Here is a 72,089-nt window from a genome sequence, read left to right on the forward strand (position 1 = left end):
GCTGAATTAGTAGGCATCCTCTTTCCTGCCGCGACCAATTGCGTACTTTGTTCCGACTGCATTGCCCAGACATATCCACCCTGTTGTGTAAGATGATCCCATGACCCATATTGGCTATTAGGAATCCTAGGGGACATTAGGGTCTGAAGTAGTAGATGAATGGTGCAGAGTTTGAGAAAATCTTGTGCCGTCTGAGTGCATTTTCGATAAGAGTAGAAATGACCGGAGTCGAGGGGGGTTGGTTGCGAACTATAGTATTATTTCGAGCACACCAAATACCCCATAAGGTTGCACAAAAGACAGGAAACCTGTTGCCATCCTGACCATCTTCCTTGCGGAATTTCAGAAACCACGCTATCAACCATTGTTGAACGACCTCGATTGGCTTAGAGGTGATACAGTGCGCCAGAGGACTTGTTGACCAAACTTCCAGTGCCTTGGAGGAATGCTTTGAAGCAGCGATGGAGACCTTAATATCATTGGCACACTGGGGGTAAATGTCATCTGGACCCATCTCGCGATGGAAAAGGCTGTCCTTCACCACTAGGATGTGAAGCCAGATTTTCCAGACAAATAGTTTTCATTTTGGCATGATGCTCGAACTCCATAAGTAGCGGAAGAAAAGAACTTCCTGAGGAGTTTTCATGCTACTGATTTCTTGTTACTGAAGTAAAACATGGGAAGTTGATTTGGTTAAAAAACCCCAATATCGAGTATGGGACTGGTACAGAGTATATGTGGGAGATCCTGATGCTAGCAGTTCCAGCATGTTCCAGGCACTCTCCTTTTTGAATAAAGCATGAATGGTGGAGCAATTCCATTGGTTATTGAGGGGATCTAGCAGATGGTGAGCCCGAAGGTTAGCCGATTGAGCTAACATTATATCATCCATAAGGAGGAGGGTAGCACCTTGTACCCATTTGTGTTTGGAAACTAGTATTGTGTGCCCAATACCCATCTTCCAAGCAATGTTGGACATGAGGAGTTTTTCTGCTGTTAGTAAATCCCAGGTGTCCCAAGTCATATGTCCTCTATTTTGATGTAAGGTGTAGTTTTGCAAAAAGGGGGCCAAAGACCTTTGCTAGAAGGAGGTGTGGGTTTTGGTAAATCCGGGACACTTTCTTCATTAAGAGAACATGGTTGAAGATTCCCACATTGCAAATACCCATACCTCTTGCCCCACGTGCTAACTACATGACTATTCTTGTGTGCTAGGCAATTCCTAGACCGTGGTTGTTAGACCAAAAGAATCTAGCAATCACGATATTAATTTTGCTTGATATGGTGGTGGGAATGCGAAAATTACTTAGGATATGAGAGAGTCCTGGCACTAAGATAACATTTATGAGAAGTTTCCCTGTGGGGGAAATACATTTGAGATTCCAACGGCTGATGGTGTTTGAAACCTTATCTAGAAGGAAGGTGAAATGTTGCACCTTCCACCCCTGGATATCGATTGGGGTTCCTAGGTATTGTCCAAGGGAGGGCCGACTCTCTACTCTGAGGATAGATTTGTAGGATGCTTGATATTCAGGAGAAATGTTGGGGTTGAATCTAATGTAGGATATTTGAAGGCTAACTGCTTGCCCAGAAATGGAGCAAAACCTGAACAATAAGGTGGAGAGCTGCTGGCAAGCTAGAGTGGAAGCCTTAACAAAGAACAACACATCATACGCCAAAAAAAAAGGGAAATTATAAGAGCTAATTCCTTCAAAGAGCTTGATGTCTGTAGCTAGTGTTGTTATGCGGGATATCACATCCATACAATATAAGAAAAGGTATGGAGAGAGGGGATCACCTTGACGCAAGCCACATTGTAGGTCGGTAGTTAACTTATTATGTTTGTATTTTGGTAGAATCAAGAATCTAGCTAGCTTAAAGCCTATTTGTAATAAGTATTAACAAATTTTAGTTGCTTCATTTAGTTAAGTTTTTAATTTACCTTTATGCCTCAATTTCAAAATATAAGGCATGTACGATATTTGAAGTTGAACTTTAACCATTAGCTATACTGAATTCATGCTGATAAAATTATAAGAAATTTTTCCAAAATAATATTATAGTATTCTTCATGACAAATCTTATACTTCATCCGTTTCGTTTTAAATGCAACAAAGGAATATTCTATTATCTTACAAAAAAAAACCCTTTGTTGCAATTAAAACGAAACGGAGAAAGTAGTAATAATGCTAAAGATTTTATTTGTTATATTATAATTCATAAGTAACATTGTGGTCAAACTAATTTTCGTAAAGTGTGCGTGCCTTATATATTAAAACCAAATTTTATTCAAATTTTTAATTTAATCTTTTACTTCATGTACGATATTCGAGGTTGAACTTTAATCGTTAATTACACTCAGTTTATGTTGATAAATTTACAAGAAAACAAGATTTTAGTATTCTTCATGACAAATCTTATAGTAATAATATCAAAGATTTTATTTGTCATATTATAAGTGAAATTTGTGGTCAAATTATATGTTTGTAAAGTGTATTTGCCTTTGATTTTGAAACCACATTTTAAATTTAATTTTGCTTGCTTTGTGAAAGTTGAAACGGAGAGGATACAGCGGGCCCACTTTCCATTTACCCCATAAGAACTTTTCAATTTTGATTTTTTTTGCCAATTTTCTTTTTTGATAGGAGAGGCCGAAAGGGGATAGGACCATGTTGATTGTTGATCCTCAAAGAATAGTTGCATCTTGCATGCATTGGTTCTTATCCTCTCACTTTGTTGAACTTTTTATTTCTTTTTTCAATAGAAAAGATTTAGACTTTATGGCAAGTATGATCCTAATTCATGAATCCAGTCGTAGTTGTAGGTATGAGAGAATAGATGTTAGCTATACTCGTAGTTATTAGTAGTTGGTATTTAGTTGTTAGCTTTCGAAAAAGCGGTATAAGATATTGATGTTCGGTGAAAGAAATTGTCAAAGTAACTCTTTAATGTAAAATTTACATATTACTAACTTGTACTCCTAAAATTACAAATTTTAGCTATTGACAACCAATACTAGAACACTACTTTTAACATTAAACTAGTATTTAGGCCCGGGCGATGCCCCGGATTTTCTCTTTGCTACAATTTATTAGTAGTTAAGTAAGTATTCTCATCCTCATTTTAAAAAGTTATCTCATTCATTATATGTATTTCAAATATTTTTCATTCATATGTTATCATTAATTTTGATTACAAAATCAATAATGGTATGGTGGAATAACGGTTGGATTTCTTACTTTCATACTTGAGGTTGTGGGTTCAAATCTTTACGTAAACAATTCTTCTTTTTTTTTACTATATGAGAAAGACGTGGATAGAATATTATTGGATGAGGGAGGGTGACACGTGGCACATATACGTTCTTGGTAACGCCTTTTAATATATTAGTATAGATATGCCATTACCTAACCAAATACTCCTATTTTCTTAAATAGTGTTTAGAATCAATCAAAACACTTAAAGTTACATTAAAAGTTTGCGCCAACACATGCCCTATGTCTTATGCAACTGAAATTATTTTAGGGTATCTTTCAAACCAGAAAAACAGGATTTGAACTTTAAAAAAAAACAATTGAGGAGAAAATGCAACATTTGAAGTTCCTTTTAGTTAAAATAACAAATAATCAATGCATTGACTATACACAATTGAAACTTCTTGCATAAAGGAGAGTAACACTAATAAGTAATAGAGAAATCTAACACCAACTGTGAAAAACAAATAAATAAATAACTGATTACAATAGCTAACTGTTTAATTATATAAATGAATAATAAAGTAGTTAAAGGCCTTAAGGGCCTGTTCTCTTCGATATAAAACAACTGAACTGAACTGAACTGAATTGAACTGAACCGAACTGAACCGAACTGAACTGAAATGAATAGTGATATGTGAGAGTAAAAGTATTGTCAAGAGCTGAATTGAACTGAACTGAACTGAATTGAACTAAACTGAACTGAAAATAAGCTGGGGAGAACATGCCATAAATATTCACTGCTCTGTTTATTTTTACATGGTTGTTAAATGCAACCTCACTTTACTAACGCAACCCAGTAGAATACCTGAATGCCCCTCATAATTCCATTCACCATCTACCAATTTCTGCCTACTTTCTCCCTTTACCATTTCTCTGGCTTTTTTCTAGGGTTGTACCAATATAATTTCTAAGAATTTCTCCATTTTCGAGTGATTTCTCCATAACAACACAACAAATTCAGTGATTTCTCTTCCTCCTTTCCCCATTTTCGTGGTTTCAAAACAGCAAATAGCAAATTGCGAGTTACAATTTGGAAGAAAACTGCGATTTTTTTAGAAATAATATAATTATAAGGGTTTTTTGGGCTGCGATAGTAAAGTGAGGTTGCGTTTAATAAAACCCTATTTTTATTATTATTTTTGATTAGGAAATTAAGTCAGCCCAAGAGCTAACCCCTACAAGGCTAGGGAAATACCCCAACATAATGGGGCTGGGGGTAAGGATCGAACCCCTGAGCTCAGGAGCCAAGGGGGAACGCTCTATCCACTTGAGCTAACTCCTATCCTTAATATTCAGTGCTCTGTTTGGTTCCTTATTATGATATCACATATGTCAAGTATACGGTATACCACCCATAAAAAATAGAAGTGACGAGCTACTTCATACTCCTCCCGTCCCAAAATATAGTTTCCATTTTTATTTTAGGTGTCTCAAAATATAGTTCTCGTTTCTATATTTAGTTTCATGTTTTTCCGTAATTTGTCTAGAAAAATCGTGTCCGCATTATTTCTTTGCTTCTTGAATTTTTTTGTATTTGTTTATTCGACCCAAGTGTTACATGCAATTAATTCTCTTTCACCAATTATTCTCCATTCTATTTCCTAAAATCATCTTTTCCCATACAACATTTATTTAAATAAGTAAAAAATCTAAACTATCCCTCTTAGATTCTACTTACCTTAATTTCCGTGAAAAATATAAAATTAAAACTATATTTTGAAACGAAGGGAGTATGATAAAAGGAAGAAGAACATTCTTATGATGTCCTAATTATAGAGGCCACTATTAGTTGCATTCCTTCCCTGAGACCGTGACACATATAATCTGTTTTAGCTAATCATACAACTTCTTTTTAACCCGATGGTTGTTGTGTGGCTCCTACCTATATTTACTCCAATAATTGATGCAATAATATGTGGATCTCGATTTTTCTTTAATCATGCACTTCCTCCTTACAATGTCCTGATTCTAGAGTCGATATTAATATCTCTATTACATAAGGGAAGGGGGATCTATAGTGTCCTCTTTTGAACTGACTATTTTGTCTCCCTTCCCTTACGAAATTACAAAAAGAATATCAATATCAAAATGGGGTTCAAACAAAACCACCGAAAATTAAATTTCAATATCACTCACAAATCACTTATATCAGGAAACTTTACATATCACTCAAAAAATTGAAGAAATCACGCAAATCACTCACATGATCAGAAACTTTACAAAAAACTTAAAATTAACTTACAAATTAAAATTAATATAGTAGAACGTCAATATATACAAAACATTCACAAAAATTACATACTCACAAAAATTACATACTCACACATTCGTCCCGGCGATTTTCGAACTTTCAAACAAGTACATAATTCTTTTAATCTTCAAAGTTATATCACATTAGTCGATTGTTATGTAGTTGAGAAGGGCTTTTATATAATTTGATTCATTTTCATATAAAATTAGAAAACAAGATGTGTATGAAATTTGATTCATTTTCATATAAAGTAAGAATTTTAGTTCTTTTTTTATTAAAATTCCAATATAAATTTTTGCCCAAATGTGTACAGTCTATAAATGTGTATGGTGCAATCTAACAAATGCTGCAACTATTCCAAGGTATAAACTTTACAACATTAATCTACATATATTACAAATATTCACAAATGTTTATTAATTGTGTTTTCCCGTTGACAGATTGATGCTTCGACTCATTATTTCTGACAAGAGTGGTAGAATGGGAGTAACATCGATGAATGACCTAACTCAACACATGTTGCGTGTACTCCGACTGAAATCAAATCACTACTTCAACAGGTTTGTCAAGTATTCCAAACTTTTTTTTCGTATCGTTTTACAACTAAAAACTAATATCTCTATTAATTGCAACCTAATGGAAGAGCAGCAGTTTTCAACAAAGTTACGAAAGTTTTCGGTTTCAAAGAATACTCATGGTTTTTACATCCACCAAGTAACACCATGGAGATTAATCAGTTCCACACCGTTGATTACATATTTGAAGTTGACTGGGCTGATAAGTGTCCGTGGATTTTCAAGAAAATTAGTTAATGTCAACAAAAAAGTAGTTACAAATTAAATGCAATTTCATTACTTATACTTATTTATTAAAGTGTTTTTAAATACTATTTGATTGTATTTCAAAGAATCTTATTCACAAAATGGAGGTGAACTTAAATACTAAATTGCATTTGCTTTTTGTTTACTATTTAGTAATAATTAGGCCTAAAAATGTTACCGCACACACTAGTCATGTACTATCGCGAGATTTGGGCTCTGTTTGGGGAAGCATTTCAGGTGACTTAAATGATAAGGTGCTACAATTTTAAGTCACCTCATATGATTAGTGATGTTTGGTGGAAGAACTTAAATAAAATTTAATTCCAAAATTTGACTGAAATTGAGTTGGAGTAAAATATAGCTTCTGAGATAAGGTGCTGAATTTTTTTTTTTTTATTATTATTATTTTCTTTTTATCTTTTTAAGCCTAAAAAAATATTTTCTTTTTATGTTTTTAAGTTTAAAAAGATATTTCAGCTACAGTCATAAATAATATTACCAAACAGGTTATGTAATCAGCTAGTTTAACAGTTTCAGCACCTTAACAGTTTCAGCTGCTACCTAGTCAGTTTCAGCCACCTTATCAGTTTCAGCTCCATTTCAGTCAGTTTTGCCAAACATAGCCTAAGAATCTGTCAATCACACCAACGTGGCTATCAGATAACTGAAAAATTTGCTAAATAGCCTGACGCACTTTTATTCTTTAAAGTTGCATCAAGTTAAAACAGTAAAGATTTTAAAATAAATTGTGTTTGGGCTTATTTCCTGGTTTAAGCTTACCAAGGATAATTCAGCCCAATAAATGCCTTAGAGCCTCCAGTGGGCCCCACCTGTGGTGGTGCATTCCAGCTATCAGTGCCCCCAGCTGGCCTACAGTTGGGATATCCCAAGCACTATAAATACTCAACCCCCTCATCAATGAGAAGGTATTGAATTCTTACCTAACAAACCAGAGCATCTCTCTCTAGACTTTATCTCTCTAAGCTTGATCACTGACTTGAGCGTCGGAGAGGCGATCCCGGAACAACCCCCGGGGCAGTCTAACCGTTACTTTTGCAGGATTCCGGCGTACGGACTTTGAACTCAGGACATTCGAATCTGACCCGGTACTCCCTAAGCAAAGGAATCAGAACCCTTAATTTCTAGACAGAAACAGTTTGGCGCCGTCTGTGGGGATAGTACAAAAAGTTACTTCGCCACCACTCACTCAGATTTATTCATTCAGCTACTCAGCTCAGAACGCCAATTGACCATGGCACCAACCAAAAACACTCGCGGCAAGCCAGCCTCCGAGCAGGTCTCTCGGCCAGAGAGAGGCCACTCGCCCGCACATAATCGGGATCCCCAGTCCCCGACCGGAGCGAGGCCATTCGCCTGCGCATAACCGAGAGGCCGAGCGGACTCCCTCACCGGCTCGGAGGTCACCTACCGTCCAAACTCTGGACCCTCGGTCAGTACCCAGCATATCCAGCATGTGGAGCCCCAGCCGCTCTTCGCGTCTGACCTGGCCCTTATCACGGCTCAGCTCCAGGAAACATTCCAAAAGGGTATGATGGACATGATGGCCATGCTTCAGCAGAGGCACCACAACAAGTCGTCCCGCTCAATCAGCATGAACCCAGGGAGCGCACGGTCGTCCGCTCTCAGAGGGACAACTCTCGTTCTAATCGAGACCGCAGCCTAGCCGGCCACGGTCCGATGCGAGAGACCCGAGCCACCGGGAAAAGAAAAGTCGCGCGACAGGGTCGGCCCGTCAGCATGCAGAGACCCATGTATCTAAATCCCGCAGGGGGGTGCGGGTCGGAAACCCCAAGATGCCCGGGAATTCCTTAACAACAAGAAGCGCCTCAGCCAAGGCTATGACGCTCGGGAGTTCCTCAGGAAGAAAGCAAATGACCGAGAGGGCCAAGGGGACTCGGCTCATTCTCAGCCCCTAGGCTAGCTGGAGGAGGGCTCAAGTTCCTGACCCCTTCAGTCAGGAAATCCTAGGGACCCAACCTCCGGGTAAAATTAAAACCCCCCTGATCGAGCCATTTGCGGGCCTAACCGACCCGAGATCATATGGCTAGTTACAAGGCTCAAATGAGCGTGCAGACAAGCTGCGAGGCCACTTGGTGCCGCTTCTTCCCTACCACCCTTAGAGGGTTGGCTCTGAATTGGTTCCAAGAACTGCCGGCGGGGTCATCACTGACTTCGCCATATTGGAGCACCTCTTCATCCATCAGTTCGTAGCGGGAAAGAGGCAAAGAAAAACCAGCCTTCACCTCATGGGGGTGAAGCAAGACAAGAATGAATCCTTGTCGGACTACATCAAGAGGTTCAACGAAGAGTCTCTCAAAATAACCGACCTACAGGACGCTGTAGCCTTCGCTGCCCTCATGTCCGGCCTCCAACCGGGTCGGCTCAGATGGTCATTGCCGAGAATGAAGTCAAAACTTACTCGGAAGCCATGGCTCGGGTCAAAGATTCATCCAAGCAACGGATATCTGCCGTTACTCGGACGAGGTTGGCAAGAAAAGGAAGGATGAAGGGAATCACACGGGTCAGCCTAAGCATCAAAGAACAGGGGGCCGAGGGGATCGGCTCACTGATAATGGCAACGACCCCCGATTCAATAAAAACCGGAAGGAAATCTACTTTGGCATCCGGGACAAAAATTGGCTTCCCAGGCCAACGCCCATCCGGACGTCATCGTCTCGGAGGGACAAAAGTTTGTGGTGTGACTACCACAAGGAATGTGGTCACACCACCAATGACTGTCGGGAGCTCAAGAAATCCTTGAACGGTCTGGCCGACCAGGGCAAGCTCAACCACTACCTCAAGCGCTCGAGCGAGGAAAAGGGAAAGCAAAAGGTGGGTCAGTCGAACAGTGGGACACCGAAGGCTTCATTGGTGTCATCGCTGGAGGATTTGCGTCGGGAGGCCTAACCGGCCGAGCGCGCAAGGCTCACCTCCAGAACCTTAAACATCAGGTGCTTGATGTTCAGCTCCCCGAGCTAGCTGCCCCGTCATGACATTTGGGGAACCTAGTCGGACGTTGCGTGTTCCGCACGACGACCCCCTTGTCATCGAGCTCAAGGTAGCGAATACAAAGGTGAAGAGGGTATTGGTGGATAGCGGCTCATCCGCTGATATATCACCCTTGACTGCCTCAAAAAGCTGAAGTACACCGAACGGGATGTTACCCCCATGGCTCAGCCGCTCATAGGCTTCGGGGGAACTCTGTCACCCGGTCGGATCAATAAAATTACCCACTCGGATGGGTGAAAAGGGTAAGGGGAGAAGCCTACCGATCGACTTCTTGGTGGTAGACATCCCTTTGCCTTACAACATAATAATGGGGAGGCCCATGCTAAACAAGGCCAAGGCCGCCATCTCCACCTACCAGCTCCTCTTGCAGTTTGAGACTGATGACGGGAAGGTAGGAAAAATTCAAGGCGACCAACAGGCCGCAAGAGAGTGCTATGTGAATAGCCTCAAAAATACCGACGTCCAAAAGGACTCGGACAACGACGTCCAAAAGGACTCGAAAAAAAGAAAATATGAAGGGGGTCAGCCCTCAACGAGCCTCGGGGTTACATAACTGAAAACCCCAAGCAATATGAACGTCCTCACCAGCCAGAGACGAAGAAGTCGCGATCGGCCAGGACCCCGGTCGGACTGTCAGGGTAGGCAAGGCCATGGACCCGCAAACAAGGCAAGATATCATCCAAGTGCTCACGGAGTACCAAGATGTCTTTGCCTATGAGGCCACAGAAATGCCGGGGCTCGACCCGAAAATCATGTGCCATGAGCTTAACATCAAAGAGGGGTTCAGACCTATCAAGCAGAAGCTCAGGCACCAAGGTCCCGAAAGAAATGCCGCGGCAGCAGCAGAAGTCAAGAAGCTGCTCGAGCGGGTTTCATAGAAGAGTGTCAATACTCGGAATGGCTGGCCAATGTGGTTTGGTCAAAAAGCCGAGTGGGGCATGGCGAATGTGTGTCGACTTCACCGACTTAAACAAAGCCTGCCCAAAAGACAATCACCCTTGCCAAAGATCGATAGGCTGGTCGATTCAACGGCAGGGCACGCCCTTCTCAGCTTCATGGATGCAAATGCCGGCTATCATCAAATTCCCATGGCCGAGAAGGATAGGGTTCATACGCGTTCATCATCCTCAGGGTGTCTACTGCTACAAAATGATGCCATTCGGCCTCAAAAATGCCGGGGCGACATATCAGCGTACCGTAACAAAATCTTCAGCGACCAATTGGGTCGGAACATTGAGGTATATGTTGACGATATGATAGTCAAAAGCAAGGCCCAGTCGGATCACCTGAGATCTGAAAGAAACGCTGAGCACCCTAAGGAAATACCGATGATGCTCAACCCTAAAAAATGCGTCTTCTGGGTTAAAGGGGGAAAGTGCCTCGGATTTCTAGTAGATGAGAGAGGTATAGAGGCCAACCCGGACAAAATCAAAGCGGTCTTAGAAATGAAATCGCCTCGGAATGTTCGGGAAGTACAGCGCCTAACCGGCTGCTTAGCGGCTCTCGGTCGGTTCCTCTCCCGGTCGGCCGATAAAAGCTTGTTGTTCTTCAAGGCCCTGAAGCGAAAAGAGTTCGCATGGGATGACGAAGCCGAGCAAGCCTTCGCTGACCTCAAGAATCACTTGGCATCTTTGCCCAAACTGATCTCCCCCTTGCCGGGGGAACCCCTGTTTATCTACTTGGCTGTCTCGGACTACGCTCTTAGCGCCGTCCTGATAGCCGAGCGAGAAGGAAAGCAACATCCGTGTACTTCATCAGCCACGCCTATAGGGGGCCGAGGCGAAATACAGCGATGTTGAGAAAATGGTCTTTGCCTTGGTGATGGCGAGCCGGAAGCTCAAGCCCTATTTTCAAGCACACCCCATCAAAGTCCTAACCGGACAACCGCTCCGGAAGCTTATTGAGAATAGAAATCACTCGAGTCGGATGAGTGATTGGGCAGACCAGTTAGCAGATTTTGGGCTCGAGTTCGAGCCCCGAAGAGCCATCAAGGCCCAAGCACTCGCTGACTTCATCACTGAATGCGCAACTCGACCCCCGGTCGGATTCGCAAGAGGAGTGGGAATTGCTTGTTGATGGTCATCCACAAAGAGTGGTTGTGAGCCGGTTGGTCATCAAACCTCCGGTCGGAGAAAAAATTGAATATGCTGTTAATTCGAATTTCTCGGATCTAACAATGAAGCCGATATGAGGCTCTCATCCTCGGAATCAGCTATGCATCCTAGCTGGGGCAACCTCAATCTAGCCAAGTCCGACTCACAACTCATAGTGGGTCAGATTTCCGGAGACTATGAGGCCAAGGAGAAACATGAGGATGTACTTGGCCAAAGCCCGAGCTGTCATTGCAAGGTTGTCCGGATTCCGGATCACCCACATTCCTCGCTCGGAAAATCAGCAGGCTGATGCACTGGCTCGGATGGCTAGTTCTGCTGAGGGGTCGGCCCCCAGAACCATTACTTGGGAAGTGTTGAAGGAACCTAGCATAAATGCTAAAGAGCAGCTCGTACTCAATCGATCCTCAAACTGGATGGGTGAAATTGTGGAGTACTTGCGAGACGGGACCTTACCCAGTGATCCTAAAGAAGCCGACCGGATTAAGCATAAGTCTGGTTGGTTCCTTTGGCATGAAAGGCAGCTCTATAAAAAGTCTTTCACTCATCCCCTCCTCAAATGTATAACTCCCGAGGAAGGAAACTATGTCCTCCGAGATACACCAAGGAGCCTGGAAGCCATCAAGGGGGTCGGACTATAGCCGGAAAGGCGCTAAGAGCGGTACTATTGGCCTACCTTAAAGGCTGATGCCTCGGACTTAGTCGGCGGTGTCCCTCCTGCCAGATTCACTCGGACATACCGAGGGCGCCGGCCACTCCCCTCACCACCATTCAAGCAGTCCTGCCTTTCGACAAGTGGGGCATGGACCTGCTCGGACCTTTTCCCCCGGCTTCTGGGCAAAGGAAGTTCCTAATTGTGGCAATTGATTATTTCACCAAGTGGACCGAAGCCGAGCCACTGGCGTCAATTACTGACAAGCAGGTTCAGTTGTTCATATGGAGGAACATCATTACCCGGTTCGGAATTCCAAGAGCCTTGGTATCAGACAATGGCCGCAGTTCAACAGTGGGCCGACTCGAGAATATTGTGCCCGGTTCGGCATTCAAACAAGGTTTTCAGCGGTCTCCCGCCCTCAGACCAATGGGCAAGCCGAGTCGGCTAATAAAATTGTCCTGAAGGGTATCAAGAAGTCCCTTGATGCCGCTAAAGGGGCATGGGTGACGACCTACCTGGAGTACTCTGGTCGGCTCGAACAACGGTAAAAGAGCCACGGGGCACTCCCCTTTCGGCTTGGTCTATGGAAGCGAGGCTGTCCTTCCGGTCGAGGTGGGAATTCCTTCCCCTCGGATGACATTCTATGAGTTCGACCAGATGAAGAAGAAAAGCCCATCAACTTAGACCTATTGCCAGAAACCCGAGGCAATGCCTTGCTACAAGCCATCCGGTACAAGCAAAGAATCACAAGGCATTTTAACCGGCGAGTAAAGCCTCGGCCAATCAGTCTAGGCGACTGGGTCGTCCGAAAGGTCGAAGCCACTGGACTTTCCCATCTCAAAGGGAAGTTGGGGCAAATTGGGACGGCCCTTACAAGGTTACAGAAATCATCAAGCCAGGGACATTCCGACTCGAATCTCCCGAAGGGGTCCCCCTGGCTCGGCCTTGGAACCTAGACAACCTTAAAAGATTCTATGTATAACTTCTTTTTCGTTACTTGCACTAGGGGCATGATGTAAGGCCAGCACTACCTGGTCGGCTTAACAAGCAAATCAAATTGTAACTCGGACTAAACCAGTCCATGTACCAAGTCGGTTTTATACCCCAGAAATGAAAGAGACTTAACCAGTCTAATTATTTTGAACGAAAAGGCAAGCAAAACTTAACCAGTTTATTGTCTATTGAGTGTTGTAATAACTGCAAATAACGAAAAATATGCGACAAACAACGAGTTGCAAAATAGTAGTTGTATTCCAATTGATCAAAAGTTGTAAAATACAACCAAAAGTTTACAAAAGCATAGGGTCGAAAGCAGAAAAGCTAAAGGGCCGACAAGGCCAAAGCTAAGAAAATGAAAATCCTAAGAAAGCTAAGCAGAAGGATCGGCGGCAGGTTGCTCTCACGGAGGTGGCTCGGTGCTACCAGCATCTTCTTCTCCATCATCAGAATCGCTGTCCGAGCTCATCTCTTCAGCCATCTTGGCCTTGATCTCAGCTGCATCGGCATCGGCTAACTCCTGGTAGCGAGACCAGACTGAGTTCCAGTCGGCCTCGGGACAGGAATCAGCAAAGGCCACCTTAAGCCTAGCAAGCGCCTCGTCCTCGCCCATCTTATGGGAAGACTGGCCCACGTCGGCACAGAAATCGGTACAGTCATCCGACTTCTGCCAAGCTTGGAACCACTCCTCCTGAGAGCGAGAAACGGCCGCTTGGGCTTCTTTCAGTTGAGCCTCGGCCGCCGAGAGTTTGAGCCGGACCTCCTCCAAATCCTTCTCGGCCTGAGCTTGCTTGGTCTCGGCCGTAGCTTTGGCGGACTCAGCGTTTTCCTTGGCAAGAGAGAGGTTGGTCCTTTCGATCTGCCAGTCCTCCTTCTCTTGCTTCCAGGTCGCCTCGCCCTTCTCGATCTTTTTGTTGGCCTCCTCCAAGCGGAGCTCGGCCAGACGCTTAGCCTCCTTCGCCTGGTACACTTCATCAAAGTGCGTCCGAGCCGCCTGCTTCAGGTCCGAGACCTCTTGTACCAGGGCGAGCCGGTCTTCGGCTACCTTGGTCATCCGGATGGAAAACTGCAGAACAATAAACAACAGTTAGAAGTTGGCCAATAAAAAGCAAGTAAAAGGGCGGAGAAAAATTCACTTACGTCCATCCAAGAGCGGAAGAGCTCACTCGACTCATTCCTCCCGTTGACCTCATTGATGTGGTCTCGGTCAGTTTGAGTACATAGGATCTCCAGTGCGTCGGAGATCCTCTTCTTCTTGTCCGTCTTGGACATTTGTGTAAACGGGACCGGCGCCTCGGACAAAGAGCGCTCGGTCGGAGAAGGGTGAGAGGCCCCCGGTTCGTACCCCGGACTCCGAACAGGCTCGAAATCTGAAGGATGGACCGAGACATGGGTCTCCCCACCTCCGGAATCGGGTCGAGGACTATTCACCTCGACAGAAGGATCCTTTCTAGCCTTCTTTGCGGAAGCCTCCTGCTCGGCTCGGGCCTTCGCCAAAGCCTTTTCCGTCATTTCCACCCTCTCTTCGGTGCGCTCCTTGCGCTTCCTCGGTTTAGGGTTGGAAGGATCCTGCAAAACACATTAAAAGTTGGTGAGAAATTGAAAAGCCTAAAGCTAAACCGGGTCGGAAGTAAAAGGGTTCTCACTTTTGGCTTCGAAGGCTTGTTAATCTTGTTGGCCTTCATCTCGGCCCTAATCCGAGCCGCCTTCAGTGCAGCAGAGGTCAATCGTTCAGCCATCTCTGAGTCGGTCTCTTTGAGAAAGGCTAGGGAGGCTTCTGCAAAAGGAAAAAGAGTTAGAGCAAAATATCAAAGCAAGCATAAATATAAGTCAACCGGACCCCTTTTGCCGAATTACCCTTGGGAAAGGCCGGACTCAGGCCGAATGCGGCGAGGAAGTGCTCGTTCTTGAACATTTTGCAGCTCGGGAGCCAGTTCCCCGCTACGAACACCTCGCCACCATCGACTATCTTAGCCTCCAGTTGAAAGTAGATGGCGGCCACAGCTTCCTCGTCGGATAGCTCTGGCACCTTGAAATTTAAACAATGGTTTGGCTCGGATGACGGGGGCACGGTGGGGATGCCCCATTCCCCACCATAGTACACAAAGGCGAATCCTCGGCGGAACCCCTTCTGAGAGTGGGGAGATCAAGAACGTACGATAGCCCCGCCGAGCCTGAAAACACCACCAGCCCGGACCATGGTCCCGGCTGGCATTTCGAACAATTTATACATATGCCGCCAAAGGGTCAGGGTCGGCTTGACACCGATGATGTTACAGATCACCTGAACCGCTAAGATCCGCCCCAAGAGTTTGGGGAGAGCTGACCCAAGCACATGTTGTAGGCGTTCAGAATGTCTTTCTCGAAGGGTCAGCGGGAATCTTAAGCCTAGTTCCATGGCCTTATAGTAAACGCCGTGCACCGGGCGGCGGAGACAAGATGGTATGGCTAGCATCGGGTCGGACCAGTATGTAGGGGTCCTTTATTTGGAACTTCGCTGCTTGGCCTCGGGCATCCTCCAATAAGGCCTTTATTAAAGATGGAAGTGGAAATTTTGCGCCCGGACCGCCTTTGGGTCGATCTCGGATACGCGAGCCGACCGATGTAGAAGCTTCGCCTTCCTCTCCTGGCATAGCTATCCTAACTACACCATCAGACAAATATTTGTCTAAGTAACTCCTCGAAGAAGGATAGGCCAGGGACACCTCCCAGGGTAGGGGGATGGTACCCTCGGCCTCCTCCTCCTCGGCTTGCGAAGGAGTACTTGGGAGGGAAAGCGCCTCAGGCACGCCGAGGGATCCGGGCAACTTATTAAAGTTGACACCAAACCATTCCCATACCCCTCACTTCCTCGGCTAAATTATAAGGAGGTGAGGGAGGGGGTGTCACTGACTCGGACGAGCTCCCCATTATTTATCAACAGAAGGGGGTCGGCCGATTTTATTAAAAGAAAGAGAAGAAAAACTTAGTAAAAAAGCAAAACAAAGGCGTACCTGGTCGGACGAAGAAGATGGGGCTCGGACTTAGAGAGGAAAATGCTCTAAAGTAGAGAGAGAGAGAGCAGAAAAGTCAAATTTAGAGAGAGAGAGAGAATTGTAAAAGTGACAAAAATCTCTCCCCTCTCTCCTACTTATAGGAGAATCCTCTCTCGCGTGCCACGTTACATCTTGGACCGGGCCTTGTGTCTTCAGCACCTTAATGGGCCTCCCAACTGCCCAAAACTGTTCAAAAGGCACACCCCTCGGAATATCAATCGTCACAAAAGTCATAAATAACCAGAAGTTGAATCGCCACCATGTTTTCAAGCACCCCAATAATCCACCGTTGCCACGTGGCATTTGGGTTCCCAAGAAACTATTAAGTTCACCAGCTCAATATTGCCAGTTCATCAGCTCAAGGTTACCCACTCGGTCACCTCAGCCAGTGGTCCAAAACCTTAGGCACCGCCCGGACAAGCATGGGCTCATTGGCCCTCATCCGAGCCGCGTCCAACTAGCTCGGCCCTTGGAGGCACTCCTCCTTGGTTGAGTAAGTCTCCTAAGTCCCAGATTGACTTAGCGAGAGCAGGCACCGGCTCGGACAAGCATGGGGCTCATTGGCCCCTCATCCGAGCCGCGTCCAACTAGCTCGGCCCTTGGAGGCACTCCTCCTTGGTTGAGTAAGTCTCCTAAGTCCCAGATTGACTTAGCGAGAGCAGGCACCGGCTCGGACAAGCATGGGGCTCATTGGCCCCTCATCCGAGCCGCGTCCAACTAGCTCGGCCCTTGGAGGCACTCCTCCTTGGTTGAGTAAGTCTCCTAAGTCCCAGATTGACTTAGCGAGAGCAGGCACCGGCTCGGACAAGCATGGGGCTCATTGGCCCCTCATCCGAGCCGCGTCCACTAGCTCGGCCCTTGGAGGCACTCCTCCTTGGTTGAGTAAGTCTCCTAAGTCCCAGATTGACTTAGCGAGAGCAGGCACCGGCTCGGACAAGCATGGGGCTCATTGGCCCCTCATCCGAGCCGCGTCCAACTAGCTCGGCCCTTGGAGGCACTCCTCCTTGGTTGAGTAAGTCTCCTAAGTCCCAGATTGACTTAGCGAGAGCAGGCACCGGCTCGGACAAGCATGGGGCTCATTGGCCCCTCATCCGAGCCGCGTCCAACTAGCTCGGCCCTGGAGGCACTCCTCCTTGGTTGAGTAAGTCTCCTAAGTCCCAGATTGACTTAGCGAGAGCAGGCACCGACTCGGACTAGCATGGGGCTCATTGGCCCCTCATCCGAGCCGCGTCCAACCGGCTCGGACTAACATGGGGCTCATTGGTCCCTAGTCCGAGCCGTAAACTAATCACACCCCTCCATTTCTTGGCGAGATTGGGTCGGCACACAAGCCACCCCTCTCCTAAAAGGAGACCGGGTCGGCACTCAAGCCATCCCTCTCCTCGAGGAGACCGGGTCGGCACTCAAGCCATCCCCCTCCTCGAGGAGACCGGGTCGGCACTCGAGCCACCCCTCTCCTTGAGGAGACGGGTCGGCACTCGAGCCACCTCTCCTTGAGGAGACCGGGTCCGGCACTCGAGCCACCCCTCTCCTTGAGGAGACCGGGTCGGCACTCGAGTCACCCCTCTTCTTGAGGAGACCGGGTCGGCACTCGAGCCACCTCTCCCCTTGAGGAGACCGGGTCGGCACTCAAGCCACCCTTCTCCTCGAGGAGACCGGGTCGGCATTCCAGCCACCCCTCCTCCTTGAGGATACTGGGTCGGCGCATGCCCTCCTTTCCTGCCCAAGAAGCAGGTCAGCCTGGGTTCCAAACTGTCTAGGTTCCGCCACGAACGGGAAACATGTCAGCAAGGCTTCGATATTTCCCATTCCTGGCGTGGGGCTAATTGTTTGGGCTTATTTCCTGGTTTAAGCTTACCAAGGATAATTCAGCCCAATAAATGCCTTAGAGCCTCCAGTGGGCCCCACCTGTGGTGGTGCATTCCAGCTATCAGTGCCCCCCAGCTGGCCTACAGTTGGGATATCCCAAGCACTATAAATACTCAACCCCCTCATCAATGAGAAGGTATTGAATTCTTACCTAACAAACCAGAGCATTTCTCTCTAGACTTTATCTCTCTAAGCTTGATCACTGACTTGAGCGTCGGAGAGGCGATCCACAACCCCCGGGGCAGTCTAACCGTTACTTTTGCAGGATTCCGGCGTACGGACTTTGAACTCAGGACATTCGAATCTGACCCGGTACTCCCTAAGCAAAGGAATCAGAACCCTTAATTTCTAGGCAGAAACAAATTGTTTTTAGCATTTATGAAATCTTGTTTGAGAATCTGGTTTAATTTTGTAGTCCAAATAATCCCATATCAATATCTAGAATATAATTAATGAAATAAAAAGACTTGTACAAACCATGCTTCTACTGAGAAGTTATCGAACACATATGTGCTTTCACTAAAAGGTAAGACTTTGTTTGTGTGTAAAAATAGTGTTGATTTGGATGGTCAATTCCGTACGTTTAAAAATACATGAATGGGAAAATTTACGAGATATCATAAAAAATTATTATTATGCTTTCTTAGACACCATCGTCATAAAATATAAATTACTTTATATATTTTGCAAAAAGAATTGGATGTAATTCTATTACTTAAAAATAGATAATGCTTTAAATTTATTTATTTTGATTAACAACCGTCAAAATTTATTATTATGCTTTCTTCGACACCATCATCATAAAATATTAATTACTTTATATATTTTGCAAAAAGAAATGGATGGAATTCTATTACTTAAAAATAGATCATATTTTAAATTCATTTATTTTGTTTAACAACCGTCAACAAACCTATCTAAAATAACCTGATAACCAATCATGTCAGGTTAGGTTGGGTCGAGTGAGCCATAATTGATGGCCTAAATCAGGTCAAAGTGGGCTGAGCTGGGCTCCACCCTGTTGGGTATATGGCATGATATGAAGCTCATGGAGGTGTATGGGTGTGGAGATGAGGTTGCGTAGAAGGAAAACGTCATTTGGGACATAAGACCAACTTTGAATGGACATATCTTTCAATCTATAAATGATTTTGAGGTGATTCAAAGTGGAGGTGATAGCTTGTTCCAAGAGCTTTCCAATGATAGGTCATATGTCCAATTCCGGTGAGAAACGAGAAAGTTATGACGGTATTATGAAGAACTGACAAAACTGACGGGTTCTGTCCGCCCGCGGGTTGTCGAGCGCGGCCGCGGGGTGTCGAGCCGCAAATCCTATTTTTTCCGGGTTTTTGTTATTAATGAGGGTGTAAATAGAACCCTAATTATGTTTATTCATTATTCATCATCTTTAAACACATAGTTTGAGAGAGAGAAAGCTTTAGAGAGAGCTCTTGAGTGCTTTTGTAATCTCTATCAAACATTCATCGATTCCTAGTGCAGATTCGTGGTTTTTCTCCCAGTTCTTGGGTTTCCACGTAAAATTTCTAGTGTGTTCTTTCCTGCTTTATTATTTGATATTCTATTATTGTTTGATATTATTTTAGATTGATAGTCAATAGAACTTACAAGTGGTATCAAGAGCTAGGTTTGATTATTGTCTAGATCTAGAATAATTAACAATGGAGGATTCAAAGATTAGAATTGAGAAGTTTGATGGGACAGATTTTGGATATTGGAAGATGCAGATAGAGGACATCTTATATCATAAAAATCTTTATCAACCTTTGACTGATAAGCCTGCTGACATGGAGGAGGCTAAGTGGAAAGTACTGGACAGACAGGCACTAGCGGTGGTGCGTTTGACATTGGCTCGGACTGTGGCGTTCAATGTCAAGGATATCAAAACAACGGCTGGATTGATCAAAGCACTGTCAGATATGTATGAAAAGCCCTCTGCAATGAATAAGGTATATCTGATGCGCCGTTTGTTTGGTTTAGAGATGATTAATGGTAGTTCTGCTGCTGAACATATTAATGAATTTAATTCATTAATAAGTCAGTTATCTTCGGTTAATATTGCCTTTGAGGATGAAGTGAAAGCCCTAATTTTGTTGTCCTCTTTACATACTGCTTGGGAAACTGTTGTAACTGCTGTTAGTAATTCCTCTGGTAAAGAGAAATTGGTTTATGATGTTGTCCGTGATCTGATTTTGAGTGAGAGCATTCGAAGGAAGGAGAGTGGAGAATCATCTGGAGCATACAGTGCAGAAGGTAGAGGGAGGGGAAAAGGGAGGAACTTTCAGGGAAAATCGGAGTTAAAGGGGGACCGGAGTAAGTCAAAAGGCAGAGCTAGTGTTACTTGCTGGGGGTGTGGTAATGAAGGACATTTAAAGAGAGATTGTCCTAATATATATATATATATATATATATATATATATATTATATATATATATATATATATATATATATATATATATATATATACACATATATATATATAAAGTGAATGGGAAAGGGAAGAATAAGGTTCAAGAAAGTGATGATGAAGAAGATGCATCAACTAACTTGATTTCTGAGTACGATTCCGATGCTTTGATGGTAAGCATTGATGATCAGGAAGAGCTGGTTGGGTGCTCGGGATCATGGGTCTTGGATTCGGGTTCTTCTCATCATTCCTCACCATGCAAGGAGTTGTTTCGGAATTTCAAACCCGGAAAACTTGAAAAGGTCTATCTTGCGGATGGAAAGGCAGTGGAAGTCATGGGGAAAGGTGATGTGAGTGTGAAACTCACTCATGGTGGCTCGTTGGAGTTGAAAAATGTCAAGTTCATCCCAAGGTTGAAGAAAAGCTTGATATTTGTAGCCCAACTTGCTACATCGGGTTACAAGGTTGTGTTTGATGGTGGTTCTTGGAAAATTGTCAAGGGAGCAATGATCATAGCTCGTGGGACAAGGACTGGAACACTTTACACCATGGGGAGCACAGTGAAGGGGCCCGGGATTGGGATGAGAACTTCATGTAAGGTATCGTTTGGTCGGAAAACTATCGATAGTGGGTCAAGGGATGAGAACCGTGGTGAAGCGGTATCCCGGTGGCAAATTGACCGGTAAGCGAACAAGGTGAAGACGGCACACAAGCATGTAGTGCCGGAAATCCTAAGTGGAACAAAGGGTGTATTGTTCGAGTGGGAGCAATGTGAGTTTGCTTTTAGAACAATGAGAAGTTTCTTTGGCTTAGGTGGTAATTGGTTTTATTGAAGTTTGATGAGACTTCAATGTGCTTCTTTGATTGGAGAGGAAGTGATTGTCTTCCTTAGTTGTAGAGGAAGGGATCTTCATTTGGTTGTGCTTGTCTTTAAGGTGATCCGACCTCTGGGGTAGGAGGGTGTGTAGGTTCATGGAGTGATGGTGCAATGATTTGGAGTGTAGTGATTAAGAATCAAAATCGGTGTAGACTTTGATGTCTTTTGAATTGGAGTTGGTGCAAACTTCAATGTTATTTTCCTTGGTGTAGAGGAGATGTGTTGTCATGGGATGCTTGATGTATGTCATGGTTTGGGCACAACTAGAGATTGCTTTTGCAGTGGGAGTTGTGTGTAGGAGTTGTGATGAATGAGAGGATGATGAAGGTATGAAGTTTTCTTCACTTACATCTATCTCCAAGTGGGAGATTGTTGGGTATATGGCATGATATGAAGCTCATGGAGGTGTATGGGTGTGGAGATGAGGTTGTGTAGAAGGAAAACGTCATTTGGGACATAAGGCCAACTTTGAATGGACATATTTTTCAATCTATAAATGATTTTGAGGTGATTCAAAGTGGAGGTGATAGCTTGTTCCAAGAGCTTTCCAATGATAGGTCATATGTCCAATTCCGGTGAGAAACGAGAAAGTTATGACGGTATTACGAAGAACTGACAAAACTGACGGGTTCTGTCCGCCCGCGGGTTGTCGAGCGCGGCCGCGGGGTGTCGAGCCGCAAATCCTATTTTTTCCGGGTTTTTGTTATTAATGAGGGTATAAATAGAACCCTAATTATGTTTATTCATTATTCATCATCTTTAAACACATAGTTTGAGAGAGAGAAAGCTTTAGAGAGAGCTCTTGAGTGCTTTTGTAATCTCTATCAAACATTCATCGATTCCTAGTGCAGATTCGTGGTTTTTCTCCCAGTTCTTGGGTTTCCACGTAAAATTTCTGGTGTGTTCTTTCCTGCTTTATTATTTGATATTCTATTATTGTTTGATATTATTCTTAGATTGATAGTCAATAGAACTTACACACCCTATAACAATTAATTGCCACTATATCAGCCATGATATCAAACTGATGGATAAATTCTGCATGTCATCAATTACAATATCCCAATTCACAGAGTACACTAATTACTACACCATCCATGCAGTTACGCAAGCACTTGGGATTACATATCTTAAGGCTAAAACTCGTAACTTCACCAAAGCCTTCCACTATAAAAAAGAAATCACAATCTTAATGCTTTCTCATACACAAATAGATAAAACCTTATCCTTCAAATGCTACATAATAACCAAATAAAATGAAATTTTTGTTCTTGCTAGTGATAATATTTTCCATCTCTATACATGCTAATGCCGATTTGATAGCCGACACATGTCTCAAAACCCCAAACCCGACGTTATGCGAACAGATCCTTCGGGCCAGCCCGAAGAGCCCGATGGCGAGCGTAGCCGGGCTCGGGTTGATCATGCTAGGAGAAGTGAAATTGGAAACAGAAGATATACTTTGTACATTGTCTAGACTAATTGAAAGAGAGCCTCCTGAATCAATACTTATACCTACTTACAAACAATGTACTTTTCTATATGATTTTATCATCAAAAATAATTTGGTGTCAGCTGTTTTTGCATTGCAAAGAATGGAACCAGGAGACCCTAGATATGCTGATCAAGCTATAAGTGATGCAGTTGATAAGTTTAATACATGTGAAAATGGGCTCAAAGGAAAACCACCATCTCCTATAGGTGCTAAAGATAAATATGCTCGTGAACTTACTGTTATTGCTCTATCAATTATTAAGGTCTTGGAGGGAAGTTAGTTGATTTTAATGAATCAGTTGCTTGCTAGTTTGAATATCACCAGTCACATTTTCGAATAAATTGATCTATACATATGAAAAATTAATATAGTCATGTGTTTTGATTTTCTTATTTTTTAAGGCTGGTACTTCTGGAGATACTCTCTCTATTAAGGTCTGGACAACACTTCACACTCCATACTCCAACTGCGCTATCTGTTTCAAAATACTTGACACATTTCTCTTGACACGCTTACCAACACATAACTTCAACTATTAATATCTCTAATTTCCTTATTGTAAAAATTATAAAAAGTTGATAATGTGAAAGTATATATTAAGTCAACTCTAACAAGATCACATATGACTCTATATTTTTTCATACGTACACGGTCAGAAGGGAGTGTCGTGAACAGTGAAAAAGTCAAACCATATCATCTATTTTAAAATGGAGTGGTATATTTTTAGGGTCAAAGTTTATCAACTTTGATGACATTCTTTTAAATTTATGCAAAAAATTAGTACATAATTAGATCTAAGGGCTGACAATCAGGTCGGGTTGGGTCAATCTCAGGTTGACCTAATTTATATTTCAGGTCACTTACCCTAACCCGAACTGATTCTAATTTCAGGTCGAAAATCATAACCCAAACCTGACCTTTCCGATTTCGGTTGATGCCACACCACAAAATGACCTGAATGAAATTTGACTATACACGCTAAGTTATGAAAGTCTGGGTTAATGACCTGAATGAAATTAGATGATCAAAGAAATAACCATGCTTGATATACAAATAAGAATAACATATGATAGGTCGTATAAGCTATGAAAATCTGGGTTAATTATAGGTTGACTCGACCTGAAAATAACCCAACTTCTAAATCAGGTTTTTCGGGTTATTTTTAGGTTCAAAAGTCAACCCGAATCTAATTAACCCATTATATTTTCATGTTGGGTCGACTCGTTTTTTTATTTCATGTCGAAAATCTCAATCAAATCCGAAATTTTCACGTTAGTTTTAGGTCGAATTATCGGGTTGGGTCAACTTTTGTCAGCCCTAAATAGATCCAGTTAAGATTTGCTCTAATATGAATTTTCAAGTGTTAACCATTTATAATCCTTACACTAATCTCCAATTCAAAATATCAATGGTATAAAAAATGTGTTGGATCTTGGAGATCTCGAAAATCTTACGCAGCAACTAATTTGGGACACATGATATAAATCAAAATTGATGCTTACATCTAAAGAATTCACTTATTCAACATAAAATCAAGTCACTAAAACATATGCTCCACTACACCATCATCAGATTAGACTAGCATAAGATTTGTCATAACTCCTCTTTCTCAACCATGTTAATATGTCATATTAGAAGTATTATCTGTTGAGAGGTTGATTTGAGCCTTCTTCATGCTCCAAGCTCTGATATTAGTAATCTTAACATCTTCTGTTCCATTGTTGAACACATACAACTTTGCTTTGTCATTAATTGCCATAGTAGGATAAACTCTAGCAGTAATGCAACTTTTTCCCTTGGCACTGAAGCTTTCCACTATGGAATGATCAATCTGTCATACCAAAAAAAAGTTTAGTTACCATTTTGCAAATTTCTATAAATTTGGTAATAATTCTCTTAATAAATTTGTCTCAACTCACCAAAATCCTCAAAGATAAATCTTCATTAATTGGATCCACATCCACAAAAGTTCCAAAACTTAGTTTATCAGTGGTTGGGTTTAGAGAAGACCTGTACCAACAAGGAAGAGAGACATTTGTATTAACAACTTATTAGTACCAAACAAGAGACGCATTTTATAGTAACACTTTTTTAAGGAATGTTTAATGAGCAATGTTTGGACCTATAGCTAGGCCCAATAAATATCAGAAGACACTTCCCCCAAAGCCTCGGCCCTAGGCACCAAAAGGGTCCACCAACTTTTCATAATTAAAACAACTTTACCCTAAAAAGGTGACAACTTTCCTAGGTATTGGGATGCTCCCCAAAAAGGTTTCATGTCTGATGGGTTCCCAACACTATAAATATCAACAGTCTCATCCATGAACAGGTATTCAATTCTCATCTAACAAACCAGAGCATCTCTCTCAACTTGCTTACTTTCTCTCTCTAGCCTGTCACTGACTTGTGCGTCGGAGGGGCTTTCCCGAGGATACCTCCGGGCCAGTTTTTTCTTGTTTTGCAGGACTCGCGGTGATAAGACTCAGGATTATACTCCAACTCGGGATTTGACTCTCACCCTAAACACATCACTCTGTTGACTAGTTTCTTAGCCAAAACAAGCAATATACAATTTTTTGGGGTAATATGGAGAGTTCAATATTCTTACTTGTTACGATCTAGCATAAGGATGTGTTATATATACTTTCTACATTCTGAAATAAGTGAAACACTTCTCTCAAAAAACTCACATAAAAAACAAAAAACAGAATTGTTTCGCTTATTTCAAAATGAAGGAAGTATTATTTAACAAAGAGAGCGATCAAGAACATATATGACTATATGAGCTACTTACTTGGTTTGGTCACTGCACATTAAGACCACATACTTGTTTGGACCCTTGAAAATTCTGAAAAATACTGCAGTATACTCTTCTAATCCCATGGAAGCTAGAGTTAGCAGTCCAAATGGTCCAAATCTTCCTTTAATAGATGCTCCCTTCTGGCTGCACAATATTTGTGGGTTGGTCCATGTTGAGTCCAATTCCTCAACATAGTTTGATTCTGGTATTTTGAATGAAATTTCTACATCCGCCTTTACCAAAAAACACAGAGTAGTACATTATATCCTGCTGATTCTTGAATCTTGAGTAATGTACTTGGGCATTAGATGTTACATTATGATATCAAACCTCTAATATACCTGAGAAGCTGTGATTTCAGATATTTCGACGAGTGATCCTCCTTTAATCACTTGAGAAGGCAACTCTACATCATTTTCGCGTAGCATATCAACTTCCGCGAGTGGCCATTGCACCAATTGTTTGCCACTTTTATCTAGCACAACTGTTCTTGGAATTGCCTTAAGCCCAAACAAAAGTCACCAATCAATTACATTAACATCGAAAATCACATTTTGGGAGGTAGAAATTAAAAGTTCTTGTATATATATATAGTACTCTATGATATATTACCTGAACTCCGGACCAGCCCTTTTTGATATCATCTGCTTGAGTAGAAGATTCATTAACCCACCCCCATAGTATTCTTCGATTAGTCTCATCATCGAAGAACGATTTCGATGCATAAAACTTACCATAATCATATCTTAAACCTAAATCACTTTCAATTGATCCTTCATCTGGTACATATATATCCTTCTCAATGTCATACCTCCCAATAGTGTAATACTCATATTGAGTATCAAACAAACTTAATTTAAGGACATGTTTAACATCATCACCAATAATAGATGTATCTGCACCTAATGACTTTCCTACATAAACAGGAAAAAAATCCGGACACTCCCAAATTCCATTACCTTCAGTTGAATGCAGAGGATTTCCAGTATTGTTCCACTTAACAAAATCATCACTTGTGAAAAGAACAGCTAATCCACGTTTTTCTTGTTGTGTACCAACTATAACTCTCCATTTACCATCTGATAATTGCCATGCAGTAGATGGGTCTCTAAAAGAAGAAGCATTTATGTTGTTGTTGTTGTTGTTATTAGTGGGTGTTCCAGTCATTAATGGATTTTCAGGTAACTTAATCCATTCTTTAAGATAAGGGTCAGATAAATTTTTGGGTAAGGCTAGATTTTGAACTTGGTAATTTTTGTTGTTAATACCTGTGTATAGGATAACAGGTTTGTTTTGTGGGAGTATGGTTATAGATCCTGACCAACATCCGTTAATATCGTAAGGTTCTGATGGTGAAAGAGCAATTGGTTGTTGTGTCCAATTGATTAGATCAGTTGATGTGGAGTGTCCCCATACTATTTCAGTGTGCCATACAGGATCATAAGGATAGTATTGGTAAAATAGGTGATAAATTCCCTTGTATATCATAGGTCCTGTACACAAAGAAAAGAATGTAAGTAGGTGGGGTTGGAGTAAACCTTGGCACAAAGGTGCTTACATTGAAATCTATGGCTATGGCCTATGGGCAGGGTGACCGATATGGCATTAGGTCCGATCTATAATTAAGCGGCCCTGCCAAATCTTATTCACGTAGCCTTGGTTTAAATTTGACGTTGAACCAAGTTAATCTTATTCAGGTAACAAAAATTATTAAAAGAGACGGTCTAATTTTAATATAGAAGTACACTTAGTCAATAAATAGATTAAACTAGTCACGTACAGAAATTAACTTAATTTTTTTTTTGACGGAAAAATTAACTTAATTACTATTAGGCTAATTCTCTTTTTAATATTGGGATTACCATTGCCTAATTTTAATTTAAAAGTAGACGGTATCTGATAAGACATATTCTTCAGATAAACTTGATTCAAATTCGACCTGAAACCACATTGGTTTGAGTTTTATCATTTTTTTATTAAAGATGATGTCCAATTAGCAACATCCTTCTCGATGAAAGCTTGGGGAATAAGTTTGATTCGCAACCTTTTGGCCCAATTTGAGAAGAGAGTTAACTAACTTGATCACCTCTACAAAATTTTACAAATTAAACAAAAATTAGAAGTTACTAAATGTTGGCCCATAACTGAAGTCTAGGTTTGAAATAAGCTGATTTTGATCTAGCCCATATTGAATTAGGATGAGAGACAGTAGAACAATATACAACTAGAATATTTTGCACGCGATGCGTGTTTGAATTTTTTTCGAAACGGAAACTCGATTTTCTTCAGCATAAGAGTCGAAATTTGAACATAGGCATATGAAGTATAATTGTTTTTAGTTGCAAAATTTGATTGGTTTAGTTTCTGTCACTTAAGTCTCTCACCATTCTTTTTTTTTTTTTACTTTTCAAAGTTAAATTCTATGAACAAAATAGAAATTTTATTGAATTTATTTATGATTTTTAATATTATAATTTTTTAGTTGATTTTTGAATTAAGTACAGTACTTCATAAATTGTAAAGAAAGTGGACATTTTGATTTCAAGTCAATTTTTTCATAGGTTGTAGTTTGTAAGTGAATTTTTAATTTTTTGTAAAGCTTCCTCTTTTTATTGATTTGCATAATGCAAATTATGCAATTTTATGATTTTAGTTGACTTGTGAGTGATTGTTATAATTATATTTTTGGTATTTTTGTTTGAAGCTCCCTTTGATTTGTGAGTGAATTTGTAATTTAGAAAGGGAAGGGGGGGGCAAAATAGGCATTTCAAAAGAAGACACCATTGCTCCCCCCTTCCCTTATATAATAGAGATTAATCCATTAAAGGTTTGCCGTAAGTACAAATTCTTATATAACATGCGTCATATATTAGTTAATAGTATGATGCGGCTTATAGATGATAAACTAATTATTAGGCTCGGACTATTCCTCGGGAGATGCATATTTTATGACAAAAAAAGTAGTATTGTTCATTGGTTAGAACTTTACTGTATTAACTTGAAGTCACATAGTCAAATTTTGTACGGAGCATGCATGTTTTTAATTTATGTTGATAACATGAAACGAAACAACTAAAAAGGACAGTGTCACGTAACGTGTAGACTTGTTTAAGAACACTTTTTAATATATTTGGATAGATGCATCATTGTGGTTAATTATAAGCATTAATAAAGTTATAATGGTTATTGATAAAGTTGTAGAGAATTTAATCAAAAAGTTATTTTCTTAAAAAAAATGAAAAAAAAGTTTTAGATGATAACTCAATAATGTTGTTGTGACACCCTAGGGGCCAACTAGTAAATATTATCCTTTATTAGCCCTAGCACGCAAGGTTTTGCTTTGGTGCAGAAACGGAGATATGCTCAAAATATTGGTTATTCTACCTCGTAAGTTGAGGAGAACGAAACATTTTCTATATAAAGGTGGTCACATCAACCTATTAGAGGCATTTTGGGCAAAACTTCAGTTCTGCATTAAAACAAAACATTGCGGGGTAGGTCCCATAAAAAACAATATCTACTAGTGAGCCCCTAAGGTGTTACGACAAGTTTTGTGAATTAGCTTGAGAAACTCCCCAATCTACAAATGCTTCCTACTCACCAAAAAAGCCTTAATTGGTGTGGGCCGATACACAAATGGCCCAAAATATATCTTATATTATTCTGATTTTAAAAACATATCACTATTACTTAGCTTCATTCTTTTACTTGCAACGGTGATTTAGGAGAAGAGAGAAATAGAGATAAAGAAAAGGAGAGACATATATGATAATCAGAGAAATAGAATGAAGTAAGTACCAAATAAAGTAATATTTTATTTATTTTGAAACGGTTTAAAATAGTAATTTTTTTATTTATTTTCGAACTGATGAAATACTTACAACATTAATATTTTTGACTATATATTCTTTTTTCTCTCTCCTAATTATGCAAGTGGATGGAAGGGAACAATTCCAAAAAAAAAAAAAAAAACTTCGTAATCAACTAATCATGGAAGTCTAAAATTTTTCATAAACCCAGAAGTCCGTTTCTAAAACATGGCACAAACTAATAAGAAATCATCTATTAAACATGACCAAACAAATTTGTAATTGCAAATCAAACGAAACCAAAAAAAGGAAGAAGTTTAGTAATAGAAAACTAACCATTAGGATCTGCAAAAAAATAAGCCCAAAATCGTATCCAATTTCCAGCAACAATTACAGCAATTTCATGAACAAATAACACAACAAAACGTTAGATAAACAAAGAGAATAAGCAAGACTTAATTTAATTAAAGCAAGTAAAGAGAGAAACAAAAGTTTGCATACCATTCATCCAATTTTTAGGTGACTGAAAATGATAAGCTGTTCTATATGGATCATCATCATTAATCATCTGATGATCATTAATAAGCATATCATCATGATCATCATCATCATCATGATGGATAGCTTGATCTTTTGCTATGATGATCATACCATGGGTGAGTAGCATCATAGAAATACTCAGCACTAACCAACTCCCATTGTTGGGAGCCATTGCTGAGAAATAATTAGGATTTTTTGATTAAGATTAGATGAAAAAGTAGGTTTGATCTTCAGTTTATGTACTTTGATGTAGGTTTAAATACTATAATTATAAGAAGTATTAGATTTAGATTATGTATTATAATAGTATTGACTTAAAGAAGAGTCTTTCTTATATTACTCTAGGATTATTTGTTAAGGTTTTGCGATTGTCCTTTCTAATGATGTGTTTGGTCTGCATTTCTTAGTTGTACACTCTAATACTCTATGCCACACAACGTGCTCCGGAGATGGGAATCATGGGATAGTTGTAAAGTTTCTTTACTTCTGAAAAATATTCATATTTCAGCACGTATTCTGTACAACCAGTCACAAGCGAAATTTGGGGTGTGGCCAAAACACGCACAATAGAGGCGCGTGTTTAGTTTTTAAAAACAAATTAAATGCAATTTAAGAACACGTGTAATGTTATTGCTCGCCTTTAATAAGAATCCGCTGTCATTTTATAGGTAAGAGACAAATTAAACTCAAACAAATTCCTAGAAAACTGAAAGTTGAAAAATGATGAACTCAACCACTGATGAAGAATTCATGGATAATCGCAAGAATCCATGGATATAGAAGAGTCAATGAATCAACTTGTATTAAACTCAAACACTTGAGAGGAAATTCAGGAATGCATTCTGGAAAACAACGAACTACAAGGTAAACCCTGATTATCTCGATTTTTCATTTATAAATATTCGAATAAAAAATCCATCAATATTAACTATTAACCCCAAAAAATATTAACCAGTAATATAATTCCCCAAAAATAAATGAGTAACACTTTCTTTCAGTAATCAATTATACCTACTTATATTAATGAGTAATCCGTAAAATATGAATGAGTAACAAGTACTTATATTACTCAGTAATCCAAAAAAATATTAAGTACTAATGCGCAAAAATAAATGAATAAATTCATACTTATATGAATGAGTAACCCACAAAATATAAATGAGTAATTAAAGTTTGTTATGAGATTGTACACCTCATTTTATCAATGATTGATTATAATATTATAAGCTTTCTTCTAATTGGTTATGACACATTATTGCTTTGTCCTATACTACCTCTGTTTCAAATTAATTGTTACACTTATATTTTTCACGCATGCCAATGAAAAACTTTGAGGACATATATCTTTAGTTTTGTATTTGTAAACATTATAAAAAGTACATATTAATAAAATACATACTAATACGAATCTAACAAGATCCCACATGACTATGTTTTTATTCACGTATAAATCACAAACGAGGGTCAAAGTGCAATTTGTGAATAGTGTAAAATGTCAAAGTGTAACAATTAATTTGAAACAGAGGTAGTATAAGACAACCATTGCTATTTTAATGACATCATAATAATACAATCTCATTCCTTCCTTCTCTCTATCTTTTCTCCCGCGTTTCTTTATGTCATTTGTCTCTCTAACTAAGAGAAAATGTTGCTGAAGTTCTAAGAACTTCTTTTGTTTAACACATACCTCATATACTAACCTCAATTAGAGGTTGATATGGTGAAATAGTGGTATCGCTTCACATCTCATATCCCTGAAGTTTAAGAATCAAACCTCATGGGACTCATTTGAAGAAGATTCCTCTTATCCTCCTCAAGTGAGCCCTCGCATCTTGCCCTAAAAAAGTTACTAACCTTTTATCTTTGTTTTGTCAATTAGAGCAGTGCATCAATTGTGTAACAAACCAATTTCTTAAAAGACATTAAAAATTTAAAATTGCAAAAAGTTGTATAAAGTGACTATTGTATTTATATATAATTGAATCATCCTGTTTGTTGATTAGTCAATACATAATTGGTGAACCACATAAATTTGTTTGTTGATTGTTTTCTTATCTTTTCGTTTCTTTAATGGTTTTCATACTAACTAAGAATATATCAAGGTAAATTAGCACATCTTATGCAATCACCATTTGGACCACATTACTCCAATACTAGCACCTCGCAAAGCTAGTATGAAACTTATTACATACATCATTTAACACTCTTATATGGTGTAATCAGGACTTGGACTAAGCGATATTAGCTTTCTTCATAGACCAAGCAGTTAACCAGGTAATTTGAACGCTCCCTCTCCCGTAGTTAAAGGCATAGAGACGGGCCTTATCATTCGTTGCCAATGTGGGATACACCCTTGCGGTAATCACATTTTTACCTTTCCCTCCAAAGCTTTCTATTACAGAGTGATCAATCTGCCACAAAAGGAAATATTCTTTTAATATATGTAGCCTTAAGGATTAATAATAAGCATTTTTGAAAAGTATTAGTTTACGAATTTATCAAAGTTACGCGGCGATAGTCAATCAGTATTATTAATGCTTAATTATTCACTAATATCTTCTTATATAAAGTTGTAGCTTAAAGTTGCATATATTATTTCCCTTGATCGAGTAACAAATTAATATATTTTCAACTTACATATTAAGGGGTATAGATCATAGTGGAGTGGGAATATTAACATATCTTACCAAAATTCTTAAAGACAACCCTTCATAAATAGGATTCACATTCACAAAAGTTCCATATGTTGTCTTGTCTGTTGTTGGATTCAAAGAAGACCTGCAAAATAAAATTAGAAGAGTTTATCTTGTAAGAGATCGCCTACTTTTAAATTAAAATTAGGCAATGGTAAGCCCAATATTAAAAAGAGAATTGCCCAATAGTAATTAGGTTAATTTCTTTCGATGACTAATTTAATCTATTTAGTGACTAGGTCTATTTTTATATATTAAAATTAGACCGTCTCTTTTACACAAAACTGAAAATTATCTATATCTATGAACGAATAATAGAATTTTTAAATCACCTGCTCTGATCAATGCACATTAAAACAACAAATTTATCATTGTCATAGTCTTTGAAAATTCTGAAGAAAACTGCTGTATATTCTTCAAGGCCCACTGAAGCTAAAGTGAGTAACCCAAATGGGCCAAGCCCACCACTGACTGAGGCTCCCTTTTGGCTGCAAAGCAATTGTGGGTTGGTCCAACTTGCTTCAAACTTCTCAATGTTCGACAAATCTCTAAGCCCAAATGACAATTCTACATCTGCCTGTAGATATCCTTAGAAAATTTTAGACAAATGACATAATACCTCTATATTCTATAAATTAATATAGATGAACATATTAATTTTTGATTACTTGTGCAGCACTAATGCCGGGAATCTCAATTACTGATCCTCCTTTGATTAGTTGAATAGGTAAAATTACTGGATTTATTCTCAAGCTTTCAATTTCTGGAATTGGCCATTGAATTAACTGCTTCCCTGATATGTCAAGCCAAACTCTTCTTGGAACAGCCTGCATTTAAAATTTGAACCCGTAAAGTTGAGTACAACGAGATGTTGTTCGGTGCCACTAGAGATGGCAATAGGTCGGATTTGGACAGGATCCTCTAGGATCCAGATCCGTTTTTTAGGCAATGATCCAGTTCCTATCCCGATCCATTACGTAATAAGAATGAGGATCCAGATCTAGATCCGTATGCATACTACGAATCCAGATCCAAAACGGATCCTTGCTTATTTTGTTCAAACTACCTTAATTTTCACAATGATTAAAGATTTTAAACAATAAGGTCATCTAATATCAATCACAAATTACATTTAATTTCTGAAAAATAACCATTGCAACCATTTACAACTATTTAATTATCAAACTGTAGATTAATCAACTATTTCTGGAAGATTAACAATTATCAACCGATTTTTCGAACTCAATAATCCAGTAAATTCGCAGATTAATTAGAACAATAATTCCAAATCCAAGCAAAAATCCGTTATTACTTGTAATAACTAATATTATAATATTAAATAATAATAATAATAATAATATAATAATAATAATAATATAAAAACGAGTAAACGAATCTGGAGGATCCAGACCCTACCCGGATCCATAGGGTCCAAAATTTGAGGATCCAGATCCGTAAAAAATGAATCTAGATCCACGAATTTGGGTAGGGTCCATTACCCACTGCTATCTCTAGGTGGCACATGCATGACACATGCTACCCATAAACACTATGTGATGCGTCCCTGTGTAACACGTTATGCACTACGCACACCATCTGAGTGCACATATATTCGGGTGTAAAATAAATAATTTTGCTAAGATGGAAAAACGAAGAAAAATGTACTAGATAAAAAGAATAAGCTTACATGAATTCCGGACCATCCCTTCTTAATATCATCAGCCAAACTCGATGACTCATTAACCCAACTGAGCAATAACCTTTGCATCTTTGAACTATCATAAAACGTTTTAGAAGCATAATATTTCCCATAATCATACCTCAAACTCGAGTCATTCTGAAAACCCACATCAGGAATGTAAGCATCCTTGAAAGCATCATACGTCCCAATTGTGTAAATATCATGCTTAGTATCATCCAAACTAAGCTTAAGCACATGCTTAACATTAGGACCAATTGCAGAAGTTTCAACACCAATTGGAATTCCATTAACATTAACCGGGAAAAAATCTGGACACTCCCACATACCCGTAAGTTCATATGAATATAACGGATGATCAACTTGAACCCAATTAATAAAATCTTTACTTCTAAATAATAAAGCCAAACCACGCCTTTCTATTTTGCTTCCAATAACCACTCTCCAATTGCCATCTGGCAACCACCAAGCCGTCGTCGGGTCCCTAAATGAGGTGGCATTTATTTTATTTTCTTGGGTTGGAGACATAACTGGATTTTGAGGTACTAAAATCCATTCTCTTAAATATGGGTCAGATAAATCTTTAGGAAATGCCAAATCTTGAACTTGTTCATTTTTTGGAGTGATTCCAGTAAATAGAATTGCAGGTTTATAATCTTGAAGTATAGTGATTGATCCAGTCCAACTACTATTCATGTTGGCTTCCAATTGTGGTAGGAGAGTTAATGGTTGTGGAGTCCAATTGATTAGATCTAATGATGTTGAATGGCCCCATACTCGAGGACCATCTGGTGATCCATTACCTATTGGGTTGTATTGATAAAATAGGTGATAAATTCCTTTGTATATCATTGGGCCTGCAACAAAAATTTTGTTTTTATTAGTACAATTTTATATCTTGCAAATGCTGATATTTTATTGATTGGGTTATTACTATTTACTAGTGTGTTTGTGTAAGGACTTAATAGAGAACACATCTCTAATGTTGACTTAAAAATTGAATTTACATGTTGTTTTAGTATATTCTCTAAGATTAAAATGTCGATGAGTAAGGCTATATAGCTAATACTTCTATTTAGTTAGATGAGTAAGGCTAAATAGTTAATTTCCACTTTCAATGACCAAAATCATGATGTCATGGATGATTTTCTTTTTTAGGTAAGATGAAGGATCCTACTGAATTGACACCTCTCACAGGTATAACCAGACAGGTTTGCAGGTTAGACACTTTAAGAGGGAGTGGGAATGGCAAGGGAAACCTCTCCCCCCCAGAACTCCTAGTGGAGTTTGATTTCATGACATTGAATATCATAAGGCAAAACCTTTACCATTGGACTAAGTCTTATTTCGTAAATCGTGGATCGTCCTTATATTTAGTTGCATATCAACTCTCTTGTTATAGTGGTACTACACTTTGTAATTCATCCCCTATCTGTTTAGGGATTTTGTCCTAGTAGCTTTGGAAATAGTATGGGGTAAGAGAGAAGAGTTGTTCAAGGGCCACTAAAGAACTTACCACACGGATCTATAATAATATCCGGTATATATTTGCGCATTCCGTCATCACGTAGCCATGCACATAGGGAAAAAAAATCGAAATTAGATGAGAAATCATTATGATGATAATAGATATATATTCTCATCAAAGGCAGCAGAAATACAATGTTTCTTCTCAATGGTTAAACTTTATCTTACGTTTAACGTTAAAGTCCCTAAATTCACAATAAATTTGTGCTAACATATAAACACAGCATATTATCAAGTGAAATCTTGTTAAACTGTTTCATCGTCAAAGCCACTTCTTATATCAAGTGAAATCTTGTTAAATTGTTTCATCGTCAAAGCCACTTCTTATATTGTAGATTTTAAAATTTTCATTGGTTAATTAATGATTGAAGGTGTCCATTATTATTAGAGACAGTTGAAAATAGTTGCCAATCAGAAAAAGTATATACAACCATTTAAGCTAGATGCATGCATATATACGTTATATATATCTCTATTATATAAGTGAAGGGGGAGGGAAGATGGTGTCTCCTCTTAAAAAGTCTAATATACCTTTAATGAATTTAAATTGTTATATATACTAAATAATTTTTTTTCCTCCTACTTGCCATATATATTGAACAAGTTAATAACGGAATTGAATTTGAAATTTTAATTAAATATTAAATTAAGGAGAATGATTTCCTCTTCTTACCTATGTGTGAAAAACTCTATTAAAAAATTAAAATGACAATATAACTTGATTGACACAATTAGAAGAAAAAATAAAAAATTTGAATTTCATATTAATAATTATACTCATAATATTTCAAACCTAAATGTTGATTATTCTTTAGTAATTTCTATTATGTAAATCAAACTCTTTTCGACAATTGAATCCGATACACAAATTTTTCCACTTTATTTGAGCACAAACTTTCTTCTATTGTATATTTCTTTCTCTCGATAATATATTAGAATAATGATGAACAAATAACTATAAAAAAACCAATAAAGCATTAATTTAAGAAAAAAATATAGTTAAAAAATTAATAATAATTATAAATATATTTACAAATCAAATTTTTTATAACACGGATTAATAACGTAACTAGTTGAGAAAATTAAAAAAAAACTAACAGGACACGTACGCATAGCGTGCAAAATATGCTAGTATACATGTAAATAATTAGTAGGTCAAAAAAAAACTTCATGAATATATACTACTGTAGTCTGTAAATGATACCGTTCATCCAATTTTTTAAGGGTTGAAAATGGTAGGCAGTTCGGTAAGGCTGATCATCTGAAAAAAGAGATTGAGAAGTCGCAACATCTTGAAGGTGGTTGGAGACATGGTGGGAGGCTTGGAGCTCAATTACACCATAGCCAAAGAAAAGTGAAGCAAACAAAAAAGTGGTCACTACCTTTATGTTGTAAAACAAAGCCATGTTTATAAAATGTAGGAAATTAAAGATATCTATAACTATGTATGTATATATATAACTACTGCACCAAAGTCTATCACTACCATTTTCTCTCTCCCCTCTCTCCTCTCTACTTTCAAAACCCTAGCCTCCATTGTTGATTTTTAAAGGGGCTTCCATCGGTTTTTACCGTTGGAAAGCCCCCACCTTTGCTTTTTTTTATTTGTTTTTAGGTTTCCAATAACGATTTCTCCCTCGAAAGACAGGGTTTTCGATCTCCTTCGTAAGAAAAGGTTTTCGATCTCCTTCGAAAGACAAGGTTTTTCGACCTCCTTCGAAAGACAGGGTTTTTCTCCTCTTTTAGAGGGGGAATTTCTACAGGTTACAATCCGGGATACTAGATCTAATGGATTGCCGTGAAATTATTTTGTTGGTGAAGAATTATGCGGGATCACAAAGGTTATCAATTTTTCGAATACGGTCAGATGAATCCGACGGAAATCATCCTCACGACTACAAGGGATCGTTAGATTGTCTCTCCAACAAGGCTGTATTTTCCAGCGATATAAGCGGGAGATGTTCCACATTGCAAGATTTGTTTGACGATCGTAGTTTTTATGAAGGAAATTTTTGTTTGATTCAACTTATGTATTTGTTTGATTCGATTGCTTATGTAGATGTCGTATGACTTTTTTATTAATGAATTAATTTTACTATTCAAAAAAAAAAAACAAAGCCATGTTTATAAAATGTAGGAAATTAAAGATATCTATAACTATGTATGCATATATGGGGACGTATATATATATGATTGTTGAATGTTGAATGAATGAGAGAATATTTAAAATATGGTTCAAGGTTGCAAGTTCTATAAATTGCTAGGGCATGCATTTATAGAGGGTGGAGGAAGAGATCGAGGATGGTGTGATGGATTGATTTATTGTTGGATTATTTGGACGCCATACCCCTATATAACAGAAGGTCAAAGTTAACGATATGATAGAGCCCTTCCTACATTTTGGAAGGAATAAGAAGGATTATTAAGTTGGATAATGGGATATGGGCAGGAGAAACGGTTAGTTTGGTTGAATAGTATAACAAGCTACTATAGCATTATTGTAGCTGGACTTTTGAAATCAACTTGATTTGCAATAATAAATATAAGACTTGTGATTACACGCATATATGTATATCGTCAAATGACTAATTCAACCAAAAGTTTAAGTTGATGGTTAGAGTTCCAAGAATAGATTTATACTCTATCACGCCCCCTTATGTGAGAGCCCATTGGGATTGAAGTGTGGATGCATCACATGCCTCACTAATACTTGGAGCTAAATATTTCACTTAGAAAAGAGGGGTGGATGAGATTTGAACCCGTGATCTTTATGTGACGCTGGCTCTGATAACATGCCAAAAAATTAACTCAATCAAAAGTTTAAGTTGATATGGTTAAAGTACGAAGAATAGATTTGTACTCTATCATATATGAATTATTATGACAAGCTCGAACATCATGGTGAATTATGATGACAAGCTAGAACATACATGAGCCATGGGGAATGATTTATTTGAGAATGACAAGCTAGTACAAGTATGCAAATTAGGTCGGAATATGACAAATTAGCAGATCTCATGCATAGGTCGATCAATTTTTAATCATTAGGTAAATTGAGAAATTATTAGTATAGCTAAAAGTGTTATAGACATCTCATCATGGCATCTCACGCAAAAAGACAACATTTTTTGAAATTGAAGAGTTTTGCGATGGCAAGGGATAAACAATTCACACATATTGCTATTATTTTCGATTGTAAAAAAAGCAGTTGACGCTATCAATGGTTCGGGCAGATTGATTTTATAGTGATCTGATTACAGATTGAAGGGAGCTGCGGCATTACTTCCAGGGAACCAACCTTACCTTCACTAGACGGGAAGATCATAACCAAGTGGCATGGCTCAAGAGTAGTGTCGGCATAGTTTGGATACCTTGATGTAACTAGGCATTTTCCCACCCCCTCCAATTACTGTCATAAGTTACTCTCTATGTATTGTAATCGGCTTTTTGCCATAACTCTCTAGTTGTGTTATGTTGTCTTTCTTTGTGACTCTAAATCAATGTTATTTTGATGATGATAAACACTTTGGGTTGTAACATGTATGTATGTAACAGTGATCTAAGAAAGCTACCAAGATTGGATGTCAATGAAAGCTCAAGAACTTGAAGATATGGAAGCTTAACCTCTTAGTTGTAGTTATATTTTTAATCATGTTTAATTTATGCAATGTAATTAACTCATTGAAATTTTGTGCTAAACTAGAAATATGAAATTAGGATGATTGGCTATTGGTTGAGTTAAAAAAATAGGTAATTATATTAATTTCATGTTTCTATATAAAAAGAGAGTTTCTAATTTCGAAAATTAGTTTTGGAAGGAAAATATTATTTTTATAAAGATTTTCAGATAAAGAGTTTTGTAAAAACTTATTTTTAAAGAAAAACGTTTATTTTAAAATATTTTTGAAAAAAAAAAGAGTTTTAAAAAATCTGATTTTTAAGAAAAAAGATTATGATAAAGATTTTCGAAAAAAGAAAAAGAAGAGTTTTAAGAAAAACTGATTTTGAAAGAAAAAGTTTTTTGAATAAAAATTGATTTGAATCTGATTAATAGTTGGCATAAGATATGGAGGAATCCTTATCTTATAAGGAAAGGAAAAAAATCAGTTTTTATAAAAGATAAAATTTGATTTTGGAAAGGAAAATATTTTATCCCTTAATTTTAGGAATAAAAGTTATTCAAGAAGATAATTATATCTTGGAGAATAATTTTTATTCAGTTGATAAGTTATATAAGAGATAGAAATCAGAAGAACAACTCACGTTTTCAAATTTGGTTTTTGATGAATTTTGAGAGCTGAAAACATATTCACATAGCAGAGTGTATGGCACAGAGTTCTAGTAATTTAAGGTTCCCAAACAATGATTGTAACGATCCTCTATTTGCTTGAATAAGAAGCACGCTTTTGAGGAATCAACACTTAGGGTTAAGTGTTTGGGAGCACTACTAGAGTTAGTACATAGTGGGGGAATCATATTGTATCAAGAGTTTGGTATTATTTTAAGATTCAATTAATAAAAGATTAGTTTGTGTGGACGTAGATCTCAGAGGTGAGACAGAACCACGTTAAATTCCCGTGTCTTATTATTTGATTTCATTGTTTTCGTATTTTGATACATTTTAGTTCGAGCAAAAACATCAATCGGAAAATTTACGAGTCAATAACACGGTGTAAGGCACTGTGCCATAGGAGTGTTTTTGCAGAAATCGATTACATTTTATTATTCAATTCAACTCCCCTTTCTTGAGTATCACCTTGTACTCCAACACCTTTGTTTACCAAAAATAAATTGTAGACTTGCAAGGAATGACAGACTCTTTAGATCTAGTGTTCTTTGATTGACGGTATATGATTATTGAAGAAATTATCTTCTCATTCCAAAACATCAGTCGGAAAATTTACGAGTCAATAACACGGTGTAAGGCACTGTGCCATAGGAGTGTTTTTGCGGAAATCGATTAGATTTTGTTATTCAATTCAACCCCCCTTTCTTGAGTGTCACCTTGTACTCCAACACCTTTGTTTACCAAAAATAAATTGCAGACTTGCAAGGAATGAAAGACTCTTTAGATCTAGTGTTCTTTGATTGACGGTATATGATTATTGAAGAAATTATCTTCTCATTCCAAGCAACCATTCACGAAAGTCGTTAAAGTTTTAATTAAAAGAGAAGAGAGAGCTAGAAAGAGAAAGATGGAAGAGATCTAGCAGGAGAAGAGATGATGCGCTGAGTATTTTTCAAATGACAGGCTTTTTGTTGGGATCTGAATTCTTAGTTTCACATAGCAAATTTTTTACTTAATGAAACGAGTAAATTGCATCAATTCCTTGATTCCAAATAAAATTATGGCCCCTAAACATATCATAAGTTCATAATTGTATTTTGCGGGGGCCGAATTTCAATAAATTGTGTTTTGGGTGTATATATAATTTAAGGGTTATGCTACTTAAAATGGAAATAAGTTGTGAATTTATGGAAAAATTTTGCATCAATCGATGTAATAAATGATCTATTAATGCAATTTATTTCTATTTTTAGCTTCTTATATACAGCTCTTAGGACTACATATAGCTTTTCCCATAATTTATCGTGTAACCTATATAATGATATAAACTCCAATAAAAATACATTTACGCCTATAAATTTGCAGTTTCGATGATACAGTTATTCATTTACCCATGAATTTATTTGATTGCATAAACTACATGCGAATAACACGTTATACACAAATGACCATTTTTTATATTTACCCGATCCTTTTGCCAATGGAATAATGGTTTGAAGTTTAAATTCAACACATATGAGTATATGACTGAGTTGTACATTTCGACTTTCTCCAATATATTAATGTATACCATAAAAATGAGTCTTTTTCTATTACTAAAAAGTCAAATATATGACTATATGAGGTAGGGAGTTCAGTAGAAGTGTAGTTAAGAGCTAAGACTATGGTACCTCTTACAAAAATGAGTCTTTTTCTATTACTAAAAAATCAAATATATGAGGTAGGGAGTTCAGTAATTAGTAGAAGTGTAATTAAGAGCTTAGACTAAGGCACCTCGCAGAGGTTCATCCAGCCAAGTTTCAAGTCAGTCTCTTTGAAGGGAGGAGGGATAGTAAGGGAAACTTCACCCTCAAAGATCTCTTACGGCCCGTTTGGTATTCATTAATAAATTATGGTAATCGAAATAAATTTTAAGTGTAATTTTATTAGGGAAGCACCCTTAAAATCTCCACGGGGAGATATTTTTTTCTCCATGGGTAAACAATCTCACCCATAAACATGTGTTTTTGTCTCCAATGGGAAGCAATTTTCATTACCACTCATTACCACCTACAAGGTGGTATTGGATGGGAATGAAAATTCAAGAAGGAAAGTGAACACTTTAGGATAAATTAGCATTACCATGGGAATAGACAATGATATATTTCACAAATTTATACACAAATTCATTCGCATTACCACCATTTATGACCAACTGCCAAACGGGCCGTTAATGGAATTTGAACTCATGACCTTGAAATCATGAGCCAAATCTTTACCACCAGGAGACTTGATTATTAAAAATAATTAATGGGGCCTAATAATATTAATGAGTATGCATGTATTACATGGAAGCATAAGTCCTATACTAGCTTGTACTTTGTAGCAGCACATCAGACTGTAAACATTGGTAATCTTGTTATGAAAAACTATTGTACTCCCTCTTCATAAGAAGCAGAGGGGTCATAGATGGAGCCTGGAGGCGTAAGACGAGCAACGACTCAAAGCCTCTTCTTAACGGATCCCACAAATCAGAAAATTAATTATCAGTGTCTTAGCCATAGTTATAGTCATGGACATCCTGTGTAGAATATCTGTTTTTTTCGTGTCTTTTGGTATTTGTTGTTTGTACAATTGTATTTGTAAAAAAAAAAAAAAAATCAACCCATCATGTATGTTTTGTTTTATATATAAAATTTCGAGGAAAAGAATATTAATATGTGTCCGGCTATATATTGTTTTGTTATGACAGACGTGAGAAAGAAACAAATAATGAATGCAAAACAATGAAAATCAGACAGCAGATTTACGAGGTTCACCAATTTGGTTACGTCCACGGGCAAAGAGAGAATATTTTATTATGTGAGGAAAACCAGATTACAGAGAGAATTAGACTTTTTCGTCGTCTAAAACAATTAGGTAAAATAACCTATTTATACTCCCGTCAAAAAAACGCATTTCCGCATTAAGAGGGCACCAGCCCGATCGGGTCGGGCGACATCCGCCCGACCGGGCGGTAATTACGGATCCCAAAATCAGTTGTGAGCCCGATCAGGCGAAACTCGCCCTGTCGTAATTCGGTGAGTCCGCCCGATCGGGCGACTCCCAAAAAACTGCATTCCCAAAGTTCGTCACAGGCCCGATCGGGCGGTACTACAAAACATCCTTTTGACGGATTTTGACGAACACATTCAAGGAATTAATCTTACATGTTTTAACCAAGATGTTGCCGAAAAGTTTTTTTTTTTTTTTTTTACCAAAATGACATAGACTATAATCTTTGTTACATTCATGTGGCTGATGCCTGATTGGCCTTAAATATACAACAATTTTTCAGAGACAGGACACAGGAGTAGTTCTTAAGAGAAGAAAAAGTTGAAACAAGAAATCGTGTTGTTTATTAATTAGTTTAAAAGAAGATACATTGACATTCACTTCAAGCTGGTCTATTAATAATTCACCAAGCGAAAAGCATACTGTTTGTTTTTAATCTTCAATCAACCCAAAAACTATTGTAGTATTTATGTGTACGTATCAATGCATGAACAAAGAATATCAACATATATTCCTCTGTTTAAAAAAAAAAAAAAAACCAAAAGCGGTAGTTTTTGAGTAATCAATTGAATAATCATGCAATGTTGGCTTTCTTCATGCTCCAAGCAGTTAATCCAGTGATCTCAACATTTGATGTTCCTCTGTTGAAGACATACAAATGAGCCTTTTCATTAATTGCTAATGTGGGATACACTCTTGCTGTTATCACATTCTTTCCTTTTGCTCCAAAGCTCTCCACCACTGAGTGATCAATCTGCCGCCATAAATGAATTGAAAATAAAACAAAAATCTTATTAGTATTGGTTTTTTTTTTCGAGTTTTTCATTAGAAAGCAAAAAAGTGAGTTATAATAATAAGTTTCTTTTGAATCTAATTCTTGAGTTGTACCGATTTACCATAATATTTTAAAAACACATACTCACACATGGACTTTACAATTGAACTGTAACAATGTTACTTGATTCATTGCACAAAAATCGGTATGAAAATGCAATTTGCTACCTGATTGTGTTAAATTAGCCTAGAATTATGTCATTTGCACACATTCATCTTTTTTATCGACAGAAGTTTACAAGGATTTAGCGTATTAGGTAACACCGAACAGATATATCGATTTGACTTACCAAAACTCTCAGGGATAATCCTTCTCGAATAGGATTTACATCAACAAAAGTTCCATAAGTTGTTTTGTCATTTGTCGGATTTAGAGAAGACCTACAAACATAGTAGTATACCATCAATTAGTGAGAAAAAATGCATAAAATTTCCTCTTTTCTCACTTATTCAAACATCTAATGCCACACTATCAAATTTGACTGGACTAATGTAAAATTGAACTATTAATTAAAATTCAAAGTCACCTGCTTTGGTCACTGCACATAAGAACCACAAATTTATTGTCATATGCTTTGAAAATTCTGAAGAAGACAGCTGTATATTCTTCTAATCCTTTGGAAGCCAAAGTCAACAACCCAAATGGCCCAAGCCCACCTTTGACTGAGGCCCCTTTTTTGCTGCAAAGCAACTGTGGGCTGGTCCAACTTGCATCAAATTTCTCCACATTCTTCAAGTCCTTGATTTTGAATGATATTTCTACATCTGCCTGTAATTATGAACACAACATATTTACTCTATATTTCTAACCTTGAACTATATATATTAAATATCAGAGTTCACCTAATCAGATTAACACAATTATTCTCCATACTTGTACAGTTATATCAGTAGGATTTTCTTTACTAGTACTATACTGGTAATATTTGATAAATGCACAGTGCTGTTATTATTACCTGTGCTGCAGTAATGCCAGAAACTTCAATTTGTGATCCTCCTTTGAGAACTTTCCTATAGATATTAACTGGTTTTTGTCTCAACTTTTCAATATTTGCAATTGGCCATTGAATTAACTGCTTCCCTAATTTGTCAAGCCAAATCTTTCTTGGAATTGTCTGCATTTTAGTTTCAAAATCTAGTTAGTAACTAACAATTAACTGTATCAACAATTTGTACAAGGTTATGTACATCTAAAATATCTTAAAAAAAGTACTGCCTTCATGGCTCATATGAATCAAAAAAAAATATCTTAAAAAAAAAGCGCGAGATAGAATAATCTTACATGAATTCCGGACCATCCCTTTTTAATGTCATCTTCCACACTTGAAGACTCGTTAGCCCAACCAAGCAAAATCCTCTCCTTCTTAGCATCGTCAAAGAAAGTCTTGGAAGCGTAATATTTCCCATAATCATACCTCAAACTCGAATCATTCATATAACCTATATCAGGTGTATATGCATCTTTCTTGATATTATAATCTCCAATAGTGTAAATATCATGCTTAGTTATATCCAAGCTATTTTTGAGAACATGTTTCACATGAGAACCAATAATAGAAGTATCAACACCCATTTGATCACCATTAGCATAAACAGGGAAAAAGTCAGGACATTCCCACATGCCACTAAGTTTATCAGAATATAAAGGATGTTTAGCTTGAACCCAATGCACAAAATCTCTACTTCTAAATAATAAAGATAATCCACGTTGACCTCTTTTGCTTCCAATAAGCAGTCTCCATACGCCATCTGGCAACCTCCAAGCGGTCGTCGGGTCCCGAAACGACGTGGCATTGATTTGATTTTGTGGGGTAGGGAACATAACTGGATTTTGTGGTGCTAAAAACCATTCCTTAAGATTTGGGTCAGATGTATCTTTAGGGTAGGCTAAAACTTGTACTTGTTCATATTTTGGGTCAAGTCCAGTGAAAAGAATTGCTGGTTTATTTCCAGGGAGTATTGTGGCTGAACCTGACCAACTTCCATTTATATTGGCTGCCATTTCTGGTTCCATTGTTAAGGGTTGTGGGACCCAATTAACTAGATCCTTTGATGTTGAGTGGCCCCATACTGGTGGACCCCATATTACACCATTGGGATTGTACTGGTAAAATAGGTGATATACTCCTTTGTATAGCATTGGACCTATAAAAAATTAAATCCATGAGTTTTTTTGGCAATAAGAACAAGGAAGAAAAAAAAAACAAATTAATTCATGAATTCTGACGAGTGAACAAGTCATCTTATGGGTCGACTCAGTAATACAAACAAGACACCACATTAGTAATATGTTTCTTATGAATTTTATCATCCCATAATTTAATTTTTGTAAAGTGATATATTAGTATTATTATATAGAGGCAAGATAGACAATAATACGAAATTAAGTTCGCATATTTTCGTTGTGATCCTTTTGAAATTTACTAATTAAATTAATACTTTTTTTATTTTCTTAGATGCAACATTTATCTTTTTGGTGAGTCTATTGAGATAATTAAATGTTGTATTTTGACAAAAAGTAGAGGTAATATACATCAATATAAGCTAGTAACTACAATAAGCTTAATTAATTAACATGTCTTTATTGCTTGAGTGTTACTATAGATATCAAAGAAAAGTGAATGAGAATGACACATCTAAAGTTTTTGTTTACTATATATTGTTTGATATTTGATAAGGGTTACACTATATGCAATCCTTAAGACTGCATATAAGACATAAATACATTATTTAAAGCGAAAATTAGTAGTTAATTTATGACAAAAGTTTGCATTAGTCTATGTAATAAATGATCAATTAATGCTTTTTTTTTTTCATTTTTAGCTTCTTATATGAAGCTTCTAGGACTACATTCAGTTTTTCATTTGATAACTTCTCAATTCACGGACTCTTAGGCAATTTTTGGAAAAGAGAGATGTAGAAAGTAAAAATAAAAGGGACCCATGTGAGTATAGAGAGAGTTTATTGCCTAAAAAAAAATTGTTGCAAGTAATGTAAAACTTCCCACAATGAAAAGTGTAACGAGTATTATAAAACGGAGAAAGTATGAATAAAGATAACAAATAGAAGGTTTTTAGATGGGTAAAAAGATAACGCATTTTAGTATTATCAAAAGATAACGCATATTAATCAATATTACGTGTGGAAAAGTAAATAACAGATGGATTAACATAGAAGTTAATTCGCCACCAAATTTGTCTTCAGAAGAAATTTCCTCTCTATACTTCATAAATTAAGGAAGACAATCAAAAACGAAATTCTACATTTTAAGCAAAAAGACAGATTTTGAGTCAGTAACTATGTCAGACATAAATAATGAAGATAACTTTGAAACTGAATTAAATAAGAAATGTGGTGGAAAGTCAAGGTTTGTAAACATTAGGAAAACAGCCAGAAACTTACTTTATAAAATTATATGAACACCAAAAACGAAGTCACAAGATCCAAAAAGGGCGCCACTTAAAGACAGCTTGTCCTTGTAAAGATAGCTAGCTACCTTATGCGGTGGCTTTGTGACTTCTATATTTTATATTGATGACTTCTTTAATTTTGTAAAGAAAAGAAAAACAAGAGAGAGGGGTACAATCGGTTTCTAAATGGTAGATCTTTCATCCTCAAGCTATGACATTTGGAGTAAGGCAATCGGTTGTTGGCTGTTGGCTTTTGACTGGCTGGAAGCATTGGTTGTATGTATTGGCTTTTTTAAGTTGACTGTTTAAGCCAGCTATTTGCAAAAGTGTTTGGCTTAATTAATTGTGGCGGTTGGTTGTTATTAAAGAGTTTGTGAGACAATAAGCCAAAAGCCAATCCAAAAAAGCAGCTTTTTCATTTTGGCTTAAAAATCAGCTTTTCAGCCAACCAAAAAGCCAATAACCAAACACTTTTTTGACTGTTTGATCAAATTGAAAAGCCAAAAGTCAATAAAAAAGCCATTTACCAAACATGACCTAAGAGAGAATGATGGGGCTCACTTCAATATAATAGTACTCTATTGCGTTCTTTATTTATACAGAAAAAGTTTGATATATTAATGAACATTTTAATTCATTTTTAGTCATAATCGGTAGCATTACTCTCATAGTTTGCTAATTTTTCAAAACAATTTTTTTTAGGTGAGTTAACAAGTCTCTATTCTTTCTTTTATTTTATCCCCAATAATGTATGTAAGATGTATAGCCTTTGGATATAAACAATTAGCTATTCTTAATACTTATCTGAAATAAATCATAAGATAATATTTTCCTAAGATAATTAATATCCTAACTACTAATATATCCTAAAATATTTATCATATCTTTAATATCCTATATATCTCTAACAAAACTCCATATCTATTAATCATATATCATACACCTAAGATATGTTGACTTAAACCGTGCACAAACAAAATAGAAGCTCAAAGTTAAAGAAAAAACTAACCATTAGGATCTGCAAATATACAAATTCCATCGAGTTACGCATTCCACCATCACATAGCAAAACAAGGAAAACAACAAGGTCAACCTTTGATCAAGGACAATAATTATTCTTTTAAAAACAAACATATATAATTATCATGCATGTATATACTTGTAATTAATTGTATATAACATATATGAAACGTACCATTAATCCAATTTTTGCGTGGTTGAAAATGGTAGGCGGTCCGATACGGTTGATTAGTAGGAGGAGATCGAGCGGCTTGAAGCTCGGAGACGCCATAAGCAAGGAGGACAGAAACAAGTAACAAAATCACTTGTTTTCGTGACTTAAGGCAAGAAGCCATAATAAAATCGTATGCGATATGAATATGAATATGAATATGAATATGAATATGAATATGAATGAGAGGAAAAATGAGTTATAATATATGGTTTAGACCATATATATATGATAATGGGATAATGGGTTAAGTTGCATGCATATAGGTTGGGTATTTATAGAGGAAGTGTGGATGAAGAGATTATATATGTTACAATTAGTAGATTATGAGATAAAATAAAAAGGTCAAACGTAAAGAAGGTGGGACCAAACGCAGGATTTGAGGTAATAAAAGCAAAAGTATTGGAGAAGAAACATCAAGGCAAGTGGATAGGGATGGGATGGATTGGTGAGTTTATACAATAATACTAATAAGCTAGTATATTGTTGTGAATAATTAATGTGATATGTCAAGTGGGGAAATAAATAATCGTCAATGGTCAAAGTTTTTGTTTTGGATCTTCATGGTGGTTGGTTTGTAGGAAATGAAACGGGTGAAGTAAAATGTCTTACTACACTTTAATTTGCCAAAAAGGGAAAAAATTACTAGTAGAGGATTATTGGACTATTATTGCGGCTTTGAAAAGTATTAATAATCCATAGTTTAGATAATTCAGGCAAGTATTATACGGGTACTAGAGTTAACATGAGTACATCAACTATGAAGTATGTCAAAAAAGAAACTTGGAATTTTAAAATGTGGAAGAGTAAACTTCCTTTCTTTGAAGATTATAAGTCGGGTGCCCCATGTCTGGACTATGGACTATGGAGTGCCATTTTCTAGTCTTTAATGTGGCTTTGGTGATTCATTTGACAAATTTATGAGGGATATGACATCAGTTTAGATATAGCCTATAGGTGCTCAAACTAGGGATGTCAGTGGGATGGATTTGTATTTATATTTGATGGGGCGGGGATGGGGATGAATTTTAGACCCACTATGGGGATGGCGATGAAAAAATGAGGCGGGAATGGGGATGAGAAGGCCAACATCTGCCTCGCCCCATCTGTTGGGTTGTTGGAGATGGGCCAACAAGGCCAAGCCCAAACCCGCGAGCAAGGAAGGCCCAGCTCCCAGCAGCTCGGGCGGGCGAACATGGGCCCAGGATGGCCAGGCAGCCCGGGCGGGCTCTTAGGCAAGCTGAGTTTCTGCCTTAAGGCAGAATGTTTGGGCAACCCTGCACCGGGAGAGCTGCCGCTCGGCCCGGGAGGGCGGTTGGTCGGGTGTGCGATTCTTCGAGCCCGTCCAGGCAACCCACTCTGCACATTTCTTTTTTGCGATTATGTTTTAATAGTGGCCCTTGGATTGCTTTTAGTCCTAGTGTTATAAATACCCATTTTCTGGTTTTAGAAGGGTGTAACATATATTTCAAAGTTCAAACCTGGAGCCCCATCTTTTCTAGGGTTTTAGGAGAGAGAGTGAGTTTGTGAGAAATTGTATGCTCACCATTGATTCTCCATTGATTCCATAGTGCAAGTTTGTGGGTTTTTCTCCCGAAGCTCGGGTTCCCACATTAACTTTGGTGTGTTCATTCTTATTTTCTTTCCTCTTTGCATTACTTGGTTTTTGTTTCAATTTCATGTTTCTTCTTGGTTATTGTTGATTATTGCACAATCTAGTTAACACTTGTTTCTAAATCTCAACACCATCGACATCCCTAACTCAAATATTTGATCAATGATTAATTTATATATACTTCATAATAAGTTAGGTTGTTTATTCAAAATCAAACTCTTATTTTCCTCCTTGTCCGAAACTCTTTATTTGTATTCAAATTTATGTATAACTCTTTTTTATATAAAATCAAAATAAAAACTAGCAATATGGTAATCTTAATCTTATATGACATGCTCTATGCGATGATCTCTATTATATAAGGGAAGGGGGGAGCTATGGTGTCCTCTTTTGAACTGACTATTTTGCCCCCCTTCCCTTTCTAAATTACAAAAGGAATCTCAAAACTAAAATCAGGACTCAAAAAAAACTACCGAAAATCAATTTACAACACTCACTCACAAATCACTTAAAAGAAGAAACTTTACAAATCACTCATGCAATTAAGAAAATCATGTTATAAAAATCACGCAAGTCACTCAAATTTAATCAGGAAACTTTATTATATTAAAACTTAAAATTAACATACAAAGTAAAACTAATAACCTAGAACGTCAATACATACAAAAACATTTACTTCAAAAATTTACTTACAAATCACTGTTCTCAAGAACCATTCACAATTACATACTCACAAAAGTTACCTATAAACACAAATTTGAGAAAAACATAAGATTTTGACGGCGATATCACACATTCATCCATCGGCAATTTGTGAACTTCGAAAAAGGTACATAATTCTTTTAACCTTCAAAATTATTTCACATTAATTGAAATAAACAATAGCAAATTAGTTGACTGTTATGTAGTTAAAAAAATGGAGATGACAACAATGAGTTCAAAAGGGATTTTATACAATCAGACTTAAATTTAATTCATTTTCGTATAAAACAAATTTAGTTTTTTCTAAAAAAAATGCCAATATATAAATTTTTTCCCATAACTTTTGCAAAAAGTCCATGTTCAGAAATAAATTTTGAAAAGCAAAATAATATCAAACTTTTTGCGAACAATTTTTGCAAAAATCCATTTTCAGAAAAAAAAACTAAATTAATTTGCGAAAAGTAACGATTTTTGTTTTTCTAAAAAAAAATCCAATATCAAATTTATGAAAAAAAATCAAAACTTCAATTCAAATATAATTCAAGCTCAAAGTGTTAAAATTTAGAAAAGGACAAAAATTGAAATGATGAAAATTTTTAAATATAAATGTGCAAACATAATTTAGAAGTTAGACAAGGAAAAAAAACTGAGGTGTATTTGTAGTGAAATCATAATTTAGAAGTTAGACAAGGAAAAAATTATTTACTTTTCATAGTGTTTCCTATATATAATGAAACTTTTACATATATTTGGACCTATCTCTTTCTATTATATAATAGCGATTAATTATCAAGGTAAAAAGGTTTATGAAATATCATTCAAGAATTAAAGTACAACATATCTCTATTATATAAGGGAAGGGGGGCTATAGTATCCTCGAATGAAGAGACTATTTTACCCTTTGTCCTTTCTAAATTACAAATCCAATTACAAACCAAAGGGAGATTCAAATAAAAATACTGGAAATAAAATTATAACAATCATTCACAAGTCAACTTAAATCATAGAATTGCATAATTTACATTATACAAAACACTCAAATGATGAAACTTTACAAAAACCAAAAAATTAACTTACAAACTACAACCAATACACTACAACGTCAATACATACTCACAAAAATTTGACTTGAAATCCAAGTGTCCACTTTCTTCACAATATATGAAGTAGTGTACTTAATTTAAAAATCAACTAAAAAATTATAATATTAGAAATCATAGATAAATTCAATAAAATTTCTATTTTGATCATAGAATTTTGACCTTGAAAAGAAAAAAAAAGAGACTGGTGAGAGACTTAAGTGACAGAGACTAAACCAATTAAATTTTGCAACTAAAAATAATTATACTTTGTATATCTAATGTTCAAATTTTGACTTTTATATAAGTCGGAAAAAATCGAGTTTCTGTCTTGAAAAGAATTCAAGCACGCATCGCGTGCAAAAAATGCTAGTTTTAACTATTGAAACACTTTGATTAAAACATTAATAAAGGACATTGCTACATCTACCCACCGGGTAGACTACCCGCTACTAATAGATAATTAAAATATAAGTATTTAAGTCTAGTTGGATTCCACTATCATAATTACCACAACCTTATATTATGGGGTGGGTAGTCTACCCGGTGGGTTAACCAAGTTTTTTCCCTACTGAAACACTTTGCCAGCTCCAGGTAGTTAGCATGTACATGTCTTTAAACTTTGTTATAAAGTACTAATGGATAAAAAATTTGGTGTAATTACTTTAATTATACTTAAAACCTTGTAAAAAAAAAATCATATAATAGACCGAACTTGTATATGGGATCATATAAGGCGAATTTATGCGAAGTTTCTATATGTAAATAGGATTCTCTTTTTGTTTTGATATTAACAAAATTTGCATTAATTAAAAACTAAATTACAAAGTATGGAAGAAATGATAATCGTATAATAAATAGGACTCTCACGGTCCGTTTGTAGTAAGTTGATTATAAATAGTGGTAATGGGAATGAATTCGTGTGTAAATTTATAAAGAATATCATTGTTCATTCCCATGGTAATGCTAATTTATCCTAAAGTGTCAACTTTCCTTCTTGAATTTTCATTCCCATCCAATACTACCTTGTAGGTGGTAATGAGTGGTAATGGAAATTGATTCCCCTTGAAGACAAAAACACAAGTTTAGGAGTGAGATTGTTTGCTCATGGAAGAAAAAAAAACCTCCCCACAGAGATTTTAAGGTTACTTACTTAATAAAATTACACTTAAAATTCATTCTCATTATCACAATTTATTAACGACTACCAAATGTGCAGTCAGGATATACTCAACTTTGTTGGTCATATTTTTCCACTGTAATCCATTTTGTTATGTAATCACACTATTCAGTATTCACTACATACTTGATCATGTTCTTTCCTCAATTTCTGACCGACTCTCAACAGTGATTTCTGAGGGATTCAACCAATTAACTAGCATTCAATAAATGAATCTTCACCTCAAGAAAAGAAAAAAATAAATCAAACCTTCGCATAAAAATTCAAGCCTTTGAAGAATCAAAGTCATCTAATAATTTTTTTCTTCCTTACTTAGCTTTGATGAGGAATTTTGACTTTTGTGATTTCTAGTGGTTTATATAGAAGTGGGTTTAGAAAAATAGCACAATATGAGTAATAGAGTGGACTTCAGTAATAGGAGTAGAATTGAGTCACTGCAAATAAGAAAAATTTAGTTCTAGCTCCTATACATTGGTGATTGGCCCCATAGTGATCAATATAAGTATATCATTAATGTAAGAATATGTCTTGAATTGTGGTGCTCAAGAAGTGTTCGACAAATTCACGAGAGACGCAAAACTGCGTCTCGCCCGGGCGGTCGGGCGAATCTCGCCCGGTCGGGCGCGGGAGCAATCTGGGGAAACGTTTGTTTCGCCCGGTCGGGCGGATCTCGCCCGGTCGGGCGCGTAAACGTATCTGGGAGAACTGGGGACCGCCCGGTCGGGCGGATTTCGCCCGGGCGCCCGGGCGGATCGGGAAAAGACGCGGAAAACGCGTTTTTGAGCGGGTTGTATAAATAGGTTATTTTAACCTATCTTTTACACTACGAAAAACACTCTGTTCTCTCTGTAATCTGGTTTCTTCTCATAATAAAATATTCTCTCTCTCTGCCGTGGACGTAGCCAATTTGGTGAACCACGTAATTCTGGTGTCTGATTTTATTGTTTTTGCATTCATTATTTGTTCTTCCTCACATCCGTTGTAACAAATTGGTATCAAGAGCTTAGGTTTTCGATCTGTGTGAGAAAGATGTCTGGAGTGAATGTCAAAATCGATAAATTTACTGGGAGGAATAGTTTTAGTCTGTGGCAGATCAAGATGCGGGCGTTACTGAAGCAACAGGGGTTGTGGGCACCGTTGGCAAAGAAAGCAACGGATTTAGTCACCGCTGAGATGGCCGTTCTGGAGGAGAAAGCTCATTCAACGATTATGTTGTGCCTGGCAGATGACATAATCACTGAAGTCGCGGAGGAGGAAACCGCATCTGGTCTGTGGTTGAAATTGGAGAGTTTGTACATGACAAAATCTCTAACCAACAAGTTGCTTTTGAAGCAACGTCTGTTCAGCCTGCGTATGCAGGAAGGTATGCCTCTTAGAGATCATCTTGATCAATTAAATACAATTTTATTAGAATTGCGTAATATTGATGTGAAGGTGGAGGATGAGGATGCCGCTTTAATTCTGCTTGTTTCTTTACCTATATCGTATGAAAATTTTGTGCAATCTTTCATTGTTGGTAAAGATTCTGTGTCCCTAGAAGAAGTTAGATCATCTTTGCATACTAGGGAATTGCGCCATAAGGCATCTGGTAGTAGTACAGAAATCAGTCTTCTGGGTTAGTGGCCAGTAGTAGTGGTGGTAAAGGACAGGGTAAAAAGAATTTTAAGAAATCTGGAAATTCTAAAGGGGGTCCTAAACCTAATGATATCTGTAACTACTGTAAGGAAAAGGGGCATTGGAAGAAGGAATGTCCTAAAAAGAAGCATCAGGAGAACAAATCTGGGTCTGGTTCTGGTTCTGCTGCTGTTGCAGCAGAAAATTCGAATTCTGAGGATGACCTTGCTCTAGTGGCAAATGAGAAAACATATAGTGATGTGTGGGTTCTTGATTCTGGAGCGTCATATCATATGAGTCCTCATAGGGAGTGGTTTACTACTTATGAGCAGGTAGATGGGGGAAATATTTCGATGGCTAACAGTGCAGTCTGTAAGATAGTTGGAATAGGCTCTATCAAGATCCGGACTCATGATGATATTATCTATACTTTGAAAAATGTTAAGCATGTTCCACAGATGACCAACAATCTGATTTCACTTAGTCTACTAGACAGTAAGGGTTTCAGTTTCAGAGGGAGTGGTGGAGTTGTGTATGTTTGCAAGGGTTCAAAGGAGGTTTTAAAGGGGGTCAAGTGTAGTACTTTGTATGTTCTGCAGGGTTCTACTATCTCAGGTTCAGCTTCTGTTGCATCGTCTGAGGTTCAGAAGGAGGATATGACCAAGCTATGGCACATGAGACTTGGTCATATGAGTGAGAGAGGAATGCAAATCCTCTCCAAGGCAGATCTTCTATGTGGCCATAAGGTCACAAACCTGGAGTTTTGTGAGCATTGTGTTTTTGGGAAATTACATCGTAGCAAGTTTCCTAAGGGCATTCATAGAACAAAAGGTACTCTGGATTATATCCATTCTGATTGTTGGGGTCCTTCACGCGTGGAGTCTTTGAGAGGTCACAGGTATTTTGTATCTTTTATAGATGATTATTCAAGAATGACTTGGTTGATTATCATGAAGTCAAAAGGTGAAGCTTTCAATAATTTTAAGCAGTGGAAGGCATTAGTGGAAAATCAAACTGGGAAGAAGATCAAAAGGCTACGAACTGATAATGGTCTGGAATTTTGTTTGTCTGAGTTCAACGAGTTCTGTAAAGTTGAAGGGATTGCTAGGCATCACACTGTCAGAAATACACCACAGCAGAATGGTGTAGCAGAAAGGATGAATCAGACACTTCTGGAGAGAGCTCGGTGCATGCTCTCTAATGCTGGTATGACAAGAAGGTTCTGGGGAGAAGCTGTCAATACAGCATGTTATTTGATAAATCGTGGACCTCATTCTGGGATCAATCTCAAAACACCATATGAGATGTGGTCAGGTAAGTCTGCAGACTACTCAAATTTGCGAGTTTTTGGTTGTAATGTTTACTACCATGTGAGTGAAGGAAAATTAGAACCAAGGGCTAAAAAGGGAGTGTTTGTGGGATATGGAGATGGGGTTAAGGGTTATAGAATCTGGTCACCATCTGAGAGAAGGGTTATACTTAGTAGAAATGTAGTCTTTGATGAAAATTCTATGTTTAATCCTACTGTGATGTCCACTGGAGTGTCAAATAGTAGTAGTGTTGATAAACAGGTGGAGCAGCAAGTCACTCATGATGAGAGTGATGACATCAACACATTGGTTCTGAAGAACCATCATCTTCGACGTCTAGTGAGGAGGCGCCTAGCCTGGCACGGGAACGTCCTATAAGGACAAATTTTGGTAAACCTCCAAGTAGATATGGGTTTGAAGATATGGTAGCTTATGCACTGCAGGTCGCTGAAGAGGTGGATGTCTATGAGCCATCAACCTATAGGGAGGCAGTTACATGTACGGAGTCTACCCATTGGCTTGCTGCAATGGGGGAAGAGATGGAGTCACTTCATAAGAACGAGACTTGGGAGCTTGTGTCTAAGCCTTCAGGGAGAAAAATTGTTACTTGTAAATGGGTTTTCAAGAAAAAGGAGGGGATGACATCTGAAGAAGGGGTCAAGTATAAGGCTCGACTGGTTGCAAGAGGGTTCACACAAAGGGAGGGTGTAGACTATAACGAGATTTTTTCGCCTGTAGTCAGACATACTTCCATCAGGGTGCTACTAGCGATAGTTGCACATCAGGATTTTGAGCTTGAGCAGCTAGATGTAAAAACAGCTTTCTTACATGGAGAGTTGGAGGAGGAGATATATATGGCTCAACCAGATGGGTTTCAGGTTCCAGGAAAAGAAAACAGTGTTTGCAAGTTGAAGAAGTCCTTATATGGGCTAAAGCAGTCTCCAAGGCAATGGTACAAGAAGTTTGATAGCTATATGATGAAGCTAGGCTACAACAGGAGCTCATATGATTGTTGTGTGTATCATAGCAAGCTGACAGATGGGTCTTTCATCTACTTAGTGCTATATGTGGATGATATGTTGATAGCTGCCAGGAACAAGTCAGATGTTCAGAAATTGAAGGAACTTCTCAGTGCTGAATTTGAAATGAAGGATTTGGGTGCAGCAAGGAAGATTTTGGGGATGGAAATTTATAGGGATAGGACTCAGAAGAAACTTTTCTTGTCACAGAAGGGTTATATTGAGAAGATATTGTCAAGGTTTGGCATGTCAACAGCAAAACCTATAGATACTCCAAGTGCTTCGAATAGTCATTTGTCTGTGGCTTTTGCACCTAAGTCGGCTGAGGAGAAGGAGTACATGAGTCGGGTTCCGTATGCTAGTGCAGTAGGGAGTCTGATGTATGCTATGGTTTGCACTAGGCCGGATCTTGCACATGCAGTCAGTGTGGTTAGTAGGTTCATGGGTGATCCTGGTAAGGAGCATTGGCAGGGCAGTCAAGAGGATCTTTCGGTACCTTAGAGGTACGTCAGATATTGGTCTCATTTATGGAGGTGATATGGCTTGCTTAGTTGCAGGATATTCTGATTCTGATTATGCTGGAGATGTAGATGGTAGAAGGTCTATGACTGGATATGTGTTTACTCTGGTGGTTCTGTGGTGAGTTGGAAAGCAACTTTACAACCTACTGTAACTTTGTCTACTACTGAGGCAGAGTACATGGCCTTGACAGAAGCAGCTAAGGAGGGGATCTGGTTAAAGGGGTTAATCAGTGATTTGGGTCTACATCATGATCAAGCAACTGTGTTCTGTGACAGCTTAAGTGCAATATGTTTAGCAAAGGATCAAGTCCATCATGAGAGGACTAAACATATTGATGTCAGATATCATTTTCTGAGGAGTGAGACAAGGATTAAGGTGAAGAAGGTAGGAACTGCTGATAATCTTGCTGATATGTTCACCAAGCCGGTTCCGCAGAGTAAGTTCCAACATTGCTTGGACTTACTTAATATTCGTGATTGTTAGTTGCCCTCTTGGGGCAATTCTGGAGTCCTTAGGGACTAATCTGGTCTGGTTGTCTTTTGGGACAAATCTGGTGTTTGGGAGATTCTGGGCGTTGTGATCAATGCATCTTTTTTCTGGTGATTATGAGAGAATTCAAGTCAAGGTGGAGATTTGTAAGAATATGTCTTGAATTGTGGTGCTCAAGAAGTGTTCGACAAATTCACGAGAGACGCAAAACTGCGTCTCGCCCGGGCGGTCGGGCGAATCTCGCCCGTCGGGGCGGGAGCAATCTGGGGAAACGTTTGTTTCGCCCCGGGCGGATCTCGCCCGGTCGGGCGCGTAAACGTATCTGGGAGAACTGGGGACCGCCCGGTCGGGCGGATTTCGCCCGGGCGGATCGGGAAAAGACGCGGAAAACGCGTTTTTGAGCGGGTTGTATAAATAGGTTATTTTAACCTATCTTTTACACTACGAAAAACACTCTGTTCTCTCTGTAATCTGGTTTCTTCTCATAATAAAATATTCTCTCTCTCTGCCGTGGACGTAGCCAATTTGGTGAACCACGTAATTCTGGTGTCTGATTTTATTGTTTTTGCATTCATTATTTGTTCTTCCTCACATCCGTTGTAACAATTAATTTACTAATACAAATAATATTAATGCCAATTTATTTTTCAAAGTTTAAATAGACACGTTTGACATATATATGGGTTTGTCAAGTGTTGTATGGAGTATATAGTTTTTCGTTCTTTTTTAAATGTAATATTTGCATTTACACTTGTTGATGCGTAATTTTGAAGATTAATAATTTTAATTATGTATTACTAAAAAAATATGCAAATGAGATATTAAAAAACCATACATTGAGACCATTCAAATAAGATCTTACATTTTTTTAAAGGTAAGATGAAATTCCTTGCAAGGAAGGGGGGAAATTGGGGATCCCTCCTTGCAAGGGGTGAGATTCGATCCCTTGACCTCTGGGATCGGAGGTGATGCTAATATCACTAGGCTATCACCTACTGCTCAAATAAGATCTTACGTGACCATGACTATCCTTGTATATAAATCATTATACACTGTCAAAATGTAAATTGTGAAGAGTATAAAAGTCAAAATATTGCAATTAAATTAGAAGGGAGGAATTTTTCTTTGAATCGACATATATAGGGGTTTGTTCAAGTATTTGAAAAGTGTAATCGAAAATAATTAAGATGGTCATTGTTGCTTATAAGTTATAGCAATCACCACGTACAACATATTGAGTACACCAGGTGCACCAAATTATCCGCCCAACTATTTGGAAAAAGAAAATAAAATTTTTTTTCTAGAAAAAAGTGAGCTAAATGGGTCTCTTCTTTTTCATTTCTTTTTTGGACTTAATGTTTTTGTAAGTCTTTTTATTTTTCACTCTTTTCTCTTTATTCATAAGAACTCTTACTCATAAGAATTCCTCCCTTATTTTATTTTTACTTTTTAGGACTTAATGTTTTTGCAAGTCTTTTCATATTTTACACAATTTTCCATTTTTTTACCTTATTCTCTTTATTGATAAGAATTCTAGTCTTTTTACTTTTTTTTGAAGGGAAAATGTTGAGAAAATATTATTAAGCAACGTCGAACTCCGCCAAGGTTAAGACACCTTGCGGGAAATTGTCTACAAAAACTTGCATCACCCCATTAGAAGGATGCAACCTAGCTATCAAATGAACAACAATATTACCTCCCCGTTTTACATGAGAAATAGAAAACTCAGATAAAATTATCACCTAAAAGCCAAATGTCTTCCATAATGAGGTCCATAGGAGACCGTCCAACACTCCTCAAGCATACTACCTTCGAGAGATTGTATGTGTCCCCCTCCATGTCGATGACACCGAAGCCATAATTCGTAACCAACTGCAACCCAAATGGGCCTGCTATAACCTCCGCAAGCGGAGCTTTCCAGTGAGCCCTGAACCATCGCACTGCCATCACCAAAATCCTCCCTTAGCTGTCGCGAACAACAACCCCTACACCAACCGTGTTATCCGTCATGATTGCAACATCTGTGTTGAGTTTAACTCGACCATTGCATGGAGGAGTCCAACTAGCTCGAGAGAGAACATGATGATTTGAAATAGTTTGAAACACCGAGCTCGCATAGCCTTTGTAATCCATAACCAATTTCAAAAAACGGGCAGCACCCACATCAATGTCGTTACACCATGGCTCCTCATGTACCACTGAGTTGCGGTACGACCATGATCCCCACGCTTAAGCCATAGCAGCAAGCAGCCTGCTAACATCGAGCTTGGACTTCAACCAAGTAAACATATCCATGAAAGAAGAACTGGGTCCCTCCATGATATATTGTAAGAAAGGGGATTTATCCCATATAGGGAACACAAGGAAACGGTGAAAACCAGCATGAACAATAGTCTCCTTACCTCCATTCCAATGAGAGCATGAACCATCCTCAATAATGTATATCCAAACTCTTATAGCAAGAGCACCTGTACAAGAGCGTCATATAAAGTGACTAAGGTTTGGGGGGGGGGGGCTATGTTCCAAATGACCTCCAAGAATATCCATTTTCACCCACAAACTGCTGAGCCCATCCTTGAAAATGACCAACCTGACCGAGCCAATATCCGGATTTGGTCGACTAGCCTCCATTCGGTGTTGGCCACCAATATTGCACATCCTCAGGTTTGCGTTTGCTAAGCGAGATCTCATGAATCAAACTCAACTCCTTAGCTTGAGTGTCCAGAGCCCCTACATCCCACTCGCCATTTGTATCCAACAGGTGTGAGACTTGTAGGTCCACGGGACTCTAAGGTTTGGGGTAGGAATAATGGTAGAAGAATCTCCTAGTAGCCAAGCTTCTTCCCACACACCAATTTTTCCTCATTACCCACTCTCCATTTCAACCCCTCAAGTAACAAAGCATGTTCACCCCATATACTACGCTATACATAGCTTGGATCAAAACCCGCCTCGAGTTCAAGAACACATCATTAGGATAGTAGCGGGCACTTAATACCTTATGCACCAAAGAGCCCGTGTCACACAACAACCTCTAACCTTGCTTGGCAAGAAGAGCTTGGTTGAAAACTCTAAGATCCCTAAATCTCATACCACCATGTGACTTAGGAAAACATAACTTTTCCCAACTAATCCAATGCGTCTTTCGTTCTGTTCTCCGAACTCCCCACCAAAATCTAGCACACATACAATTTATTTCATTCAAAATGCACTCCAGGATCGCAAATAAACTCATCATATAAGTGGGTATGAATTGAATCACCGACTTCAAAAAAACTTATTCGTCGATACGAGACAACAACTTATCCTTCCACCCATGTAACTTCTTCCAAACTCTCACTATAAGAACCGAAAACACCAGCTTTTTTGATCGACCAATCACAGTAGGGAGGCCTAAATACTTCTCATGTCTCTCCACTTATTTCACTCCAAATAAAGACATAATCTCGCTCTTTCGGCTATTTTCCACATTTTAACTAAAAGACACCTCATACGTACCGAGAATATCAGCCACTACCGAACATTCCTGAAATGTAGCTCTAGTAAAAATAATACTATCATCAGCAAAAAAAAAAAATGAGAGATATGAGGTTTAGTTCGACACACCTGAGCATCATGAATCAATCCATCATTTGCCGCTTTAGTCAACAACGAGGAGAAACCTTTAGCACAAAGGAGAAATAAATCCGGGGACAACAGATCTCCCTACCGCAACCCCCCCTGTATGGTATAATTTTCCCCTCAACGCGACCATTCAGCTTATATCAATATGAGACACTGGAGAAGCAAGTCATAACGTTGCTAATCCAATCTGCACAGAAACCCATTTTTCCCAGGATTTTCTCAATAAAAGACCATTCCACACGATCATAAGCCTTACTCATGTCTGGATTAAAAGTCATAGTTCCCACCTTCCATTCACCTCTTCTTTTCATTCCATGAAATATCTCAAAAGCAACCCTAGCATTATCTGTAATAAGTCTACCGGGGACAAAAACACTCTGATGCATCGAAATAATATCAAGCAAGAATATTTTCAATCGATTTGCCATCATTTTGGATATGATCTTGTAGAGTACATTACAAAGACTAATAGGCCTAAAATCTCCCATTTGTTTAGGGTGAGAGCATTTAGGAATCAACACAATACAAGTCTTATTCAAATTTTCAATATCTGCCTCTACTTTCCACCAAGATTTTATATAAGCAATTATATCATCCCCAATAATTTTGCAAAATTTCTGGTAAAATAAAGCATGCATACCATCAATACCGGGAGCCTGGTTCGGCTGCATTTGAAACAGAGCAGCGCGTATCTCTTCCCCCGTTGGCTCGGCCACCAATACTGCATTTGCCGCCGCACTCACACGAGCCACAATCCCTACCAAAGCAGCTTCGAAATCCGAAGGCATGGAGGAGGAGAAAATATTAGAAAAATAGTCGCTAATCACTCACCCACCTCCTTCTCATCTGATTTTTACTCACCCACTCTATCTTGAATTTCTGTGATATCGCTGCGTTGTTTTCGTTGGCTTGCTTTATGGTGAAAATAAGCAGTATTTTTATCACCATCTTTCATTTCATTTGCGCGTGCTCTAGGGAACCAATAGGACTCGTGCAACCTATTCAAATCATCAAGCTCACGGATAAGCTCCTTGCATTTTTCCATCACCACACCATCAGGGATCTTATTTTCCCACAAATCCAACTCCTCTTAGCTTCTTTCTTCTTGATGCATTTTTTGACATCGCCAAAAGTGGTGGCAGCCCACCCACTCAAAGCCGAGCCACAACCCTCGACCTTCGCTGCAATGTTAGCATGTGCCACTCCACGCCTGCTTAACCACATCATGGCAAGCCGGATTTGAGAGCCAAAGTGATTCGAAGTGAAACCGCTTCTTACTCCCTCTCCCACGCTAAACTAATTTCATCTCGAGTAAAATGTGTGCGTGATCCGATTTATAAATTGGGAAATTGCGCACCATGCTATACGGAAAAAGGGTTCCCCAATCATCACTTGCTAAAAATCAATCCAACCCTCTCTCGAACCATCGTATTCTCATCATTCCCCCTTTTCCAAGTAAACTTGCCCCATGTACCCCAAGTCCTACACCCCACAAAGATCAACATCATCCCTAAAATCATCAATCAAACACTCTCGTCTAGCCGACCCTCCCTCCTTCTCTGAAGCATGAATAAGCTCATTAAAATCTCCAAAGAAAATGATCGTCCCCACAATTGACCCTCGTACCTCCCTCATCAAAGCCCGAGTAAGATGTTTATTGGTAGTCTCCGATCAACCATAAATACCCACCGCCGTCCAGTCCACATGACCCTCATCATTTTTTATCTCCAGCGTCACATGATGAGTCTAGTAGGACACCGCATGTGCATTAATATCTCGCCACCAAAAACCTATACCACATGATAAACCTACACTACTCAAACATAACCCTTCAGTAAAAACCACATTTTTCTTTCACTAACTGAAGTTTTTTAGAATCAACCATAGTTTCCATTAAGAAAATCAAGCTAGTCCTTTATCTACAATACCGTGTTTAGATAGTATGAATTGTCCTAGGGTTACCCAGACCCTGATAGTTCCAACTGAATATTTTCATTGGCCTTTGCGGGGTTGGTCAATACCAACCTCCGCTACTGTCAAGAGAGCATCCTCCTTATCAACAACATCAATCACTTTCAAGTGCTTCTCTGAATCATCTATAGCTTCCATATCGACATCATCCCCATCCATTCCGGGATCCAAACCTCCATCATCTTTCCTCTCCTCACCCAATATTTTACTCACCCCACTCTTACATTTTTTACCATTCCCCACCTGCACTCTCCTCACGCTTTTTTTTTGTTTAACACTTAGTGAAATCCCATGCCCTATGGAAAAGGAGAGGTTTTCCATAGGGCCATGCCACTGTTCTCCCTTATTAGTAACACTCATCTCCTCCACTGGCCCCACACCTAGGGACGGCAACAGGTCGGATTTGGACCGGTTCTTGGTGGTACCAGATCCATATCCATTTCTTGAGCCTAGATCCAGATCCGGACCAGATTCTACGGATCTCAAAAGACAATACCCGGATCCGGATCCACTAGATCCACGGTTCTACGAATTTGGATCCGGATCTGACTGTTTTTCCAAAAAAGTTGTACAAATAATTGCCAATATTTTATCACTAAATAATATAATTATTATAACATTCACCAAACTATAATATAGCAACATTCCAGCATTTTAAAATATTCAATCTTGTATGAGAATGAGATAAACAGTAGCGTTAAGTTACTAATTAAAATATTCAAACTAAAAAAATGGATCTACGGGTCGGATCTGGATCCTCTCTATAAGATCCAGATCCAGATCCGTATTTTTTGTGTGGGATTCGGATTCGACCCAGATCCGCATGGTCCAAAATGATAAGATCCAGATCCTTCAAAACGGATCTGGATCCACGGATCTGGGACGGATCCAGGATCCATTGCCATCTCTACCCACACCTCTCGTCTCCCTTCTGGCTTCCATACTTCTTTCGACATAATACACCCCCCTTGCACTCCCATCAGCCACCAAAGTATTCAACTCCAGGCTCTCCAGTTCATCATGGCTTTGGGAAAGTTGGGTCTCACCTGTGGTTGTGATATACCCCCCCCCCCCCCCCTCGACATCACCATCATATCCCTTATTCGGTTGCCCCTGCTGCACCACCCCTCCATTATTAACCCCGTTTTCCTGAGCTTCCACCTCCACTCCATCCTTTCCTTTGTTTTCAGTCGTCTTCAATTTTACAGCATAACCCATAGATCCCGACTCTTCGTACCGCAACTTTCGCGAGCAAGACAAGAAGCGTTTTGCTTCCTCCTGGCCTGCTTCTTCAACTCTCTCCGCCTCGATGATGCCTTTAACCACGACCCCCACTGCTTATACTCACTCCCACCATCCTCTCTTGACTCCGTACAATCCCTCTCCATATGCCCTAACACTCCACAAACATAACAAAAAACGAGCACCCTTTCGTATTTTGCTTCGATTACCACTACATTACCTTTTTTATTTCTGATCTTCAAAATTCGTCGCAAAGGTTTAGTTATATTCAACACTATTTTTACCCGAGCCGAGCGATCCCATAGTATTCCATCAGATTAAACATCCAATACCTCCCCAATACTATTCCCAATCATTCGAATGTGATGTTTAGTTCGAGAGTTCAAAGGTAAATTATAGAGTCTTACCCAAAAGGGGCACCAATCAAGTGCGATCTCATATGGTTGGATGCCTTCGTCAATTTCATTCATCATAACAAGGTGCTGATCGAAAGTCCATGGTCTCCCCTCCATCACCCTTGATTTGTCGCAGACAGTTACAAATTGTACTACAAAAAGGTTGTTCTCAATAGATCGAAAAAGGACATGTTTTGAAATTGCCCAGATTTGATTCATCGTCCTTTTGAAAGCCTCAAAGTTATATGGTCTCCTTGTCATCACTTTCCCCACAATCGCCTTGTCAAGGTTATTGTCATTAGGGTTCTTAGTTACAGTGTCCAACTCGACTATGGTCTCCTCATCCTCCGTGATTTTCAATGATGAGCAAAGCGGCGCAACGAATTCGTCGTCCATAATTGTGAAATTTGATAAATAATAAAAAAAAAAATTAGCCCCTTAGAAGGGACCAAATCTCACCAAAGAGACAAAGGCTCGCTTTCCAAGACTCCCTCACTCAAACCCTAAATCGCCAGCAGGGAGAGACTCTTATTATTGTCATTTTTTGCTAGTCTTTTTACTTTATACTCTGGTTCTTTCTTTTTTTAGTCCTTATTTATAGGAATTTTAGTTCACTTCTATGTTTTTATGTCTCACGTTTTATTATGACAATTCAATTTAAGGTATTTCTCACTTTTAAGCCTCCATCTTTCACATATAAGCAACCAAAGCTCATTTTTAGTTTCTTTTTAACACTTCTTTTGTGCAGATGTACCCAAATCCTGCTCGTCATGATCCTAATCCATTTGAACTTTTTTTAAGCATTTAATAAAAAAAAATTATATATTTTTAATAAACTTTAAAATTTATTTGTACTAAATTATTTTTTGCGGGAATTCAATAATTGAGCCTCTTTCCCCAATCATCAAAAATTAGTAAAAAAACGCTTCTTGATTTCCCAAATTACATGTGAACCCCAACGATGACAATTGACAATGCGCTCAAAACGGGATGTTACTTCCTTTTAGTGCTAGATTGCACTTGCTGGCTAGCTGCTAATCTTTGATTAAACTTTTAAAACCACTTACTACATTAAAACTATGTCTTTCGGTGTGCTACATCCAAGAGGGAAATATGGTAAATTATCCCTCAACTTTGGTTGGTTGTGAAATCAACCTTCTTAACTTTTTGATATAGCAATTAAGATTTATTGCATCACTAACTATGCAATTCTATCCCAAATTATGTATTGTTTATGCTAAATTTTGCCTTAGCGACAAGATTAAAGTTAGGGACACAACAACCAGATGTTTATATGATCAAAATAAGAAATGAATGCAAAGGGGAATTTCAGGGAATGACACAAGGCCGATGGTGACGCGGAAAACCCCAATGAAGGTGGGTAAAAACCGCAGGTGGAGATGATACCACCAATCCACTATCAGTGATTGTCGTCCAAGATGAACAACAATCGTTACAACCTTAGTTTTTAGATCTAATTACACACAATGTATTGAAACAAGAATAATGATTGCCTTTTTTTTATGTATTTTCTCTTGTAATTCAGATGATCTTTTTTATGGCTTTTTCTCTACTTAAATACTACTTGCTAGGTTTGAAGAATCATTAACTTGACCACGACACCTATAGAGACAGGCATTAAAACAAGAGCAAACTAAACTAACATGTTTCTTCCAAATATGATAAGAGAGGTCCGACGAGAGTGGAGCATTAATTCTCTACTTAGATCCTACTTAAGAGATGTGACCTTTGTGTATCATTTTTGCTAGCAAACCCAAACATAAACAACAATTGTTGGCAAAAACGCCTCTGAATTAAAAAAAGAAAGTAGGTACATTATTGTATACTACCTCTGTTTTTATTTAGTTGCAACGTTTTGACTTTCACGCTTGCCAATGTACAATTTCAAATCGTTTTATCTCTAATTGTATGTAAGTAAAAATTATAAAAATTTGATATTATGAAAGCTTACATCGAAACGAATCAAACAAGACCCCACATGACTATATTTTGTTTAACATATAAATCAATAAATGTGGTCAAATAAGAGAACATGAATAGTGCAATTTGTCAAACGTTGCAACTAAAAAAGAACGGAGGTAGTATATAATAACTTCTATATAGCAAGAAAAAAGCCACACGCATAAGTAGTCCACCGTTGAACATTTGCCGGCAGAAATAATGAAGCAAAATATATTTATATATATAAACTTGACCACCATGTGATATGAGTCATATAAATATAATATGAATACTCTAAAATTTGGTTATCCTAATATCCTTTTAATGAATAAACTTATGATTAGCTCTCTTGAAAAAGATTTGTGCCGGCCTTGAGTATAATGTGATATGCTTACAGTATATATAAGCACCTCAATTACTTTTCTTGTACTTATGGTTGAAAAAATACTCGACATGAAAGAAAAAGAATATAAGGTCCAATATTCAGAGTGTTGAACTCGAAGAGAATTTGCGGCATTTGTTCCTTTATGAATCAATGTGCATCAACAATTTTATTTTTTATGACTTAAATTATTACAATTTTATTGTTTGTAAATTTGGTATTATATCTAGATAGATGGCAATTGAACTTTTAAATTCCTTCCGTTTCTTTTATTGTTGTTTCAAAGTGCTTTTTGGCAATGCATATTTTTCCCATAAATATTCTTTATTAATAATATATTTGTTAAAATTATAAAAATCTATACTAATATATTAAAAGGCGTGCGTAAACCAGAAACGGTGCCACGTGGCGCTCTCCCTAGGGAGTTTTAGTTCATGTAATCCATGTACAATAAAAGAAAATTAGAAATTGCATAGTATAGGTTTTGATCCCGTGACCTCAAGTTCATGAACTAAAGTTTTAACCACTAGACCAAGTTGTATTTAGTGCTATCATATCAAAGTACAATATTAATAAATGAAAATTTTCTTACCCGGGGCATAGCCCGGGTCTAATAACTAGTTTATGTCTAAAAGTTGCACTTTATAAATAATCTAACAAGCATCATTAATTTTTACTTGTACTAGTGAGAATTCATGCCTAAAGTTTTGGCTATGTGAGGTTATGGGAATATAAAAAAACAAAGGGGTTACATTGAAAGATCACCATATGTCCATATCAAACGTAATTTCTGTGGTCCAATTATGTCAATTTTATAATCATTTTTCTACAACCAAAAAGAATGATGATAATCAGATAATGACCAATAATAGCAAATAATAACTTTGTGAGAGTACACTTAACATAATATATGTTTTGAGAAATTTATGGTCTTTTTTTTTCGAGCAGGATAATTTATTAGTATTAAATCGAGTTATGTACTTCATACATTTATTAAGGATTTTTCTACTTTTTGTTTAGCTGCTTTTCTTAAGGATCTTTCTCCTTTTATTTGTATTCCTTATATTCCACTTTCCATACTACTTTATCCCACTTGTTGGACCTACGTAATTTTATACTATCTCTCGACTACATTTTCTTTTCCGTGTAAACAACAATGAACCACTTTTACATTCTCTCTTTTGTTTGCCTTGATTTTCGTTGCTATAGTAAATAGGAATATCCTTAAAAAAAAGAAAAAAGGAATATCGAGTTAAATTCCACCCACTTTTACACGGAAAGCTAGACGCACTCACTCACTTTGGTAACCATTTATTCTATACAATTGGATTATGTCATTATACTTAATTATATACATCTGAAAAAAGTCTATCTATCAATACAAAAAGCAATCTCAACAATAATAGAACAACAAATGAAATAAAGCAATAAAAGAGACAAAAGATTCTTATGTGAAAACTCTATAACAGAAAGAAAAACCACGAACTATACACTCTATGATTGTAGCAAACACAAGGTTACCAAATGTAAAATATAAAAATACAGGAACTTGTTGGTACATGATAGAAGTGAAAATGGTCTAGGCAATCCAATAAGGAAATAGGAAAGTTCAATCCACATATGAATTCAAAGGATGTTCTAAATCAAAATGAATTGACAATAGTAAGAGTAGCTCTTCTATCTTATATTATGGTACTTTCTTTCCTGTTTCTTCAATGTAGGACGACTCATATGTACACAACATAAGTTATAACACTATAGCTAGTAGCAGAAAAATAAGATATGATATCACTATTACTACATATGTGTCATAAAGGGGTCGTTTGACGTGGATTTATTCTGATGTTACAAAGCTCCACGTTCCATAATCCCTAATTCCCATTATTGTGTGAACAAAGGAACAAAAGTAGTAATTTGTTGTTGGATTTTGGCAAGTCAAAGTAGAACTGCTCTCTATTTGGGAAAAAGATCTGATTTTATTTTATATTATGTTGATATTTTACACGTCACATGATTTGTGTTTTAGACACAAAAAGATTTTGATCGATATCGGCCAACCACCCTACCATTTTCCACGTAATTAGAAGGTGGTCAGGAGTGTTCCCCCCTCCCCAATCCCCACTTCTTTAATCAAAGTTTTGGTTTAATTACTTATAGATGGAGGCTTTATCACAATTTCATAAATTATAAAATGATCACATGTTATATGCTTATAGTATATAAGGATTGTGTCTAGCTTTTATGTTTCTTCTTCTTTCATGTACGCATGAATCGCATGGTGTGCACAAAATTTTCTTGGTGAACCATGGATTATCTTCATTGATTTATAATAACTTTATGACTAATTATCTCCATGTTTAAATGGTTTAGTATTCTCTTCGTCTCATAATTATTTTGCATCGTTCGAATTAGTATAAAAACTAAAGGAGCTTTTATAATGGTTAAAAGTAGTGTTTCATTAGAAATTAATGAGTGAGTTAAAAGTTTAAAATCAAAACTAAGATGAATTAATTTTATGATGAGGTCCAGATAATCAAAATTTATCTTCTTTCCTATCTTCATATTTTTCACACTGTTTGCTTGTGTTTTCTTTCAACAATTCTTATGATAAAAAAGACACAATTTTGATGCAAATTTTCTAAAATAATAAGAACAAGTTTTAGGTATAAAACCATAAAAAAGGAATTGGTAGAGAAAGAAAAAGAAGTAGGTATGGTCGTATGGATAGAAAATAGGGCTTCCTAATGATAGGCTCCTATTTTTGAGAATTCTTAATAATAGATTCAACTTTTTTTCTTTTCATTATTTGGCCTCAATTTTCGTAATTTATTCAAATGTAGCATTTTTAAGGATTAAATGTTAATTTCATGTTTACTTTTAATACTTCTGTTAAGTTTTGCCTAAATTTTGCATATTAATCATGATTTATTTAGGTCTAGACTACTATTAACTGACTAACAAAATAAATTCTCTTCAATTCTAATTTCACTTTCCCTCAAGTGTAACCTCCCCTTCCCATTATGAATGTGGTTCCTTGTGATTGTCACTCTTGTCTTCCTTGTTCTTTCTTTTTAATAAAAAAAATCATGAAATATTTATGTTCTTAATTATTCTATCACTTTGTAATTTTTCCCCCCTTGTGTTAGTTGTGTATGCATTATATATTTCAGAAGTCAAAGCAGAATAGTGAATCTTTGATCACTTTATTAGAAAAACACATGAGGAGTATGCATATTATTAACAGTATACAATATATCAAGATATGACAGGGTTCATCATAAAGATTATTATCGACCTACTTTTTGACGTAAATAAATCACGGTTAATAGGACTTAGGCAAAACTTAACAAAAATATTAAAATTAAACATGAAATTAACGCTTAAGCCTTATTAATGCTCTATTTGGGTAACTAGAAAAATTGAGGCCTAACAATGGGAAGAAAAAAAAGTCGAATCTACCATTGGAAATTCTCAAGAATAAGAGTCTAATAGTGAAAATTTCCCTAGAAAATAACAAGAAAGGAAAGTGTAAGTTTGAAAAAAAAAAAAAAAAGGTTTAGCAGAGGAACTAGAATAGGGGGAAAAAATCTAGCAATTTTAATTTTTTTTCTAATAAAGATGATAAATTTAAATTTTGTTAAAAAAAAAAATGAGAGAAAACTTGAGAGTAGTAGAAATCAAAATGACAAGGAATGCTGTAAAATGTAGATTAAAAAATATCAAAGGAAAACCATTCCATTAAATTTGGACTCTAGGCTATTGGCTGATCACTTAATCTTAGCGCCAAAAAGAAAACCCTAATTACTTAAATAATCTGATAAAAAATGTGAAAGCTTTCTAAGATTTGTCAATGTTGATAAAATTTTGACTATTATAAACTGTGGAAGACTACAATGATGTTACGATTTAGTATAAGATGTAACGATGAAAATAGATCATGCATACACAAAGTCAAAACAGTAGAGAGTTGTATTGATCTTTTTCTTTTTGAACAGAAGAGGATTATCTCAATAAATATTCTTGTTTTTACTAATCTTGCCTTATTGGTAATTTAGGCACGTCATTATAGTGTTGGAGCTAGAACGACTACAGTTTTTGCTTTTGGTGATAGTTATCCAATAGTTCCACTTATTAATTGTTACTTGTAAGCTCAGAGAGGGGTAACTGGTAAGTGTTAATTGGTTTATCCCTCCCTTTCTGTTTCTAAGAGATATCAGTACCATTTTCAATTATTTTTGTTGTTAATATCTTTTACATTATGTTAAATAAACATGTTCTTATAATTTAATTTGATTTT

General features: G+C 37.6%; 5 protein-coding genes across 7 annotated transcripts; 1 reads left to right on the top strand and 4 right to left on the bottom strand.

The window, feature by feature from the left end:
* Positions 1-13,524: 13,524 nt before the first annotated feature.
* Positions 13,525-14,545, bottom strand: LOC125499461 (uncharacterized). The gene is made up of 2 exons (XM_057390877.1): positions 14,262-14,545; positions 13,525-14,187 (listed from the first exon to the last, which is right to left on the bottom strand). The coding sequence occupies exons 1-2, from the start codon at positions 14,391-14,393 to the stop codon at positions 13,525-13,527; spliced, it is 795 nt and encodes a 264-aa protein (XP_057246860.1). The 5' UTR covers positions 14,394-14,545.
* An 8,176-nt stretch (positions 14,546-22,721) lies between these two features.
* LOC125499460 (uncharacterized) lies at positions 22,722-23,102 on the top strand. The gene has a single exon (XM_048648291.1). It carries the CDS (start codon positions 22,722-22,724, stop codon positions 23,100-23,102), a length of 381 nt encoding a protein of 126 aa, XP_048504248.1.
* A 1,170-nt stretch (positions 23,103-24,272) lies between these two features.
* Positions 24,273-30,358, bottom strand: LOC104899807 (fructan 6-exohydrolase). Of its 2 annotated transcripts, XM_010687077.4 has the most exons (7): positions 29,933-30,358; positions 29,768-29,776; positions 26,235-27,115; positions 25,964-26,122; positions 25,617-25,855; positions 24,742-24,832; positions 24,273-24,653 (listed from the first exon to the last, which is right to left on the bottom strand). In XM_010687077.4, the coding sequence occupies exons 1-7, from the start codon at positions 30,141-30,143 to the stop codon at positions 24,441-24,443; spliced, it is 1,803 nt and encodes a 600-aa protein (XP_010685379.2). In that variant the 5' UTR covers positions 30,144-30,358; the 3' UTR covers positions 24,273-24,440. The 2 variants fall into 2 exon arrangements, with proteins under 2 accessions (XP_010685379.2, XP_057252078.1); XM_057396095.1 differs by lacking the exon at positions 29,768-29,776.
* A 1,708-nt stretch (positions 30,359-32,066) lies between these two features.
* On the bottom strand, positions 32,067-37,296 carry LOC104899808 (beta-fructofuranosidase, cell wall isozyme). The gene is made up of 7 exons (XM_010687078.4): positions 37,095-37,296; positions 35,880-35,888; positions 34,352-35,220; positions 33,333-33,491; positions 32,997-33,241; positions 32,659-32,749; positions 32,067-32,382 (listed from the first exon to the last, which is right to left on the bottom strand). The coding sequence occupies exons 1-7, from the start codon at positions 37,294-37,296 to the stop codon at positions 32,203-32,205; spliced, it is 1,755 nt and encodes a 584-aa protein (XP_010685380.2). The 3' UTR covers positions 32,067-32,202.
* A 6,236-nt stretch (positions 37,297-43,532) lies between these two features.
* LOC104899809 (fructan 6-exohydrolase) lies at positions 43,533-48,604 on the bottom strand. Of its 2 annotated transcripts, XM_010687079.4 has the most exons (6): positions 48,465-48,604; positions 45,328-46,190; positions 45,002-45,160; positions 44,573-44,814; positions 44,336-44,426; positions 43,533-43,965 (listed from the first exon to the last, which is right to left on the bottom strand). In XM_010687079.4, exons 2-6 carry the CDS (start codon positions 46,183-46,185, stop codon positions 43,786-43,788), a joined length of 1,530 nt encoding a protein of 509 aa, XP_010685381.3. In that variant the 5' UTR covers positions 46,186-46,190; positions 48,465-48,604; the 3' UTR covers positions 43,533-43,785. The 2 variants fall into 2 exon arrangements, with proteins under 2 accessions (XP_010685381.3, XP_010685382.3); XM_010687080.4 differs by lacking the exons at positions 44,336-44,426; positions 48,465-48,604.
* Between the last annotated feature and the right edge of the window lie 23,485 nt (positions 48,605-72,089).

The sequence above is a fragment of the Beta vulgaris genome, chromosome 7, assembly GCF_026745355.1.
Source record: "Beta vulgaris subsp. vulgaris cultivar EL10 chromosome 7, EL10.2, whole genome shotgun sequence".
Lineage (NCBI taxonomy): Eukaryota > Viridiplantae > Streptophyta > Magnoliopsida > Caryophyllales > Amaranthaceae > Beta > Beta vulgaris.

Bases quoted from the DNA above. Each gene is read 5' to 3' on its own strand.
- LOC125499461 (XM_057390877.1), bottom strand. From the start codon at position 14,393: ATGTCCAAGACGGACAAGAAGAAGAGGATCTCCGACGCACTGGAGATC. The intron at 14,188-14,261 runs GTAAGTGAATTT...ATTGTTCTGCAG, and splicing joins TCTTCCGCTCTTGGATGGAC to TTTTCCATCCGGATGACCAA.
- LOC125499460 (XM_048648291.1), top strand. From the start codon at position 22,722: ATGGCGAGCGTAGCCGGGCTCGGGTTGATCATGCTAGGAGAAGTGAAA.
- LOC104899807 (XM_010687077.4), bottom strand. From the start codon at position 30,143: ATGGCTCCCAACAATGGGAGTTGGTTAGTGCTGAGTATTTCTATGATG. The intron at 26,123-26,234 runs GTAATATATCAT...TTTGGGCTTAAG, and splicing joins AGGGCTGGTCCGGAGTTCAG to GCAATTCCAAGAACAGTTGT. The intron at 25,856-25,963 runs GTATATTAGAGG...TTTTTGGTAAAG, and splicing joins CTGAAATCACAGCTTCTCAG to GCGGATGTAGAAATTTCATT.
- LOC104899808 (XM_010687078.4), bottom strand. From the start codon at position 37,296: ATGGCTTTGTTTTACAACATAAAGGTAGTGACCACTTTTTTGTTTGCT. The intron at 32,750-32,996 runs GTGATTTAAAAA...TTTATTTTGCAG, and splicing joins ATGTGCATTGATCAGAGCAG to GTCTTCTTTGAATCCAACAA. The intron at 32,383-32,658 runs GTAAGATATGTT...CTTTTGTGGCAG, and splicing joins GGTTGTCTTTAAGAATTTTG to ATTGATCACTCTGTAATAGA.
- LOC104899809 (XM_010687079.4), bottom strand. From the start codon at position 46,185: ATGCTATACAAAGGAGTATATCACCTATTTTACCAGTACAATCCCAAT. The intron at 45,161-45,327 runs GTAAGATTATTC...ACTAAAATGCAG, and splicing joins AGGGATGGTCCGGAATTCAT to ACAATTCCAAGAAAGATTTG. The intron at 44,427-44,572 runs GTGACTTTGAAT...CTATGTTTGTAG, and splicing joins ATGTGCAGTGACCAAAGCAG to GTCTTCTCTAAATCCGACAA.